This window comes from Apium graveolens, chromosome 10 (genome assembly GCF_009905375.1).
Source record: "Apium graveolens cultivar Ventura chromosome 10, ASM990537v1, whole genome shotgun sequence".
Classification (NCBI taxonomy): Eukaryota; Viridiplantae; Streptophyta; class Magnoliopsida; order Apiales; family Apiaceae; genus Apium; species Apium graveolens.
In genome coordinates this window covers 68,874,736-68,946,824 of record NC_133656.1, presented here as the reverse complement: position 1 = coordinate 68,946,824, position 72,089 = coordinate 68,874,736, and the positions used below count along the sequence as shown (strand labels likewise).

Here is a 72,089-nt window from a genome sequence, read left to right as displayed (position 1 = left end):
AAAAGATACCTATAAAAATGTATGGTTGAGAAGATACAATCGATGGTGACAAAATAAAGATGAGAAAGTGTGTTGAGAGAGACCGTAACAAAATAAACAGTGGAGAGGGATAGGGAAATAATGTATGAAAAAGTGTCCGGTTTAAGAGTGGAGACAAAGTATGAGATAGAGTAAGTATAGGAGAAAGTATAAAAATGCGTACAAAGATATTAGCTTACCTCTTCTTAATAATAATTAAAAAAAAATGTGTTTAGAATTAAAAGGCAATTCAATAAATGAAATAAATAAATGAGTGACTGCTACTAAATATTCTAATTGTAAGAAATGGGTCTCACTTGAATATTGACACACACTTATATATATATATATATGTTTGTACAATATAAATGGATTCCGAAAATTTCAGTTAAAAGGTAGACTCCATGAAAATTTACTCTATATATATATATATATATATTATAACGTAACAAAGTCCTTAAATTCATATATAGAAAAATCTATACTTTTTTCGATATCGGTCAGAAATGGTTTGTTTACCGACAATTATTAGACATTTCTGACCATTTTTATGGAAAAAATGTGCGCTTTTCTTGTATTGAATTATGCCTTAGTTTTTCTCAAAATGTGATATGAAACTATAAATAAGCTACACAAATAATTAATCAACCTTGTACAAGTTCAAAATGTTAATGTAGTAAATATATTATAAAATATTGACTTTTAGCAACTTAATGGACATTTAACTTCAACGACACTCTTTATATCCACTTTTTTAATAATATTTTAATATTAAAATATGTTTATTGATGAGAAGTATAATAAAAAGTGGAGAAAGAAAGTGGGTGGTTGTATTATTTCATAATAAAATATAACTTATGAGCAGGTGGTTGACTCTTAAAACACATGAGAAAGAAGAGACTGTTAAGGTTTTAAAAAAGTTTCTAGGAGTACCTTGGAGCTTCAATTTTGTTGATACTCTCTATTTTTTCACTTAAGAGTTTGTTTGAAAAGTTTGTTGGAGATGCTCTAAGGCCATAAAGAAATACTCTCTCTATTTTTTTTATTATATGACGTTTGACTTTCTGACACACATGTTTAAGAGGTTTGACCATATAGTTAAAAGAATTTTTTTTGAAAAATTATTTTTGTAAATAAAAGTTTTGATCTCATATTTTTATTCAAAAAAAGAATTTTTAAAAAATTATATTTCTAACTATGTGGTCAACATTCCTAAATATGTGTACCAAAAAGTCAAACGTCATATATTAAAAAAAAGAGGGAGTAACATGTAGATTCAAGAAATATTCTAATACGTTACATTGCAAATACCATATAGCTATTTTCTAAATCTCGTATTATTTAAAAATTATTTATTTATATTAAATTATAATAATCATATATTTCTAACATGTATTTTCATTTTAAAAGTATTTTTCTTTATAGAGGTTTTGTTGTCTGAATTAAATTTGGGGGCAACTTGGTTGATGATGAAATATTTTAAATCAAAGAAACAACTTATTAATGAAAAGGTATTCTCGTCAAAACAAAACTCTTAAAAAATACAGTAAGTTAATAATCATATAAAATCCATTTCTACGTGTGTGTTGCATGTTAGATATTTGTCAAACGGAAAACTAACATTTTATTTAACAGCAAAACAAAAATCTATTTTCCTTTCTTGGTTAAACTCTATCCGATTCCATTTATACGTGACGTTTGCTTTGAAGAACATCAGAAAACACCAACATATATCAATTTGTAATATCACCGGATTTTCCTGCGACTATATAAATTTGTACCACAACTTTTGCTTCTATTGTACCTAAAAATCAGCTACTACGTACTTTACGGGCGGGCCCCCTATATTTTATTAAATTTCTTCTAAAATCATGGAAACTCAACAACAACTGCCATCCCATAATCTTGAAACTCCGGCAGAACCTGCTCCGGCGCCGGCGAGCTATGAGGTTCCTCAGAAGACCGATGATTCCAACGTTGTCGCCGAAGGTAACTTCTATCTCTCTCTCTATATATATAAAAAATATGTTCATTTATATTTTTGCCACCTTTTAAATAACTAATAAGTATTTAAATGATTTTATTTGGAATTAAGGAGAATAAGGACAGCCCCATTAATTTTGATTATTGATTATGAATTAATATTAAGATGATAAACTTTGGTGCAAATAGTTAGAGTGGAATAATTAAATTGACTACATTTTCATTAGGTATACAGAGCTTGTTAATTTGTTTTTGCAAGGAAATCTTGGCAAGATAATATGCTGTGTGCTTTTAATTTTCAATTGGTACTTGTTCGTGCTTATTTCTTTAATGGATTCTGGACAGATGAGCTTGCATTTTCTACTGCTTTCTCATTTTTGTATGAAAGTGTTGTATGTTCTATCTGCATGAACTGTTTAAGTATGTGTAATGCAGTCGGTGTAAGAACCATAGTCATCTGTCACCTGTGTGTGTAAAAGCGGAACCCCTTGCGTTGTTGGCGAGAGTCCCAACTCCAAAGGTTCAACAATTTCCCAGGGGAGTTGTTTTTTGAAAACCAGTTGTAATTAAGCTCAAGCTGTAGGAGGCATTGGTCTACAATTTTCTTCTTTGAATATTCTTTCTAGTAAAAAAAGTGTGTGCATATTATGGAGTGCAGCTAAAAACAACAATGAAAACTTCTTAGTTGACTTGTTTTTTTTTACTGTTTACTCTTGTTCCTACTTGATTTCGGTTTCACTATTATAGTAACTTCATATGTTGATTACCATATTTCTAATTTAGTGGATTGTATGGTGAAGGGCTTTTGTCTGATATTAAATTTTGTTTCTGGAGAGATATAATAACACATATATGTCCTCTTAGAGAATATGTTACCTTTTTGACAAAAACCTGTAAATGTTCAGAATGCTGGAAGATGCTTTCTGTTTTGCATATCATACTAAGCTATAGCCACTTTAACTTGCTTTCAAGATGCCTTTCTCTTTATGACATATATATATCTTCTACATATATATTGAAGCTTGAATAGTAAAGCAAAAAAATAATTAACGCAGCTTTTCATTCATATTAAAGATTGCGTCGGTAGTACGAGACCCTTGTAAGAAAGTTTCCCCTGTCATTTGACACCAGTTCATAGTAGCATCTATAGCCAGAACTATAGGCATGAGTCACTTTGTCAAAGGTAATGCAAAAGCTTGTATAAAATGTGCAACTGTATATGTTTTCTAAATCGTTTTGGCAGCTGAGTATTTGAGTTACTTTGCACTATCTATTTCCTATTCACGGGTCGAGTAAGAATCTAAACTCTGAAACTACAGAAGTTTTGCCGTATAAATGGATGTATTTAATCATTTCTCGCTAGATTTTCCCTGCCGTGGGACTCATTTATTATTATTAGTAGCAGTACAATTCTTTTTTGTTTGGTAGTGCTCAGATTTTCTGCAACTCATATCTTGATGTCATGTTCCTCTAATTTTTCCAGAGAATTCAGATATTTACATAAAGAAAAGTTCCAAAGAGTATGATGAAAGAGGTAGGTGTTTTGAATGCTTTGAATGTAGATTGGCTTCTTTTTTATTCTAATCTACCAAATCCATGCTGTGAAATGATATGTATTAGAAAGAAAGATTATTTTCCCTCGTTTGTGGCAAGGATATATAAAAAATAAATTTAAAGATTTTTTTTTGTTGTGGACGGAATTTATCATAATCTTTACTTAACTCTCATATTTCTCTCTCAATTTCAAGATAATACAGTTCTCGCGGATAACAAGCCTCACAAGGGGTCTTATGACAGAGGTATGTGATGCAGATCAACTTCGCTTTCTCTTCTCTCTTTTTTTTCAACTTTTCTTAAACCCCGGGATTACTGTTATAAAATATAGTACAAATGAGATGTTAATATATATTCTGTAATATTTTGCTGAAATGTGCTTTGGAGTTGGTAATATGGCAGTTTAGTGCTGATTGACTTCGTTTTTAGCTTTAAAGAATCCAAGTACACTCCTATGCTACTTTTTTTATGAGAACAAACTCCTGTTATATTTAGGTGCCAATTATCTGTTATATTTAGGGTTTCTAGTAGTTTTGTTTGATCATAAAAATATAACAACATTATATTTGTTTTCAGATGTTGCTCTTTCAGAGTTGGATAAAGAAAAGACATTATCCTTTATAAATGCTTGGGAGCATAATCAGAAGGCAAAGGTTGAGAACAAGTAAGTCCCATACTCCTCCAACTTTTCTTTACATTCTTGTCATGAAACAATAGATGGGGCCACAGTTAATTATAATTCCGCCTAATGACACATTTACTCAGACCTAGCAATTTGATTTTCTTTTCTTCCTTATTTGAGCCGTGGATTTTCTCCTGGTTTTAAGTTTAAAGCTAGTACATAAATTTCTTTTGCAGATATAACTGATATCTTATTGCTGATATATTTTTTATACATCTAAACAAATGAACAGGAGCCAAAAGAAACTTGCTAACGTCAACTCATGGGAGAACAACCAAAAAGCTAAACTTGAAGCAAAACTGAAAAAAGTTGAGGTAATTATAACCCCTGGTTGATCCTTAGGACTTGGCTGTATACTGATTAACTGAATATCTGTTTTCAGATGTAAAAAATAATATTGGTTCATTTAGGTAAAGGTTTTTACTCTTACAACGGACATAGTGACTCCAAAGAAGAAATTTAGGCAAGCTGACAAGTGTAACAAATTAACGTTACATGCACACAAGATGATGAACATATACTTATTATGTACAAGTGAAATGGTTTCTATCAACAAAATTACTACCTCCATTTAGCTTTTCAATTGTTCAATCTGTTCATATGTTAATATGAAGGTTACTGTCCAATTCTACTAGAGACAGAGATGCGGATGCCTAGACTGAATGATATATCTTACGTAATTACTATTTTGTCGTAAATACGTTCATTGATAGCATTTTTGTAATTGCAGCAAGCACTGGAGAACAAGAAGGCGGAATATGCAGAGAAAATGAGGAATAAGGCAGCTTCAGTTCACAAGGAGGCAGAGGAAAAGAGAGCCATGATTGAAGCCAAGCGCGGTGAAGACATCCTAAAAACGGAAGAGATGGCTGCAAAACATCGTGCAACTGGTCATGTGCCAAAGAAGAGTTATGGGTGCTTTGGAAGTTATACTTGAGCCACTGCTTTATGTGTGTGCGTGTGTGGTGTGTGTGTGTGTGCCACATTTTCTTTTTTTTTTTGTTGTGTTATTCAATTTTTTATTAATTTTACATTTGGTTTGTAATATAGATGAACCACTATGAATAAAGTGTTGATTTTCTTTGCATGCATTACAGAATTTGCATTACTAACAGAAAACATTTTTTTTTAAATAAATGCATGCACAAAACTAAACTAACAGAAAGTATTTTAAATGTAGTAAGAATAATTATGTTTATTAGCTTGTACTCAATTTATAGTGTGTGCGGATAAGAAGCCTGTTTATCTATACCAGGCCTGATCTTTTGGGAACCAGACTCATACAAGTCTGTATTGTTGTTTTAACAAAGGGAGAAGCATATAAGGGAAATAGTAGAGTACACAAGCAATAATAAGCACCACAAAGCCAAGTTGAAAAGACAGCTTGTTGCGAGAGTGATGATGGATAGTTGATATCTGGGACAGGGCATCCTTGTCGACAAACCATGTCAAGTTTCCTTGAGGTGACACCATTTCAACAGGTAGAGGGATAAAGTTAGAAGCAGCTGGAGATGCCAATGCTACTTTCACTGCTTGGGCTACTTGTTTGCCTGTGACAACAAGTGCACATTCTGAAGATGAGTTTATCACCGGAAAGGTCATTGTAATTCTTGATGAGGGTGGTTTTGGTGAGTCTTTCACAAACGTCACCCATCGCTCCTCTTCATATCGTTGATAAAGCCAAGGGAAAAGAGAAGCTACATGTCCGTCTGGTCCCATCCCAAGTAATACCAGATCAAATTTTGGAAAACCACCACAACTCGACACGCCTATGGTTTTATTGTCAACCAGAAGTCTCAGACGGGCCTCGTATTCCTCAGCTGCTTCCTCTGGTGATAATTCGTCGTCGATGGCAAATATATTGCAATCGGGGATTGGTACCTCACAAAATTTAGAAAGAAAAAAAACTGTTTGAAATGGTTGTTATAACCTGTGATATTGGCAAATCGTATCAAGCATAATCTCGAGAAATAGATGATTCCATAGCAAACATTTAGACATGCATAACTCATGGGCAAGTGAACAAGAAGATATAAAAACACACCCTACAGATTAAAAAAAAAAGGGGGGGTTGTTATATTATACCTTGGAAAGGAAAGCATCATAAGCCAGTTTATAGTTGCTGTCAGGGTCCTCCAGAGAAACAACCCTTTCATCCACCCAAAAAACAAACCACTTGGACCAATCAATGCAGTCACTGTTTGGCTGCTCTACTAATTTCCTGAAATTTCATCCAATAACACTCCCTACTTTAACATTACAAGAATTGAACAAGGTGCTTGGAATGTAAAACTTATTTTTGATTACCTCAGTGTATGTATCAGAGTTCCTCCAGATAAAACAACAGTAAATGAATCTTTAGCCTTGATACATTTGGCTGACAGATAGGTAACATACTGTGCCAATTCCATAGATACTTGTTCTTCGGAATGATGCTTCTTTTGTATCACATTCTGACTTCTCATCTTAGCTGTTGAGTGCTTCACTTCTACAAAGTTGCCAGGTTTTTTAGAGAGACGCGTGGTCATGAAACTCCAGCAATCATGGATATATGTACACACACTATAACTGAATAGAATTTGGTTCCTGACAGAGTTCTACTTGCTAAAGTTGCACTTTTATGCTCAGTGAAGCAATGAATCAGCTTCATTCTAATCTGGATATACAAGCAAGGGACATTTACCAAGTCATGAGTGTCATGTTCAGACTTCCAAAGGAGACCAAGCTTTTACTGTAACAAATCACAGTAAAACAGAAATTAATATGAGACCACACAGTTTGAATTGTTGCCAAATGCTGGCAGATTTAACTGGAACACAAGTGCTTGGACTATATTAATTGGTCAAAATATTTTTTTATTATTTGCTTATAATGTAAAATTAATTTAATAATAGGACATCCACAAAATATACCACTAAGATGTGAAACTAGAGATGGTGTGGGACTGAAGGAACACTATTAAGCTGTTTTCACTTGGAGAGATTGAAATGAAATTATGAACAAAATTCAAGGAGAATGAAAGGATACAGAAGACATAGGGAACAAGTCTGAGGGAGTGCAAATATTTTATGATGGAATTTGTAGTGCAAGGGAGGGAAAAGGATAAGGAGCGTTCCCTCCCAGAGGTGTCTCCAGTTCTTGTTCAGATTGTTAAAGGAATGAAAGATTGAATAAGAACAATAAACATCCTCCCAGGAAAAGAGTACAAATATCATTTCATTCTCCCCAAATTTCATTCCATCCAAGTGAACGCAACCTCAATATACATCAAAAGCTCGGGAATTCAGGATTGCTAAACACAAATAATGTAGGTATATAAGCTCATGGAACGATAGGAATTGATACAGATTTGCATACAAGTGGTTTGCAGAAATAAATACAGCAACCTCGAGGCACCCATAGTTGGATTTCCGTGCAAACCCCCTACCTTGTATATAATTTAAATACGATAAGGAAATATACTATGAGAAGCGCAATCCACAGTGACCACCATTTGATCTATTTTCTATGAAGAGCCACACTGATGATGAAAACCTTACATTAGAACAAAATTCAAGAGCAACTGACATTACAAAAATCATCCAGTGCATTACATGATAATATGATAAGCTAATTTTGCCCAAGGGAAAACTCAACAGAAGGATGGTAACCTAAAGCTTAGAAGCTGCTTCTTTATCCAAGAACCATGCAAGCTCGCCTTCAGGGTAGACCAACTGAACAGGTAGCAAATCAGAATTTTGACCATCGCCAACAGCTACATGAACCGGGTGGGCTTTACTAGCCCCAGCAGCCACGATTGCTATGTGTGCGGAAGAATTAATTACTGGAAAAGTGAAAGTGATCCTTGCTGGAGGTGGTTTTGGTGAGTCCTCAATGGAAGCAACCCACTGTTTGTTCTCATGGACAAGTGGATGACCAGGAAATAAAGATGCCACATGTCCATCTGGACCCATGCCCATCAGTATTAGGTCAAATTTCGGAAACCCGCTCTCAGAAAGAGCAAGTGTTGTGTTCTGGACCAAATGTTTAAGACACGTCTCATAATCGTCAGCTGCACCCTTGGCTGAAAGGGCATCATTTATAGAATAGACATTACCAGGAAGAAGAGGAATCTGTAGCAGGAAAAGTGTTAACAGATTGCACATAAACTATGAAACAAATATCTGAAGAGGAGCATGAATTAACAGATTGGTCCTGCTTTGTAACTTTAGAGTTCAAAAATCCTAATAAATAAATGTCAAGATTACATATACAGCCTATTAAATTCCTCTCTTCGTTAATCTTTATCTTTTTATCTTTCCCATTTCTTCTATTATATTTGTTTTTCTCTGTATCCTTGGAAGCAGCATACTGAATTTGCAGGCTGTGCAACTGAAGATTTGAAGTCCTAACATATAGGTAACTAAGACCACTAAAATATTAAGAAAGAAATCTTTGAGGAGCACCAAGCCAAGGCCTACTTGTACAATTCTATCCTCCATTGGATTTTGCATCCTTGTTTGCCTAATTAATGGATAACACTTACAGTAACAATATTGCAAAGAGTATATATTTAAAAACATATTAAACAGTGACTTAAATCAACAGATGTATGTCAGTACTTTATTGTCACGACAAAAATAGAAAGCGTCGTTTAGAAAAACTGTACCTTGGATAAAAAGCCATCACAGGCTAGCAAATAATTGCTGTCAGGATGATCCTTGGGGACTACTCTCTCATCCACCCAGAACACATGCCATTTGTCCCAATCAACTGAACTCAAATGGGGTAGATCTACCAACTTTCTGATACACAACATTTTCCATATCAACATCAAAATCAATTAGCATTCATTTTGTTCTTGGAAAAATAAGTGAACAAAGAGCAAGATGACAAAAAAATAGAATATAAAACTGTTTTGCAGACCTGAGTGACTTTATCAAAGAACCTCCAGAAAGAGCAACAGTGAAAGCGCCTCTCTCTTTTGCATATTTATCTGATAAATCGGCAATGTATTTTGCCAGTGACACTGCAAGATCTTCTTCAGAATCAAACACTTTCATATCCCCTTTGCCTTTATTGGTCACTGCCTCAGCCATTGAAGCTTTTCTCTTTAGAGGAAGCCTCTCAGGATTCCGGTTTGTCAACGAAAATACACTTGTGGACCTAATTGCGGTAGCCGGATGCTTATGAACGAATGACTGAGATGTCAGTGGAGTAGACAACAACATAGATTGTACTAATGGTACTTGAGTGGGGAGTGTGCGTAAAGTAGTGAAGATAGCACTAGAAGAAAAGGCCATGTCTAGTATAGCACTCCTTAAGCAAAAATGACATTTATCAGATTCGCAACAAAAATGAGTCTTATCTCTTTGGATTAAAACATCGTACACTACACATATTACATGAGACTAAAGAAGCAATAAAAAGCTTCCATTCGTGAGACTCTGAATAAACTACGCCCATCCCAATTATGTCATCTGTAACAGTTCCTGAATTTGTCATTTTACTTGATGAGTTTAGATATATAAGCTTGTATACAAAGTAGAAAACACTAACAAAATACTTTTCACCAATACACTTCTCATTCACCTTATTAGTAGTAGGCCAGAGGTTCAAACCTCGTAAATAAGGGAATGTCCTTGGCTCACATGGTGGCTTTAAGTAAGACCTAAACTTTGATCTTCTTGCGGTGAAAGTTTCATTTGGTAAGTATGTTACAATTTTGCTTCACATAACTTCCATCCCCCTAAAATCTGGCAACGATTTGATCTTACAACCCAATAAATTTAATTAAACAAACAAATTATCGATATGAAACTTTGTATAACCTTAATTAATTAATGTATAAGATCAACATAGTGGCTTTCCCTAACATATTCCAGTTTCGGAAGAGCTCGTCATGTAAGCAATAGAGCTTGGTCTTGAACCCTCCTTTCCCCAATTTTCTCACAGTTTAATATTTAAACTGTAAAAGTATAAGATCCATTCCATGCTACAAACAAATTTGAAGTTCAAATATAAAGCATTATAATCCCGTCCATTGAATTATAAGAAAGCATAATATTAAAAATTCGGAGGACTTTGTCATCTAAAATACTCCGAGGTCCGTGGGAATGGGAACGAAAGGTATGAGAACAGGGGATTATTTCGCATCCCATGCTAATAATTCAATTCAGTTGCGCCAATAATTCAATTCAGTTGCGCTAATAATTCAATTCAGTTGCGCCAATAATTCAATTCAGTTGCGCCAATAATTCAATTCAGTTGCGCTAATAATTCAATTCAGTTGTGCTATGTGGATGCAACAAAGTAACACAATCATAATAATTTGTTCTGGCACAAGAGCTACAATTACAGACAGCATCAATCAGAGCAAAGTATAAGTATAATTTATGATTAAACACAGATAAAACGAGAAAAGAAAAAAAGGGATTAAAAGAGTTGTACCTCGATAAATACACAACCAAATGTATGTGTAAGAAATGTTAGGAGTTACTTGTAGTTCTGTCTGTGTGTGCTTATATGCGTCTGTTGTTTGTTCGTGTATGTATCTGTCGTTATTTTCGAGATGGAAAACGATATAAGTACAAAATGAGTTACTAAAACAGTAACAAATAACAAATGTCAGATGTTAGTTGACTAAATATAAACTATATAAACTAGCATGAAAACCTGTGCACGGGTCATGTTCTAGTATAAATTTTAAATTTTTGAGATTTTGTGGTGTGTGCGATATTCATTATTTGGGGATGAATATGTTATATTTTAGTTATATAATTACCTAGTCATAGATGAAAACTATCCATAATTGAAATATTTTTGTTTTGCGAAATGAGTAGTGTAGATACTTAATAGTTTACAAGATTGTGCACAATATTTATAAACCGACTTACTTGTGTTTTTGGTCCATGTTTGCAAAGAGTCAAATAGATAGTAAAACTGAGAACAAAAATTATTTTTATATACCCAATTCATAAAATGAGAGTTTTTTTTCAGCTTATATAGTTTCATCCATACATAACAGTTCTTGTGTGAAATATTTATTGGTACATGATGTGATTTTTGTTTGAAATTTATATTGGTATATGATGGTCTATCTGTCAAATTTCCTTCTCTATAATTGGGTTGATGTGTCCCTGGTGTTCTTTATCGATTCAACATATGTGGGAACGTTGTTTGCAATTCACTAAAGGTATGCGCTACTTTATACTCTAATCTAACTTGCTTGTTTTATTTTAAATCATAAAGTAATATAATATAATTTGAATAAATAAATACAAAAAAATACTGTGTTTAAATATTTTTGATAAGTTATAATAATTAAAATATCAAGTATTTCTATAATATGCGACACGCGCACACACGTATCACGTGTATGAGTGGAAATATAGGATTAGGTGGGCGCGTGATCTGATTTTCATATGTAGTAGTTTATTATTATTATTTAACACTACTTTGAAATATAGTCCATCTATATATTATATATAATTTATTCGTACTATAATGTGAAATAATATATTATAATCTGAATTAAGATATGTAAAACTAAAATTATGATAAAAAATTGTTAATAAATCATAACAATAATATCAAATATTATTTCATTCACGTGGCACACACACATACATACCATGTGTATGATTGAAAACACAAGTAACGTAATTTTTAGTGCAATTATTTATGTATAGTAAATTTTCATTATTATTTTATTTTTACACTAAATTAAATAATTTAGAATTGTATAAAGAGACCTTATATGATACATAATATATTACAATCTGAATCAATAAGTATACAAATTTGATCAATATTAAAATATGTTAATAGAAACACAATAATTAAACTATCAAAAATTTCTTCATTCATGCGATATGCACACTCTTATAATTTGTGATATAAAACACAAATGAGTGATTTTCAATTGGTAAGAAAATGTCTAAATTCGTGTATATACTCAATGTTGAAAACCCTAAATATTAATTATATTTTTAAAAGTAAGTACAATGATAAGTTTGTCATTACATTTTAATTCATGCGACACTCATACACACATATAATTTGCATGATTAAAAACACATGTGAGTGTTTGGTCTAGTTGTAGGAAATGTGCAATCTAGTGTATAGATTCAAGTTCGAATCCATTTAAATAATTTTTTTTAAAAAAATTGTAAGTCTAATGAAAATTTAGACATTTTAAACTGAATAAATTATCTTAATATTTATATGGAATACAATGTATCTTGAACAAATAGCCCATGTTGGGCTATAGCGGGTCATTATCTAATAATGTTTTAGAATACATAGCGTATAATTTAAAAAAAATTAGTTTGTGCCGATTTAGTTAGAAATAAAGTATATAGCCCCTAATAATTTAAAATAAAGTGCACGAAAAATATCAGTGGAAACAGCTTATTCTCAATCATTTTCTTCTAGCCCATTGACTAAATTCGAAAGTAAAAAAAATATATTTTAGCTTGATAAAGCTCTGACATTATTTGTGAAAAACGGTCAAATTTTGAGTATTTTTTAGAAATTAAGTGACATTCTGATGCTGAATTCAGAATAAGCTCAAATATATTAGTCCGAATAAAAATTTGAAATAGTTTTACCCGTAAGTACATATAATAGTACTCGGTTTATATTATTATTGTTGACTTTTATAATTTTACAGTCAATTTGATTAAATGACTAAAGTAGAAAATATAAAAATAAACAGATGATTAAAATTTGGAGAAAAATATCCCAAAATACGAACTTAAAAGAGTTATACGAGCACGTAGTGTATTTTTAATAGTCTAATTTTTTAATCAAATTCTGCCATCATAAAAACACCCATGCATTTAGGAGTATTAAGCCCTGAAAAAATTCATTAGTCAAAATATATATAATTCCAAATATTAACTTCTTCGAGACACACAGTCATATCTAATATGTGTATGATTAACAATATATATGGTTGCGTGACTTAGTGGTATTATGTTATGTAGAGTATTTTTAAGACCAGATTCGATTCCAACTAAAAGCATGGCAAATGTAAAAAAAGACAGATAATTAAAAATTATTCGTTAGTCACAGTAAATATAATACTAAATATTAACTTCTTCAAGACACACAAGCATATCTAATATCTATATGATTAACAACTGTTAGATATATTTGATAATGTCATGACTAATGTGATTTATGTTTAGTTTACAGATCTCACTTAAACAGGACAAATCAGTACTTAACTGAAATCAGCACTTATACTGAAGTCAGAACTTAAGTCATCAGTACTTAAGGTTCAGAAGATATTTATCAGAAGATAATATCAGGACTTAAAGAAAACGTTCAGATAAGGAAGGCAGCTGATTTACAGGAAGAGAAGATCGAGACAAACATAAGAAGAGATATGTATGAAGAAGAATTCTATGAAGAATAGAATACTTGGAAGAAAAGATATCTGATTGATATATTTTAGGAAGCAGAACTATATTCCATATCAATTAGTGATTATCTTGTAACTGTGTAGTATATAAACACAGACATAGGGTTTACACTATAAGTGTTATCACAATCGAGAAGATTATTCATTGTAACCCTAGCAGCTCTCGTGATATTTGCTCATCACTGAGAGAGAACAGTTCCATACCGTAAAAGAGTTTATTGTTTTGAATAAAGTTTGTTTTCTGTTACTTGAGTTATTAAAGTTCAATTTGATTGTGTTATACACTGTATTCACCCCCTCTACAGTGTGTGTGGCCTAACAAGTGGTATCAGAGCCTATCTGTTAACACACAAACAGTTTAAGATCCAAAAACAATCATGTCTGAAGTAGAAACTCCAACTAAGCCCACCAAAGCTGAAGAACCTCCAAAGACACAAATTCAAAGCCGATATGAGACTATTAGAGTTCCCATATTGAGACTATCGGAATATGTCATATGGAAGGTGAGGATGACCATGTTTCTGGAAGCTACAGATCCTGAATATCTTGATAGAATCAAGGAAGGGCCTCACAAACCAACCAAGCTCGCTGTTGCAGTTGCAGGTGAAGCAGCAAAGTCTGTGCCAAAGGAGAAGAGTGATTACACTGCTGAAGATATCGCATCAATTGCTAAGGATGCTAAGGTACGACACTTACTGCATAGTGCTATTGATAATGTAATGTCAAACAGGGTAATAAACTGCAAGACTGCAAAGGAGATATGGGATGCCTTGGAAACAAGATGTCAGGGAACGGATACGATTAAGAAGAACAGGAAGACAATACTCCCTCAAGAGTATGAACACTTTGACTCAAAGGCTAATGAGTCATTGACTGATTTATATGATAGATTTGTCAAACTCTTGAATGATTTGTCACTGGTTAATAAGGAGTATGATCTTGAAGATTCAAACCTTAAATTCCCGTTAGCTCTTCCTGAATGCTGGGATTTGAAGGCAACAACAATAAGAGACAACTATAATCTTGATGAAACAACTTTTGATAAAATTTATGGAATGCTCAAGACTCATGAACTTGAGATGGAACAAAGAAGCAAGAGGAAAGGAGGAAAGTCAAGGACAGTTGCTCTTAAGGCTGAAGAAGAATCCCCCAATGCAGCTACCTCAAGGAAAGACAAGGGTAAAGCTCTCTTCATAAAGTCTGATATTGAGTCATCAAGTTTTGAAAATGATGATGACTCAGAATCTGAAAGCTTGCCTGAGACGGATGCTGATGAAGAGATGATGAAGCTGTGTGCTCTTATGGTGAAAGGAATCACAAAGATTGCATACAGAAAGTTCAGGAAGGGAAAGAAGTTTTCCAGGAAAGGCGCAAGTTCTGATAAGAAGAATTTCAGAAAATCTGAGGGCAGAGGAGAAAAGTCTGACAGAGGAGATTATACAAATGTCAAATGCTACAAATGTGGTGAGAAATGCGACATATCTCCTGAATGCAAGAAAGTGAAGAGTGACAAAGGCAAGGCTCTTGTCACAAAGAAGAAAAGCTGGACAGACACCTCAGATTCTGAAAGTGAGGAGAATTATGCCTTGATGGCAAATGCTGATAAGGCAAGTGCTGAAAGCAGTTCTGAAGCTGCTGAATTAAAGGTACCTCAAACTACTTATGCCTTTCATACTGATGATATTAATGAGTTGAGAAGATATCTTAAAACCATGTTCATTAGTTATAGAGATCAAACTTTAACATGTGAAAGATTAACTTCTGAAAATCTTGCTTGTAAAAAGAGGAATGATTATTTAGAAAAAGAGTTAGTCATGTTCCATCGAACTCAGAAAGATAGAGATGATGCTTTCTATGTTAGGGATGAAGTACTTAAAATGAATGAATCTCTAAAAGCTGAGTTAGAAAAGGAAAGAGAGATTATCAGGACTTGGACTAACTCTAGCAGAACAACTCAGAATTTGTTAAGTAGTGAAAACTGGAAAGAGGGCTTAGGTTATGGAGAGGATAAGAATGATAAAGAAACTGTAGATATTAAGCCTATAGTTGTTAATCAAAAATCTAAATTAAAGCCTGTTAAGTTTGTAGCTGTAAAGTCTGATAATGAGAAATCAGAAGTTAAAAAGGAATTAACTTCTGACAAACTAAAACAGGCAAAGACAACTGAAGTAAACGTAGGCTTAATGACTAAGAAGCAGCTTAAGCATAAGCTGAAAGACGTTAAGAATGCAAACAAGGTAAAGTCACCTAGGAAAAATAGGAATGAAAAGGAAGGTGTGAATAAAAGTAATAATTATAAGCCTATTCCTGATGCTCCTAGGAAAATGTGTCATAACTGTGGAAGTTCTAACCATCTGGCTTCTTTTTGCAGGAAGAATAAGAACATAAACTCCTTACCTTCAAAGTCAGGAGTTAAGAGTCAGTCTGTTAGATATAAGCCACAAAATCCTTTTTTTCATTGTGGTAGTTTTTGGCATTCCATTTATACTTGTAAGGAATATCATAGTTTGTACTATGATTACTATCAAATAAAACCTTCTTTAAAGAAAGTTACCATTGTTCCTTCTAGTGTAAGTTCTGATTCAAAGTCTGATAGTGTAAATTCTGATAAGAAAAATGTTAACATAAACTCTGATGCTAAATCCGCTGCAAATGTTAACAGACTTAATAAGGCCAAATGATCCAAGCATGTCTGGGTCCTTAAAACTAATCATTAGTGGTCTTTGTGATTGTAGGGCAACAGGAAAAACATCCTAGTTCTGGACAGTGGATGTTCAGGACATATGACTGGAAATAAAGCCCTGCTATCAGACTTTGTGGAGAAGGCTGGCCCAAGTGTTTCTTATGGAGATGGCAACATTAGAAAAATATTGGGATATGGAAATATCAATCTTGGGAATGTCATCATTAAAGAAGTAGCTCTGGTCTCAGGACTTAAACACAATCTGCTGAGTGTTAGTCAAATCTGTGACAGAGGTTATCATGCGGATTTCTTTGAAGAACACTGTGAAGTTGTAAGTAAATTTATAGGCAAAGTTATTCTGAAATGATATAGGCGTGGTAACATTTATGAAGCCAAGCTTTCAACAAGTACTGATGGTTCTGCAATCTGTCTGATGAGTAGAGCATCAATTGAAGAAAGCTGGAATTGGCACAAGAAACTCTCTCATTTAAATTTCAACAATATAAATGAGTTGGTCAAGAAAGATCTTGTGAGAGGACTGCCAAAGTCAGTATATACTCCTGATGGCCTTTGTGATTCTTGTCAGAAGGCCAAACAAAGGAAATCTTCATTCAAGAGCAAGACTGAATCATCAATTCTTGAGCCTTATCACCTACTACATGTTGATCTATTTGGTCCAGTAAATGTCATGTCTATTGCAAAGAAGAAATATGCTATGGTCATAGTGGATGAGTTCACCAGATACACATGGGTGTATTTCTTGCACACAAAAAGTGAAACTGCATCTCTCATGATTGATCATGTCAAGAAACTGGATAAATTGGTCAAAGACTCAGTGAAGATAATAAGAAGTGATAATGGTACTGAGTTCAAGAATTTGATAATGGAAGAGTTCTGCAAAAACCATGGAATCAAGCAGGAATTTTCTGCCCCTGGAACTCCACAGCAAAATGGAGTTGTTGAAAGAAAGAATAGAACTCTCATTGAAGCTGCACGAACAATGCTTGATGCAGCAAAGCTTCCAACCTATTTCTGGACTGAAGCTGTGCAGACTGCTTGTTTTACTCAGAATGCAACACTCATTAACAAGCAAGGAAAGACACCATATGAGATGGTGAAAAAAAAGAAGCCAAATCTGAAGTATTTTCATGTATTTGGATGCAAGTGTTTTGTTCTTAAGACTCATCCTGAACAGCTATCCAAATTTGATCTAAAAGCTGATGAAGGAATCTTTGTTGGATATCCACTCTCCATAAAAGCCTTCAGAGTCTATAACTTGAGAACAAGAGTGGTCATGGAATCTATCAATGTCTCTTTTGATGATAAGAAGATTACTGGACTTGATGATTTCAATGATCATGATCAGCTGAGACTTGAATATGAAGACTTAAATTCTGATACTGAAAATCCTGACAGTCTAAATCCTGATACTGCAAACTCTGATGGATTAAACTCTGATGTTATTGAAACTGTGGTGACTATGCCAAAGGAAGATGCACCAATGCAGGGGGAGCATACTCAAGATATAACCACATCTCAAGAAGCATCAGAACATGCATCTGGCTCTTCAATTCCTGATTCGTCAAGTTCTGATAAGCCAAGTACTGATAGTTCTGAAAATCTAAATTCTGAAGGATCCAACTCAGAGAGCATAGTTTCAGGGGGAGCATCATAAAATGTTGATGAAGATAGCATGGATCAAGGGGGAGCATCCAGTTCTAGAGAAAACCTTCCATCTGCAAGGAAGTGGACTAAATCACATACACCTGACTTAATTATTGGAAATCCTGATGCAGGTGTTAGAACTAGAACATCTACTTCAAATGAATGTCTTTACAATTCTTTTATTTCTCAGACTGAACCAAAGAAAGTGGAAGAAGCTCTTCAAGATGCTGATTGTGTGTAATCAATGCAGGAATAGTTAAATGAATTTGAAAGAAACAAAGTCTGGACCCTAGTGCCAAGACCAAAGAACGGATCTGTTGTTGGTACAAAGTGGGTATTCAGAAACAAAACTGATAGTGATGGCATAATTACAAGGAATAAGGCAAGGCTGGTTGCAAAAGGATATTCTCAATAGGAGGGAATTGATTATGATGAAACATTTGCACCAGTTGCTAGATTGGAAGCCATAAGGATATTTTTGGCTTATGCTGCTCACAAAAAGTTTACTGTCTTTCAAATGGATGTGAAAAGTGCTTTTCTCAATGGAGAATTAGAGAAAGAAGTATATGTTGAACAACCTCCAGGCTTTGTAGATTCCAAATATCCAGATTATGTCTACATGATTGATAAAGCACTTTATGGACTTAAGCAAGCTCCAAGAGCATGGTATGAGACTTTAGCTCAGTTTCTTCTGGAAAGTGGATTTAACAGAGGAACTATAGACAAAACACTGTTCTACCTCAACCATGGAAAGGACTTACTACTGGTTCAGATATATGTTGATGATATCATCATTGGTTCTACAAATGACAGACTTTGCAAGAAGTTTGCCAAACTGATGCAGTCAAGGTATCAAATGAGTATGATGGGGGAACTTAGCTATTTTCTGGGCCTTCAAGTCAAGCAGAATGAAGAAGGCACTTTTATTTATCAAACCAAGTACACCAGAAATTTGCTGAAGAAATTTGGGATGCAAGATTGTTCAAGTGCATCCACTCACATTGCCACTGCAACAAAACTGGATAAGGATACTGGTAAATCAGTAGATATTACTGATTACAGAGGTATGATTGGCTCTCTACTCTATCTAACTGCTAGTAGACCTGATATCATGTATGCTACCTGTCTTTGTGCAAGATTTCAAGCAGATCCAAGAGAACCTCACTTAACAGCTGTGAAAAGAATTTTCAAGTATCTTAAGGGAACAGCTGATCTAGGATTGTGGTATCCCAGAGAATCAGATTTTAAACTAATAGGTTACTCAGATGCAGATTTTACAGGTTGCAAAATTGACAGGAAAAGCACAAGTGGAAGCTGCCAATTTCTTGGAGACAGATTGGTTTCTTGGTTTAGCAAGAAACAAAAGTCAATTTCCACATCAACTGCAGAAGTAGAGTACATTGTTGCAGGAAGCTGTTGTGCACAGATTCTTTGGATGAAGAATCAGTTACTGGATTATGGGTTAACATATTTTAAAATCCCTATTTACTGTGATAATCAAAGTGCTATTGCTATGACAGGTAATCCAGTTCAACACTCAATGACAAAGCACATCAGCATTAGGTACCACTTCATAACGGAACATGTGGATGAAGGTACAGTGGAATTGCACTTTGTTCCAACAGATCAACAACTAGCAGATATCTTCACAAAACCACTGTGTGAAGCTACTTTTACAAGATTGGTAAATGAACTTGGAATGGTTTCAGGTTCTTTCTCTAAATCTGCTTAGTTTTTGTTCTGATACATCAGACTTTATGTTCAGTATTTACAGAAATTACTTTCCTTGTGTATTCTGTGCTTACCTGAAAATTGCTTAAGTACTGATTGTTGTCTGATGTGAATTTCTAAACTCTGATAATGACATGTCTGTTTATATAACTATTCAATCCTATGAGGATACCTGTGCTAGATGCTAACCTTGTAGTCTTCAATACACTTGAGATCCCATGTTAGAAGTAATTATTTATGTGGAAATTTATTGACACAAGCAAATTCTGATATTGAGCTTAGTTGAGTTTACTTAGCCTATCTTATTACTAAGTCAAAACCTATAATAATATTTCTCATCTTTTAAGTTCTGATAAATCTGTTGAATGTACTAAGTGCTGATAAATCTCACTTATCAAAAGAAAAAGGAAAAGAAACAAGAAATAAAAATCAGGTACTCCTTTGAGATCTAGAGTAAAAATGTGAAAGGGACGACCCAAGTGCATTGCTGGTATTAAGTAATATGCATCAGAAAAGAAAAATATTTTCTTGGTGACTTTTCACACTCTATGATTACTGGAGAAATACTCTGATAAAAGTATAAATTCTGATAAGCAGTCGTGACTCACTTACACTGAGAAGCCACTATAAAATGGAATTTCAAAAGATGCACAAAACTAGCACAAAACAGTTGAGGTGGACTCAAGCGTGAACTCATTCAATAGTAGGCTTCAAAATAATGACAGATTTTCAGTAAAGTTTTAGTTATGCCTTATTTCTAAGATGTACTGAAGTGAATCAGACTTTACTCTTTGTCTGATATTTAGCTTAATGCACACACTAACACTCCATATGAATGATGAAAATTACTGTGGTGTTCTATATTATTTTAGATGAACAGTTTATGTGTCAGATTGCATAAATTCTGAGGACAAGTTCTGTTGAACGTTCTGATGATTAAGTTCCGAAGAATCGATATCAGAATTTGTGTGAAGAATTACAAAAAATAGGCATTCATTTTTTGGCTTAAGAAATCATGTATAGATGACTGTTAAGTTCTGATATAAGTCTAAGTTCTGATATTAAATTCTGATCCTTTACTTGACTTATTTGTGGATAAAATCTAAAAACAGTCTCATTTTAAATCAGAATACGTTTGGGTAGAATATTAACAGTCAATCTAATTAGGGTTAGTAAAACACGTACATGCACAATAATTTTTACTTGTTTCTTGTGCGCATTAAACCCCGTCTTACATTTCCAATGACTGCTTTTCATCTTCCCGGTCTAGGAAGACGGGGTAGAATTATTTCTACCTGTCCGCATTAAATTATCCATTCGTCTCCTACCATTCTATTGCCTATATAAACAAACACCTCCTTCCAGCTAAACATTATTCCCTTCCTCAAACACTTACTCTCTTTTCCCTCATATACACAACATCATGGTTAACTACAATATGTTTTTAAACTATGAGACCTTCAACATGGAGTTAAGCCGTGAGGGATGGCAGAAGAAATGGCACGTGACTGTCATTCCTGATGAGATTTGGGACTCGGTTCCCCAGGAGGTTCTCACACATCTCCTATTCTTTTACATGGACTACCATCGCCATCTGGAGCGATTGGAGGAGGAAAGGCTGGAAGCTCTCCGCCAGCAAGAGCGAATCATCAGACTCGCTATTCTTTTTGTAGAGAGTAGGAAGAAGAAATAACTTATTTTCTTCTTCCTGTTTTTCTTCATCGTCATCCTTGCCCTGCTTCTTGAGCTAGGACTAAGGTTGTTGATGTTAGGATTAGAAGCTTAGGACAGTCTTGTAATTTTCTGATGTAATTCCAATTTCATGAATGTATTCTCTTAATATATTAATGAAATTTCTTATTTTTGCAAGATTCTGTCTCTGAGATGTTTGCACATTTAAATGCACTGTTAAATCCTGTTATATCCATGTTCAGATGTTCATTTTAATCATTGATTTAAATTAAGTTCTGACTTTAAAATATCAGTACTTGTTTCCTTGATTTATTTTGGTCATTCTCACACTTGAAATTTATTTTCAGAATATTGGTTTTGCAGTGAAAATAATTGAATAAGTGGGAACAGTTTAAATTTTGAATTAAAACTGACTTGCCTCAATTAATGGGATTACTGGGTAAGTGGAACGGTTTCTTTTCCTTGAAAACCTGCATGTGATAAGTCATGATTACTGTTTTTCCGTGCCCATTAACTATTCATTATTGCTGCATGTCTGACAGGTGTCCAACAGTTATATTTTTTTACCAAGTATAAGTAAGAGAGAGAGAAGATTATACAATCTTTTATTTACTTTTAGACTTTCTCTCTCTTTCTTTGCTTTTACTCTCTCTCATCTCCTGACGTTGGTTTTTCATACAGACATTTTATCAAACACCTAACAGGCAATCTTAATTTTTGATTTTTCTCATGGTACCTAAGGATTTGATCATTGATGGAGCTAAGTTCGTCCCAAATAACAATGCTGCAATTCTCGATCATGCTGAAGCTCCGTCTGAGTTGTATTTTGTGCAAGATCTTCTTGCACACAGTGAAATTGGGTATGCATTGACCCAGCCTTCAGTCTTTTCAAGCCAACAAGTTCTGACGTTTTGGCGGACTGGGCATTTTGATAATGGTGGTACAACTGGTACTCCCAGTATTATTTTTGAAGTGGATGATTCTGAACATGTGGTAACGCCTGGTACAATTCGCAAGGCCTTACATTTACCAGAAGGCTGTACTTTTTCAATACCAGAGGAATCAGCTCTACAAGAGTTAATGGACAGTTTGGGGTATGAAAAGAGTTTGACTAAGCTTGGACAGTTGAAACGGGCACATATCATAAAGGAATGGAGCTTCTTCTTCGACTGCATCACTAAAGCCTTCGGGAATAAGTGTTCAAACTTTGATGCCATTCCAATAATGAGTCAGCACATCGGGTATGCTATTATTAACCAAACTCATTTTGATTTTGCAAGTGTTGTGATAGGTTTCATAGGGGATAGGATGACAGAAGATAGAAATGTAGTTTACTTTGCTAGATTCTGTCAGCTTATATATAACTTTTGCTGTACTGATTCCCCTCAACTAGCCCGTTCTTTATATCCACCCTTTAAAATTGCAAAACGAGCCTTTAATGACTTGGTAAATGCTGACCTTAAGAAAAAGGTGGTTAGATCTTTACAGATTCCTCAGTCTATAAAATAGATCTTGGTAAATGCTGATCCTGAAACCTATAGATCTGTTTATCCTAATGTACAACCCACCACCACATCCCAAACACCACAGCAACCATCAGAACATACCACTCATACATTTATACCTCAACCCTCCCTCAGAACATATCTCAAATCATATCTCTCAACTTCACAGCCAGCTCAACCTTCATCCTCAGCACCTACTGTGCAGCCTTCATCTTCCAAGCCCAAGAGAACAAAGACTGTTTCTCAAACACCACAGAAGAGAAGGAGGATTGTTCTGAGAGATGAGTCTGATAGTGAGGAATAGGTTTCTTCATCAGAACCTGTTGTTAAAGAAGCTGAGAAAGTTCCTTCTCAGAAGGATTCTGGAATTGGGGATCTAAGCTTCTCAAAAGGCTTCGAAGAATGACTTCTGCTGAACCTCCCAAGGAATCCCCACCTTCAAAGAGATACAAGAAACAGAGAGCTAAAAGGCCAGTTTCAGATGATGAGGAAGCAGCAGCTAAGGAAGGAGTTCAGGATTCTCTGATCTCACAAGAACCAGAATTTGCTGAAGCTACTGCTTCTCCTTTGACTCCAACTCAGGAAGCTACTACAGACAAGGCAAACACACCATCTGTATCTCATGTGAATGAAAATGTATCTCCTATAGACCCAGGCACAAGTGATGAAATTGATATTCAAAACCTGGTTGTGCCTGAGGTTCTCTGCTTAGAAGCTCTAACAATAATTAATCCATCTACAACACCTGTAACTGATGCTACTCAAACTCCAGAATTGTCTACTACACCTTCTCTGCATCTAGATGTTGATGATCAGACTATAGGTGAGCATCAGGATATGGCTGTTGATCAGAACTTGGACACAGATCAGCACTTAGATGATGATGCTGAAGCCTCGATTTCTTCTCATACTGTTATTTTATCAGAAGATGCTAATTCTGTAAGTTCTGATGCTGCAAATGCTGATGATACTGGTGATGCTGCTCCAAATGCAGATGATGATGAAGCAGGTCCTTCAGGACATGCACCTCCACAAACTATTTCTAAATCTGAACTAGTCAAAAAGTTTGTACGAGGAGAAGCTCCAGTACCTTGGAGTGAAACTCCTCGAGGACAGGAGTGGACTAAGGAATGAAACTCAGTTACCTTTATTCCATCTAAAAAGTTTCTTGCTGAGCACTTGGAAAAAGCTGATGAAATGTTAATTAATGATAATTTCAAGACACAGCTTCGAGTCACTGCATTGAGTACTAGACATCTGCAAGGTCTCCATTCAACAACTCATGCAGAGTTACGTCAAGTTAAGGAAGAATTGCTCAAGCAAGATATGACTAGAACACTTGATAAGAAAAAATTCTTCAAACCTACGTTTGACAGAGTTGCTTATATTGAGAAGACCCAAGAGAAGCAACAGTCTCAGATTGATGATATTTTGAAAAATCAAGCTTCTCATCAATCTCAACTCGATGAAATCCAAGCCTCAGTGGAATTGCTTGTCTCTCTTATGTTACCTGCTGATGCCAAAAAGGGGGAGAAAGTAATTAAGTCCAAATGCAAAACTGATAAGACACTGAAGGGGAAGGATGATGAAAAAGATGACCAGGGAAACTCTGGAATGGGTGGAGGTCATGGTCAAGGTAGAAATTCCTCATCAAGAAAACCTGAAATCACAAGTCATAGGACAAATTCTGATGCTGGAAAAAGAATTACTTCTGCTACTGGTAAAAGGATAAGTTCTGATGAACTTTTGAATATTGATGAAGAAATGTCAAGACAGTTATTTCTTAAGGAAAATCCAGGAATGGACTTGGAGAGTCTGATGGAAGAAGAAGCTAGACTTAAATCAGAAAAAGTCAAATCTAAATCTGAAGCTTCTGGTAGAAAGAAACTTCTAAAACTCAAAGGCATTGTGATAAGAGAAAGGACAAATCCTGTAGCAACCAAAGCTAAATCACAACTGCAGATCGATCCAAGGTCCAAGGGCAAAGAGAAAGTTGGTGAACCTATCAAGGTTTATGTGCCTCCTGTGAATGAAGAAATTACTGATGAAGATGCTGATCTTGCTCTGTGTATCACCCCCAAATCCGGGGTCGGGGATCCGGGTTGTCACGAGTTCCATTTCCCTTAATAACACCCAATCTTAATAAACAATCTACTACTCTGTACTGTGACCCCACAATAAACACACACACCACAAGTTATAGTCTCAGAGATGAATATCCAAAAATAACACGAGTCATTTTATTCCAAAATTATATGCCATTACACCTTAAAAGGGTTTCTGAATAAATTTACAATTCTTTGCCATTATTATAATTGATAAAGATACATAAGTCTGGTACATCAATAGTTGAAAACCTAGCCTATTGGTAGCTCCTACCTCAGCTACGGCGGCATCAACGCTTCCAGAAAACTGCGGAACGTTTTCTAACTGCTTGCGAATTGGAAGCTTGGTCTTATTCATCTTGTCTATCTGATGTTGTGTGATGAAAGAAGAAAGCAAGGGTGAGCAACAAGCCCACCAAAATAATATGTATATTGATTAACAATATATGAGCATTCTCATAGTACTCATGAAAGTCTTGGTCAAAAGAAATGAACCAAGCTGATATCTTAACGTGACCAAGTCGCAAAATATTCAGTATATATATACATATATATATACTTTTCACAATCTTTGAAATCCTCTGACATGTATAATGTACACAGAGTTCCAGTTTATAACTGTATAAAAATATCGTTGCAAGGTGATCTCATATATCTAACCTTGTCTCAACGTTTTTCTGAAAATCTTTGACATGCACAAGATAATCATTAACTAGATATAAGTTGAAAAGATGAAGTTACAAGATACTCCAATATACTTATATATTTTCCAAATACTACTTGAACTACCACCGTTCAATGTATAAATAGTTCATCCCATAGATTAAGCTACCAGACAAAACTTGTATATTAAATCAATCTTTAAAATATCATCAAAATAAAATGAAGTTACGAAATACTTCATTTGATGCAAACATCATTTTGAAAACTCGACCCTGCCAACACTCAACAATCGCCCAACCGTAGCCTTTCTATCGAAGTGCTCTGGGTAGTGTTGCAGAAATATCCAATTGGATGATGAACTCATTACGGGAGTTTGCCGCGCCAGGAAGACCACTTACGATGATCAATCGTAGTAGTACAACCCCACCATTTTCTACATGTAGAGGAGAACCTGTCGGATTTACTTGTCAACCGAACACTGGACTCCTAAGGAATGGACCGTCTTAGCGGAACTTCCGGGCCATTTGGGCCAATATAATAAGGCTGGGACGGCGCTACTCGACCACTTACGCCACTCCTAGTTCAGATGAAATCCATGACTCTGAAACGTAAAGTTCGTCCCCCTTTCCCCAAGTAGAAACTTGTTGATACGGCTCCACCAAGAAGTCGTATCTAGTTGGAAAGGAAAACTCACCGATATTTCCCAGGCGATGCCTGTTAATGGATTAACTTGTTCCAAGAATTTTACTTCCCGAGTGTTGGGTAAGTAATCAAAAACTCTTTTATCAAAATAGCAACCTTGTTACGAATATGAAACACACCACAGAGCCGGATCCCTCAGGTTTTGAGCGATTATTTAAATCCCCTTCGAAAGGAGGATCTTAAATATAAAAATGAGTTTTGGGATCCGCCCTAACCCTTTAAAATCATTTTGAAGACTCGAAAACATTTTTAAGAATGTTTGGAGTGATGCTTATTTAATAAAATAAATCAGTCCCAATATATTAGAAAATATCTGAATATTATTATTTAAATAATATTCCCATAAAGAATAATCTTTATAAAAATAATTGAAGTAGAAGTTGTAAAACTTATACTTGAAATGAATATTAAATAACCAAAGATATACTTATACGAAAGTAATATCTTTATTTGAATAATCAAAAGTAAGTTTGATTATCGACATATTATTCTTTAATAAAATAAAGAATATTATTTAGTAAATAATCGGAGTCATAAGTTCTCGAATGAATATTCAAAATAATATTCATTAATAAAATAAACGGAGTCATAAGTCCTCGAATGAATATTCAAAATAATATTCATTTAATAAATTAAGCGGAGTCATAAGTCCTCGAATGAATATTTAAAATAATATTCATTTAATAGATTAAGCGGAGTCATAAGTCCTCGAATGAATATTCAAAATAATATTCATTTAATAAAATAAAGTTATCGAATAAACCTTATTCGATTAATAGTCTTGAAAACTATTCATATATATATAAATATATATATTATACTCGGAAACATCGACTCCCGGTTTTAGAAAAATGTTCACCTTTGGGTCCCCTATATTAAGGGTATACGCAAATACCACTTATCTCTAGCATAGGTATTATCAACTGAATCAACAGATATATATATCAAGATTAAGAAACAGGCATGCATATATACCATATCACATGCTACAATATATCGCAAGAATTTGCTAATTAACCATCATGCATCTATCACAAGATAATGCATATACAAATGTATACATCACAACAACAATATAACGGGTAGAAAACTTGCCTGAGCGACTGGGGGTGGTAAAAGTCCTGGGATGAGTCTGGTAACCTATAAACCACATATAAGTTGGAAATTAAACCAAAGTCGCTTAAGAATCTATACTTTAACCAATTAGACTCTAACGCTCGCTTTGCGCTTAATGATTCTCTTAAGTCACTCGAGTACCCTCGGCTCCACCATTTTTAATAAATTAACCATTAAGAGTTTTAAGGCGATTCTTTCTCGAGTACCTTACCAACTGCCTAATCCACTTTACATAAATATTTCATACCCCAATTAGTCATTTAAGGTCCTTAACCAAGGTTTCAAAGTAAGGCGAGGGGTAATGGTTCGGTCGCGAAACGCCGTTACTTAAAACGGTCATTTCTCCTAAACCGTACATCGGATTCAAACGTACCACATATCAAAACGAAGCTCGTAACATGAACTATCTAATCATGGCAATGGTCAAAACCTAACAGTGAGTTCTCGGGTCCTGATGTTAAGAGCAAAAACAGTCTAAAGTAAATCGGACATTACGACGGCTATGTTTACGCGATTTCCCAAATTTTTACCATTCCAAATCATATCAATCCAACTATCAATCAACAACAACTCAAGATACACATCAATGCTACTGATTTCAGTCATAATAAGCGCAAGGATCTCAATCCAATCATATATTATAACACCTCCAAATTCAACTAAACTACTTAACAATTAAGCTCGAATCATGCTAATCATTCAAATTACTACTCATCCATCCAAACCATCTCCAAACTTCAACATTCAAACTTATTACTAAAGGGTGTGAAGATTTATACCTTTCTTGGAGGGTGGAAAGTTACTAGGGAGCCTCAAAGAACCTTGATCTATCCTTATATAACCTTGATCTTGCAAATGAAATCAAGAAACACAAAGTTAAAATTTGAAAACACTATTCACCCTAATCTTTGGTGAATTAATTAGCTATGAATCCATTTGAATAAAGAGCTTAAAATCATACCCAAGCTAAGTTATGAAATGTAGAATCCATAAAAACAAACCATGGAATTTATGCTTGAGTGGAGCTTGGACTATGGATTTTTCTTCCTTGCTTTTTCCTTGAAAGCCGAGAGTAAAGATAAAAATGGGGAGAAAAATGCTTCTTGCTTGGTTGCCTAGGTATTTGTGTGGTGAATTACTTGGTTGCTTCTCTTTTATTTTAATTAACCATATTTAGAATTTACCATGGTTAAAAACACTTGGCTAATATTCCACCAATTCAAAATATCTACTAGGTCATGCTTAGGTCATCTTGATTATGCCATCAACACTTGTTTTCTTCTTATTGGTATGATGACATCATCACCCACTAACCTCTTTGATTAACCCCTAATTACTTGGCTAATGACCGCTGATCTGTTATACGGTTCTCTTAACTTTCGTTCTCGTTTATCGTTTGAGGGATCATACCCGGGATCTTATTACTTGGGTTCCCTTAACCTTTCTCAATACATTATATTCATTTTATGATCCTCTCTTATAATCCTTGAATTTAAATCCTTTTAATCATGTTACCTTATACTCAATTCTTTCGGTATCTGGTGGATTTTCGGGAAAAATCAAAGTGTTCGGATTTGGATTCTGACGATCTTTACATACACTTATTTACTTTATGGAATACTAATACGATCTTAGAATTTCCATAACAGTACTCCTATATAGTGTGGTCTGATAATTTTCCTTAATCAGCATCATCAGCAAATGTTACTATTCATCCGTGTTTCAAAAATTCCAAAAATTGGGTGTTAGGGCGAAAACACGCGCTAATATTCACGTAAGTATACGCGTTCGCAAGTAATATAGAATATTTTCTAGTTCGTTCCCTCAGAGACTCAGACTAAATTATTGTCTAATTAAACTCACTCACCAATGTATGATTACTTCTCAATGTTAAGATAATAACACTTAAAATTGTTGATTAAATATTAACTATAATTAACTACTTAATTAACCACTTAACTAACACTTCAATTTATCAATAATAAAACACTCATGAGATCACAACTTCATTATTACTTCCTTCTATAGCCATTGTTATTACCTTTAGCATGTGACAGTGATGATATTAATCGAATAACACGAAACTGATAAAAGCCAACTTTCATTGTACTAATACCATTCCACCAAGCATCCACAATTAAGATAGAAGTTGAATAGTCATCAATTATGTTGAGTTCCTATATGTCTACAGAAATTGACAACACAACGATTTAAGCACAAGTTATTCCTTTTTGATTACATAGGGCAAATAAAACTGTTAGAGTTACCCACTAATCATGCACAACGTACATGAACCTATGCTAGCATGGCAAGTTCTAAATCTCAAGATCCACCGTCGCTTCACAAGAGATTAACACCCTATCTTATATGTTCGCGACGTACATAAGACGAATACGCACAACCAATACTAGATATCAAGCAATCATCACACACTAAAGTATTAAACAATTAACTAAAGAATTCCATAATAAATCCGTTGCAACCCCATGATCACGATTAGCCCATAATAGAACTTATCGCCATCATGGGTTCATATGAAATCATGATAAACAAACACAAGAAAATAATAACTAAACTAATTATATTAAAACAGAGTACGTCACAAGAGTAAATAAGTCAAAGCAAGAAAACTAGCATCCAACGTTACAACGAAACAAGAATCACAAGAAAATATGCTTCCTCTTCGTTGCGGTGTGCTAAATCGGTCTTCTTCCTTATCTCCTTCGCTTCTTGCGTAAAACACAATCTTCTTCTTCTTAATCCCCCCTGTGAAAACGTCTCAAATCTACTTATATAATAGTCCCATAAAACTCAGATTACATAGAAGTTGGAAGCCAAACAGAAGTAGAAGTCTAAAATAATTCAGCAAAATTCCCGACCCTGCGCGGCCGCTCAGCATAGCTGCGCGGGCGCGCAGGCCTCTACTGGAAAAAATCCAAGTTTGCTCCGTTTCTTCGCCGTAATCTGCCCGTTCCTTTCCTCTCGCAATGGTGAACACATGCCAAGGCTTATTCTTGATGATTCCTCCCCCGAAATGCAACTAATACCCTGAAATGCATAAACACTAGAAAAACGCATCAAATACACAAAATACTTGATTTTAAGACACCAATTTAAGCCATTTTAAGACGTTCTAAGTGGTATAAAATGCCACTTATCACACCCCCAAACTTAAATCGATGCTTGCCCTCAAGCGTCACAGACTCAAAAACAAATAAAAATATGCATGAATGCAATCTATATGAAAATGCAGCGATCCCCCTTACTACAATTAATCAACCAAATTGCCACATCTCAACGAATGCAGTTAGACAACTAAAGATCAATAAACTCATGCAAACGGACATACAGCCAGAAACGTGGTGTGTGTAAATGCTTAACAGATATGCTTCGGAACTAGACCAATTACTATGACTAGACTATCCTCAAGGCAATCCTATGATTATACAAAGAATAAAAATTCCAGGCACAAAGTGATATACAACACTACAAGAACTCTGGAGCTTACTACGGAATCGTGCTTTTTATTTATAACTCAAATGCTTATTTGACCGTGCAATGAGTGAGGTCCACAAAAGACTTATACAATGATATCCATGTAACGAGCGTTAGGTTAGCGGATCCCAGACTCTAAAAGCCTTAGGTCGCTAGGCACAAAGTCCCCTAAGAACTTAATAACTCGAATACCAAAGAGCCCACTCTTGATCAATTATGCCAAAAAAATTTTATTTATTTATTTTTTTTTATTTTTTTTTTTAATTTCTGAGCAAATGCGTTTCGCTCCATCTTGCTCAACCCTAGACTACTCGCAACATACGCGAGCCGGCTACTAGCCATTTGACGCCTAGCCACAACTAGCAACAACTTCCATATTTTTTTCTCCAAAATTTTTCTTTTTCATGTCTTTATCACTAAGAACCTATAATCGAATTCTAAGCATAATAAGTAGATTGACCTTGAAAACAACCAAATCATAACACAATCTAGCCCTTTCGCATTCTCTAAGACTTAGTGGACTTACAATTATTTCTAGCATGCATATCAACCTACACAACTTAATATCACTTTAATGCTATCACTACACTCACATCAATATCACAATTCAGTCGATAAATCATTGCAAAAGAGATCATGGTAAATGCATGAGCTACATGACATTCATAAAAAAAAACTATATGGCATAAAATATGCAACTATATGAACTAAACTATCATGAATATGCAACTAAATGACACACACATAATATTCCTTAACTACCACCCCAAACTAAAAATCTTCACTGTCCTCAGTGAAAGTAGTAGAAAGGAACACAGGGTATACCTACTCGGAGTCATCATCATCATCACCCTCAGTGGGTGGAGTATCAGGCGGCGGGTATGCAGAGTCCTCACCAAAAACTGGCCACTGGATATCAGCTCCAAGGCCTCTAAAAGCAGTCCCTAACGCAAGGGTGAGTTCCTGAGCAAACCTGCTCTGTGTCTCATACATGGCATCCATCCGCCGTGAAAGCCTCCTATACTGGGCATCAACCATCCCAGCACCCTCCTGAGCTCTCGAAGAACCAGCCTCATCACGCCCTAGCCTAGCCATAGTAGCACCTCGTGCTGGACGCCCTCCTAGAAGACGATAACCCAACCCATGCTCCTCAGGCTCACCACCGGTCCACTCCTGCATCCCATTCAGAGTGCCAGAATCAATCGGAGCGGCTGGCAACTGCAACTGCTCATGAGCCGGCCAGTTCACTCCCACTGCTCAGCATAGCTTCGTAACCGTAGATGCATAAGGGATGTTCATATGCTTTGCTCCCCTCAAAAACTTCAGAATTCCTTGGTAGATAAACTCACCAAGGTCCACATAGTACTCCTCATTCAGAATTCCCCATAACAGCTGTGCTCTCTCAACTGTGACCTCGTGTGCATGCGAAGAAGGCAAAATATTAGCACAAATAAATGCATTCCATGCACGGGCATACCTGTTCATGGCGATCGCCGGAAAGTGACGATACTCATTATTGCCTGTACTGCGGGTCCAAACTGTGCCCGGTCGACAGAGAGTCGCACAAATCAAATCCAAGTCAAAATCCTCGGCAGTCTTTTCATTCCAGTTCTCCTCCTCGGGCTTCCTCTCTCGCTGTCCAATCACACGGCGAATCGCCGCAGGATGATAATCAACCGTCAGCCCATGGACCACAGAAAACCCATTCTTTTCAGCCTTCGTGTTCGCGTAGAACTCGCGAACAACGCTCATCGGTACTGCTTCGGGTGACTCACAAAAAGCTATCCACCCCTTCTCTGCAATCATGGGCAACAACTCACCATCCCTCCCCGATGGTAAAAACCCCCTCTCCTTCAGAATAGGCTTACCCAACAGCCTAGTGTACTCCTCCTCCACGGCTCTGTCAGTTAACCGAGGCCTTACAGCAGTACCCCTCGATGAATCAGCAGTAGGAACTGTGCTGCTGCTGTCAATAGTGCGTGCTCTCTTGGGTGCCATTGATTCGTGAATAAAAGCGTGTAAGAACTGATATTTGATGTTTGTGAGAGGGTTTAAGTGTAGGAAGTTTTGTGGGAGATATGTAGGATAGGTGTATGTATATATAGGGTGTGGATTAGATTAGGGTTTGGGAATTAAGGGATAAAATGATGGGGTAGTGGGAACAAATCATGGGTTTATGGGCTAAAACTGTTTTTGTGTTTGTTTTTGTTTGGTTTTTTTTTTTTTCTGAACTGTAAAAAAAATTTCTGGTCCTCGACCCCTGCGCGACCGCTCAGCATAGCTGCACGGGCGCCCAGCTTGCTGCACGGCCGCTCAGCTTAGCTGCGCGGGCGCGCAGGGGGTCACTGGAATTTTTTTTTTCAGCCCCTATTTTCTGATTTTTTTTGTGTTTTTGGATAGGTTATTAACTTCTAAGGGTTCCTGTAACAATAATCCATGGGTTGCCTCCCACGCAGCGCTTCTTTTTCGTCATTAGCTTGACATTTCGTACCCTGCTCAAGTAGTCAACAAAATGGCACTAACCACTTCTCGGTTTGCCATGTCCCCATAGTAGTGCTTCAACCGCTGACCGTTAACCTTGAATGCTTGGTCCGGATCATTCTCAAAAATTTCCACCGCTCCATGTGGAAACATAGTTTTGACAATAAAAGGTCCAGACCACCTTGATTTCAACTTCCCAGGAAAAAGTCGGAGCCGAGAGTTGAATAAGAGAACTTGTTGCCCTGGTACAAATAACTTTGGATGTAGCTTCCTATCGTGCCACCTCTTGACCTTTTCCTTATACATTTTGTTATCTTCGTACACTTGAAGTCGAAATTCATCCAGTTCATTAAGCTGAAGCATTCTTTTCTTACCAGCTGCATCTAAATCCAGGTTCAACTTCTTCAATGCCCGGTAGGCCTTATGCTCAAGCTCCGCAGGTAGATGACATCCCTTACCGTACACCAACTGGAACGGTGACATCCCAAGTGGAGTTTTGTATGCTGTTCTGTAAGCCCAAACAGCTTCATCGAGCTTTAAAGACCAATCCTTCCTTGACGGACAAACAACCTTCTCTAGAATGCGCTTTATCTCTCTGTTAGACACTTCCGCTTGACCATTTGTTTGCGGATGATAGGCAGTAGCTACTCGATGATTCACATTATAATGCTGCATCATAGAAGTGAACTTACGGTTGCAAAAATGCGATCCTTCATCACTTATGATTACCCGAGGTGTTCCAAACCTTGTGAAAATTTGCTTATGAAGAAAATTTAGTACTGCCTTTGCATCATTTGTCGGTAAAGCTTTAACTTCGACCCATTTTGAGACATAATCGACTGCCAGCAAGATGTACTGATTATTGCAAGATGAGATAAAAGGCCCAATGAAATCGATTCCCCATACATCAAAGACCTCGACTTCAAGCATCACATTTAATGGCATTTCATCCTTCCTTGACAAATTTCCCACTCTTTGGCAACGATCACACCTTAAAACAAACTGATAAGCATCCTTGAACAAAGTAGGCCAGAAAAAACCTGCTTGCAGAATACGAGCTGCCGTCTTCTCACCTCCATAGTGTCCCCCATAAACCATGGAATGGCAGTCTCGTAATATCCCCTCCATCTCACAGAACGGGATACATCTCCTGATGATCTGGTCAGCTCCCTGTCTAAACAAATATGGTTCATCCCACATATACCACTTCACCTCATGCAGAAACTTCTTCTTTTGAGCGGATGTCAAATTAGGAGGCATTATATTGCTGACGAGATAGTTTACAATATCTGCAAACCATGGTTCTTCCTCCTGAATTGCAAACAACTGCTCATCCGGAAAAGATTCATTGATTAACGTCCTATCTTGTGAAGTAGAATCGGGATTCTCCAACCTAGAGAGATGGTCAGCTACTTGATTCTCAGTACCTTTTCTATCTTTGATCTCTAACTCAAATTCCTGAAGTAAAAGCACCCAACGAATGAGTCTCGGCTTCGAATCCTTCTTAGAAACCAGATAGCGAATAGCTGCATGATCAGTGAATACTGTTACTTTCGTACCAAGCAGATAAGATCGAAATTTCTCAAAGCCAAAGACTATAGCCAAAAGCTCCTTCTCAGTAGTGGTGTAGTTCAATTGGGCACCATTTAAAGTCTTACTCGCATAGTAGACCACATGGAAGAGATTTTTCTTGCGCTGTCCCAGAACTGCACCTACCGCATAATCACTCGCATCACACATCATCTCAAATGGTTCTGTCCAATCTGGTGCTGTAATGACTGGTGCCGTGATCAAACTCTCCTTGAGAGTCTCGAATGCTGCCAAACATTCATCATCAAATTTGAAAGGCACATCTTTCTCAAGCAAATTGCACAACGGCTTAGATATCTTTGAAAAGTCCTTGATGAATCGCCGATAAAAACCCGCATGACCAAGAAAACTACGGATTCCTTTCACAGAATTAGGTGGGGGAAGATTTTCAATGACTCCCACCTTGGCCTTGTCCACCTCCAGACCCTTGCTAGAGACCTTATGCCCAAGGATAATGCCTTCACGCACCATAAAATGACATTTCTCCCAATTAAGCACCAAATTAGTTTCCACGCATCTTTTGAGTACGGCGCGCAGATTATTCAAACATTCATCATATGAGTGTCCAAAGACGGAGAAGTCATCCATGAACACTTCGACGTTATTTCCAATCATGTCAGAGAATATAGCCATCATACATCTCTGAAAGGTGGCCGGTGCGCCATATAACCCAAACGAAACTCTGTGAAAAGCAAATGTGCCAAATGGACAAGTGAAGGTAGTCTTTTTCTGATCCTCTGGTGCAATACAAATCTGATTATACCCGGAATAACCATCCAGAAGACAAAAATACTCATGACCCGCCAATCTGTCAAGCATCTGATCAATAAATGGATGGGGGAAGTGATCCTTCCTTGTGGCTTTGTTCAATTTTTTATAATCCATGCATACTCTCCATCCTGTAACTGTTCGAGTAGGTATGAGCTCATTCTTTTCATTTGCGACCACAGTGATACCTCCCTTCTTAGGTACACATTGTACGGGGCTCACCCACGAGCTGTCAGAAATAGGATAAATGATGCCTGCATCTAGCCATTTCAGAATTTCTTTCTTCACCACCTCCTTCATGATGGGATTCAGTCTTCGCTGCTTTCCACAGTTGGCTTACTACCTTCCTCTAGCAGAATTTTATGCATACAATATGAAGGACTTATCCCCTTGATGTCTGCTATGGTCCATCCAATAGCCGATTTGAATTCTCTCAAAATCCTTAAGAGCTTGTCTTCCTCACTACCTGAAAGGTCAGATGAAATAATAACAGGTAACGTAGATGAATCACCTAAAAAAGCATACCTCAAGTGTTCAGGTAATGGCTTGAGCTCCAAGGTAGGTGCTTCCTCTATTGATGGTTTGAGCTTCCCTTCAGCGTTCTTGAGGTCAGAAGTACCAAGATATTCAAATGGTATGTCCAGCTTTCGCTTCCAGGGAGAAGCGTTCAGATATTGTAATTGCTCGTTGCTATCTTCATCATCGCTGTCAAAATCCCCCACTAAGGCCTTTTCCAATGCATCAGATATTAGCATGTGATCGAGTTCCGAAGTAACCGCAGAATCAATCACATCCACTTTTAAGCACTCCTCATCTTCTGTAGGGAATTTCATTGCCTTGAATACGTTGAAGGTCACATCCTGATCTTGGACCTGCATAGTAAGTTCCCCTTTTTGCACATCTATCAAGGTACGGCCAGTAGCCAAGAAAGGCCTCCCCAAGATTATGGGAATCTTCTTATCTTCCTCAAAATCCAGAATAACAAAATCTGCTGGAAAGAAGAGCTTATCCACTTTGACGAGCACATCCTCAACTATGCCCCTTGGGTAAGTAATGGAACGGTCAGCCAATTGTAGTGACATGTACGTGGGTTTTGGATCAGGCAGATCCAGTTTTTTAAAGATCGACAACGGCATCAGATTAATGCTTGCTCCCAAATCACAAAGGCACTTGTCAAACGTCAGATTGCCAATTGTGCAAGGAATGGTGAAGCTCCCTGGATCTTTCAGTTTTGGTGGTAACTTTTGTTGCAGAACAGCGCTGCATTCTTCCGTGAGAGCAACGGTTTCAAGGTCATCCAGTTTCACCTTCCTTGAAAGAATAGTCTTCATAAACTTCGCATAACTAGGCATTTGTTCCAGAGCCTCAGCGAAAGGTATATTGATGTGAAGTTTCTTGAACACCTCCAGAAACTTCCCGAACTGTCTATCCAGCTTTTGTTGCTGCAATCTCTTAGGAAAAGGTGGTGGAGGATAGAGCTGTTTCTCCCCTGTATTAGCCTCAGGCAGAGTGTGTTCAACAGTAGTCTTCCTTGGTTCCGCCGCTTTCTCCTTTTACTTAGATTCTTTACCTCTAATTTCAGCTTCTACTTCTTTTGCCTTTTCAGCATCAGCTACTTTTCCAGACCTTAAGGTAATAGCCTTGACTTGCTCTTTAGCTTCCTTCCTACCTGGTACTTCCGTGTCACTGGGAAGAGTGCCAGGTTGACGATTGAGCACTGCATTGGCTAATTGACCAATTTGATTTTCCAAGGTCTTGATAGAAACCGCCTGACTCTTGCACAACAGCTTAAGTTCCTCAAAATCAGCACTAGTAGGTGCAGCTGCACTTCCCTGTTGAGGATATGATTGCCTTGTAGCATACTGCTGTGGTTGCTGGAATCCAGGTGGGTTAAACTGTTTACTCACTCCTTGCTGATATGGTGGCTGAATAGCATTCTGATTATTCCCCCAGCTGAAATTTGGATGATTTCTGTTGTTAGGATGATAGGTCGCTGGCACAGGCTGCTGTTGTTGCTGATAATTATTCACATACTGAACAGATTCGTTTACAAGAGAACACTGATCCGTAGCATGAGAACCTGCACAAAGCTCACAAACCATAGCTATTTGATTAACTCCATACGTAGCCAAAGAATCAACCTTCATTGATAGCGCTTGGAGCTGGGCTGCAATAGCGGTGGCTGCATCAACTTCCAGAATACCTGCTACATTGCCTGACATCATCCTCTAAATTGGGTTTTGATGCTCATTTGCAGCCATCGTCTCGATAAGATTATACGCCTCAGTATAGCTTTTAGCCCATAAGGCGCCTCCAGCTGCTGCATCGAGCATGGGCCGAGATTGGGCCCCCAAACCATTATAGAAACCAGTGATCACCATCCAATCCGGCATTCCATGATGTGGACATTTTCTCAACATTTCCTTGTAGCGTTCCCAAGCCTCGCACATAGATTCTGTAGGTTGTTGCGCAAACTGAGTAAGAGCACTCCTCATAGCAGCAGTCTTTGCCATCGGATAAAACTTCACCAGAAACTTTTGCGCAAGATCTTGCCACGTAGTGATGGACCCAGCTGGTTCAGAATGTAACCAGTCTTTAGCCTTGTCCCTTAGTGAGAATGGGAAAAGCCTCAACTTGATAGCCTCATCAGTCACGCCATTATACTTAAAAGTGCTGCAGATCTCGACAAAATTCCTTATGTGCATGTTGGGGTCTTCAGTTGCCGCTCCTCCAAAAGAAACAGAATTATGCACCATCTGAATAGTGCCCGGCTTGATTTCAAAGGTGTTATCTTGAATAGCCGGATGAAGGATGCTTGACTGAATGTCATCAATTTTAGGCCGAGAAAAATCCATAAGAGCTGGATCAGCTTGAACAATACGATCTCCCATGTTTACTGGTTCTTTCTGCTCAGTTCCTGAATCCGAATCCTCAAAATCTAACTTCTCCGGAATATCAAGAACTTCGTCTGTCTCCTCAGCTGTATCTAAAGTCCTCTTGCGAGCACTAGAACGAGTTTGCATAAACGCTTGCTAAAGTACCTGAAACACAACCAGAAAAAATAAGTAACTACTACGTCCTAATCACTGAGTCCTAATGACCAATGATGGTAAGTACATAAACTAAATAAATACGCCGAGTCCCCGGCAGCGGCGCCAAAAACTTGTTAGGGCGAAAACACGCGCTAATATTCACGCAAGTATACGCGTTCACAAGTAATATAGAATATTTTCTAGTTCGTTCCCTCAGAGACTCAGACTAAATTATTGTCTAATTAAACTCACTCACCAATGTATGATTACTTCTCAATGTTAAGATAATAACACTTAAAATTGTTGATTAAATATTAACTATAATTAACTACTTAATTAACCACTTAACTAACACTTCAATTTATCAATAATAAAACACTCATGAGATCACAACTTCATTATTACTTCCTTCTATAGCCATTGTTATTACCTTTAGCATGTGACAGTGATGATATTAATCGAATAACACGAAACTGATAAAAGCCAACTTTCATTGTACTAATACCATTCCACCAAACATCCACAATTAAGATAGAAGTTGAATAGTCATCAATTATGTTGAGTTCCTATATGTCTACAGAAATTGACAACACAACGATTTAAGCACAAGTTATTCCTTTTTGATTACATAGGGCAAATAAAACTGTTAGAGTTACCCACTAATCATGCACAACGTACATGAACCTATGCTAGCATGGCAAGTTCTAAATCTCAAGATCCACCGTCGCTTCACAAGAGATTAACACCCTATCTTATATGTTCGCGACGCACATAAGACGAATACGCACAACCAATACTAGATATCAAGCAATCATCACACACTAAAGTATTAAACAATTAACTAAAGAATTCCATAATAAATCCGTTGCAACCCCATGATCACGATTAGCCCATAATAGAACTTATCGCCATCATGGGTTCATATGAAATCATGATAAACAAACACAAGAAAATAATAACTAGACTAATTATATTAAACAGAGTACGTCACAAGAGTAAATAAGTCAAAGCAAGAAAACTAGCATCCAACGTTACAACGAAACAAGAATCACAAGAAAATATGCTTCCTCTTCGTTGCGGTGTGCTAAATCGGTCTTCTTCCTTATCTCCTTCGCTTCTTGCGTAAAACACAATCTTCTTCTTCTTAATCCCCCCTGTGAAAACGTCTCAAATCTACTTATATAATAGTCCCATAAAACTCAGATTACATAGAAGTTGGAAGCCAAACAAAAGTAGAAGTCTACAATAATTCAGCAAAATTCCCGACCCTGCGCGGCCGCTCAGCATAGCTGCGCGGGCGCGCAGGTTACTGCGCGGCCGCTCAGCATAGCTGCGCGGGCGCGCAGGCCTCTACTGGAAAAAATCCAAGTTTGCTCTGTTTCTTCGCCGTAATCTGCCCGTTCCTTTCCTCTCGCAATGGTGAACACATGCCAAGGCTTATTCTTGATGATTCCTTCCCCGAAATGCAACTAATACCCTGAAATGCATAAACACTAGAAAAACGCATCAAATACACAAAATACTTGATTTCAAGACACCAATTTAAGCCATTTTAAGACGTTCTAAGTGGTATAAAATGCCACTTATCATTGGGGTTATTACACTCTGACTTCAAGAAAAGTTTCTAAGACAACCTCTGAAATGGCTCAAGTTGTTCAGAGTCAAGAGATAGTTAGTTCTGATATATCAAAGAAGCAAGTAACCTCTGACATAGCTCAAGTTAACTTGATATCAGAACATAAATAAAAGGAAACCTCTGACATTGCTCATGTTAAACCTTCGAAGATACTCCTACCAGGATTCACCAAAGCCAAACAAACTCAACCTTTGAAGACTGCTGCAAGTGGTTTTGAAGCAAGAATGGTTACTGGAAAGGAAGCAAGAGATAAAACTGGATTGGGAAGTGCTGATGAAAGAAGAATATAGAACACAACCAATGATCCAACTTCCTTAAGTGAACCAGGTATTGGAGCAACTCCTGAGAGATTGAATCAACTAGAATCTGTACAAATGGTTTACCATATCTACTTGAAAGAACACATCTTGTTGTACTTCATGACAGATGGTAGGGTTTATCATATAAGGGAAAATGCCATTCCACTGAAGTATTTTGAAGAACTGGAACATGTATTATTCTTACTTCAAGTGAATGACAAAATAACAGAAAGTTGTTAGTCCCTTAACAATATAGCAAGAATTACAGAAGGGGGGTTGAATGGAATTTTTGAACCTTTTTCTTGAAATAAAAATGTTCAACTCGATTATGGATATATTTGTTTTGATTAGCACAATGCGGAATGTAAACTTGAATGAATCAAAACATAAGTAATTAAAAACAAGAGTCTTTAAAAACTTTCTGGTGGATTTAAACAATTCCACCAGAGATATATTTAATATATCGAGCGGACTCTGTGTGCAGAAATGCTCACAGCTGCTTACACAAATAGAACTGCTAAGAACACAGGAAATGCTAAAGATAGTGCTTACAAAGATTTCTCTGTTGTTGTTTCTTAGCAATCTCAGTTATTTTTCTATTTGCTACTCTCTTGGTTTATATATTACCAAGATTACAAAGTCAAAAGAACTGAACAAATATAAAATCTAACAGTCTTGATCTTTTCTGCTTTTCGTCCTCTATTACCCAGTTAATGGGCTTCCACAGTGTACTTGTATCCAACTCAACGGCTGTGTGTCAGCTTTCACTGTTCAACTGATGTTTGAATCTTGATATGATCATCTGTCGACTTTCAGATCATCCGTCGATGACTTAATTGATCATCCGTCGACTGCTATGTTAAACATCCGTTGATAGTCATTTGATCATCCGTCGAGGCTTTGTTAAGCATCCGTTGGTAGCTATTTTGGTCATCCGTTGAAGCTTTGTTAATCATCCGTTGGTAGCTATTTTGGCACTTGACTTCATTTCACTTATACAGAATTACAAGACATTGCTTATGCACAGTTAATCAACCTATTCTGCATATCTAGTTAAAGTCAACATGACTTATATGCTACTCCAGATTCTATACAAAGGTGCATACAACACTGTGCTACAAACTTATTATTACATAAGCTACTCACTCGATGGATAATAAGTTAATCATCCATCGGGACTATAATGAGTTATCCGTCGGGACTATAATTCTTATCCGTCGAGTGCTACATTATTTCACTAAGTAAAATCTACTTAGATGTTTTGTTTAGGTAATCATCAAGTACACAACATATTCACAACAATCTCCCCCAATTTATGTCTACTGGAATTGTAGCCATAAATTAAGAGATACTTGATGATAACAAAACATCCTAAACATATATTTTTAAAGATAAGTAGATAAAACTGAAAGTGCTTCAATTTAAACAAAAATGTACAAGGTTTGGCTCACAGTTAGTTCAAGATGCTCCTCTAGTCTGAGCAGATTTTTCTAGATTCTTGAAGGTCTGGATCTTCTTCCAAGCTTTCTGTTGTTTTCTTCAATTTGATTCTGGAGCTTTCTGTGGAATTCTAATTCATCAGATTCTGAGAGATCTAACATTTCTTGCATTTCCAAGAGAGTCTCATTGCTAGAGATACTCAATTGGTCTTCTAATCTGAAGAATCTTCTCACACCCTTATCATCCATGAATTCCATCAGCCAGTAGGGCCTTAGATGCACTCTTCTCCCTGTGTATGGGATGATAAGAGTTTTGGGTAGTGCATCTTTGGCTCTGACACTCCTTAGCTCTTCAATCTTCTTCAATACTAATCTTCTTGCAGTTACATTGAACCCAAAGTTTTTCTTAAAGGATGAATAGACTTTGATCAACACAGCTTGGCTTTCTTGAAGTATCCTGTGAAGAGGCCACTGAATCTCCCTTCCCCCTTTGTACTTGAACACCAACCTTTCAGGTAGGTTTCTGTATGCATCAATTGCCCTTACCTCATCCAGCTCCTCCAGATAAAGGTTTAGATCTGAGAATTCTTTGATGTCACACAAGTACAAGTAGTCTCCCCTGTTGACCTTGGGTTGAGCTTTGACTACTGACTTGGATTTGAGAGGTGACAGCTTCACTTTCTTGACTGCCCTTGATTTTGTCCTTCTTGGCTTAGTAAGAATTGGCAAGTTGAAGTCAGGAATTGGTAATTTATCCCACTCTATTGGCTCATCCTTTGGCACAATAGGCTCTCCATGTATGTTCCTGTAGGGGTCCACCACCCTTATGTCTTCAAACACCACAGAGGGCTTTGATGCTTGAGTTTCAGCTTGAGTGGATTTCTTTGGAAATTGATCTTCCAATTCCTTGTCAACAACATCCAACTTTCTTTTTGTTCTTTTATCCAGTTCTTTCTTTCTTGGGGATTTCTTCTGTTCTTCAATCTTCTTCTCTGATTCAGTAGCTTGAGATGGTTGAGAGGGAATTTGTTGAGAAGAATTCACAGCCTGTAGCTTGGCCAAGATAGCAAACTGTTCTTTCTTTTGTTTAGACTTCTTTGCATCTAGAGCAGCTTGCCTCTTTTCCTGCTTCAATCTGGCTTTTTCTTCTTCCTTTGCATGAGCAAATTGTGGATGTCCAGCTACCACACAAATTTCCTTCCCATTTCTGAATATCTTTGTAATTCTCTTTCTTGAGGCTGAATCAGCTGGATCTTTGTAGAGGAGAATAGATCTTGACAGAAGCTTCTTTTCATCAGGCTTGGGTGTCTCATACACAGAATCCATAGGGTTCTTCAAAGATAACTTTGGATAATTTGCCCTTGGTTTAAGAATTATCTCAGCCTTTGTAGTCTTGATGCAGGAAGATTATCCTTTCTCCAGATAGTTCATGCTCATCTCATTCACATTGATTGGCTTGACATGAGAGTGATGGATGGCTGACTGATCTGGTTCCTTGACTAATTGAAACTTTTTCTGTATTTCCTCATCAATCTTTTTCCAGTTGATCAGAGTCAACTCTCCTTTATCAACATCTTTCAAATTTGTTGCTGCTGCATTTATAAGATCTATACCATCTGCAACTGGTGGCTTGGAGATAGTAATTAAAGGTACAATTACTTTGCTGATTTGAACTAGAAGTTTCTCCCCCTCAGTTGGACCTTTCTCCCCCTCACTTGATTCTCTCTCCCCCTTTTTGTTATCATCAAGTGGAGGAGTTAGGCCTTGTGCTTTAGCCAGTTGCATAAGAAGATTTGTCTGAGTCTGTTGATTTTGAAGAAGTAGAGCCACTGAATTCTCAATAACCTGAACTCTGTTCTCCAGCTTGGCTATCTTCTTGTCAGAATCTGATTCTCTTCTTAATCTTAGTAATAGATCATGCATGGTACCATATGGCATTATTGAATCCAGCTTCTCAGAGTTATATGTCTTTAAGTCAGCTATATCCTTTTTCAATTCATCCACACTGAGATTCTGTCTTGAGTGTTGGATCTTCATTAAATGTAAAGAGTCTAGGTGAGCTTGAAGAACAGCCTTGGTACCAGCATCTGAAGCTTCCTGAAGGGCCTGCTGAATAACTATTACTTGTTTTACCAAAGAGACCTCAAATTGCCCTGGTGAAAATTTCTTTGCCCATGCCCATTTAGGTAAACTGAAAGCAGAACTTGGGCCTTCAGCTCCCCCTAAGTTCATGCTTCCATCCAAAGAACCAGAGTCATCATCATCAGAATTTACTCCAAATTCTTCAGATGGCTCTCCAGCTTGAGAAGGCATTCTGTTCACAGCAGCTTTATCTCTTTGAAGAGATTCTGTGGTGTGCACTAAATTCAAAGTCTGCTCTGCCTCCACATTGCCCTGAGCAGCCAACAGTTGATAGGCTGAAACAGGGTGAGTAAAAGTGTCAGCATCCAAGGAAATGTTATCAATTACAGCTTTGTAATCTTGCTAAAATTGTCTTTCCTTTTCAGCATCATCCACAATCATTGATTCACTAGCAATGGCTGGTTCCATCCTTATTTCTCCAGTACCTGCCTTTCTCTCATATTCTCTCTTTTGTTGTATCAGGGTCTCACCCTGGCTCCCCACCCTCACACCCTCACCTTCACCTACTAAGGTGGGACTCCTCTCACTCACTTTTGCCAATCCTGAATGAATGGATTGCTGAGATTCACTCTTTTCCTCTCCTTTTGCCTGGAAGCAACCCAGCCTCTCACTCAATGCACTCTCCTCTCTCAGTCCTAAGAGTGATTGTATTACCACCAAATCTTCTGCACTTGAAATTATTGAAGTTTGAAGTTGTGCAGAGACACTCGACAGATAAGTGATATCCGTCGAGTGAGTGGTAAAGCTATCCGACGGATAACTGCTGTTAAGCTTATCCGTCGGGATACAATCACTACTCGACGGATGAGCAATATCCATCGAGAGAGTAGAAATGAATGAGGTGGGAAGAGAAACTATTGTTGACTCTGTGTTGATTGAAGTTATTTGAGGCACAAATGTCACAATAGAATCAGAAAGAATTGGCAAGTGAGCCAACAAATCATCTAAAAGATGATGCTCACTTGCACTAGATTTTGGCTTCCCCAACAGAGTTAAAGAAGGGGAATCAGGAATTGAAGTGTTTATCATGTCCACTTCCAGTGAGTTAGTTGGTGAGTATTGTGTTTCTGTGGCTTCTATTATGAGAGATTTTGGCTGTGACTCCACATTTATTGGAGCCACATCAATCTGAATTTGAGAAGGTGCAGGGACTGTGTCTTTAGCACCAGTTTGCACTAAGTGTGTGCCCTGTGCATCCCCAGTTGTTTTGTATTTCTTCTTTCTAGTGTAAGTTTGGTGTGAGCTTGTGTCCCTAACCCTCTTGACCTGTGCTCTTGGATGAGAGCTTTGTTCAATAGCCACATCCTTTTGGGAGGATGCATCTAGAATTGAGCTTTTGTCCTTTTTAAGCACTACAGTTTGTTGGGAAACTGCAGTGTGGCTAGGCTGGGATTCACTCAACTCTCCAACCTTATTCTTGGGGTTTCTTTGATGTTCACCCCTTCCCTCACCTATCTTACCCTCCTTCACACTCCCCTCTTTGGTTTTGGTAGATTTTTGAACTGGTACCTTTTGAGAGATACCATAGGGGGTTTTCTTTGATTTGGATTTAGAAATTGCAGTTGTTTTGGCAGCTTTGGTAGGCAACTGTTTGGTCATTGTCACAGTTGCCATAGCTATGCCTGAAGTCAAAGAAATAGAAGAGATTGGAATAGTTGAGGGTCTGGATGAACTTACCTCACTTACCTGAGGTGTCAGCATTACAGGAAAATAGAACATTGTCACATCCTTGTGATGGTTGGCTCTGTTCAAGTCTGCAATGATTCTTCTCTCTTGAACCCAACAAGCTAATTTGTTGTTTGGGTTCTCAAGTTCAATCTCTTGACAAAGATGGTTAGCCAAAAGCATAAAAAGTCTAGCATAGTAAATATTCTTTCCTCTTTTGGCTAAGTCGCCTAGTTTAAAACCTAACTCATACACAACAAGGTCACTGAAATTGTAATATTTGTCTGTAACTAGCATGTATAGCATGTTAAGCATGGAAATGTTCACAGAATCAAAATTACTGATTTTTCCAGAAAAGACTTTAGTTACTACATCACACAAGTAACTTCATTCCTTTCTAAGACCTAGTCTTTTAATTTCACTTAGTTTTGCAGTAGGAAGTGCATAATGAATGGAATTGAGCATATTGACAATATCAGTGTCAGTGTGTGGTGCAGTTACATTATCATCAGGAATTTTGAAACATGCTTTTATGACATCACTATTGATACAGAAATCATTACCTTTGATGGTTTTGTCAGTAGAGTTATAGATTGATGTTGTCCACATCTCCTCAACAACTTCACAATAAATTGTGGGTGATTCCAGCATGGCAAAACTTAACTTGCTGTTGTTCACGAAGTCCATCATCTTATGATAGTCTTCAAATTGCTGAATCCCCTTATTGACCAAGGCAGTGAAGTTGTTCTTCTCATAGAAGAACCCAGTCTGTGACATAATCTTAACTACGGGTGCCATTGTTAGAGAAGAAAAGCTTGAAGAGAAAGAGGATTTTTGCTTGAGAGAGAATGAAGTAACATAGTTGAATTTGAGAATGATAAAAGAAAATGATTAGAATGGAATAAGCTTTTATACTTTACTCAAAATCAACTGATAAAAATAATAAAGAGAAGTAAATTACCCAATAGAAATTGTCTAAAATAGCCGTTTTAAAATAAACTGTAAAAATTCCACCCATTATCCGTCGTGTAATGCTTACAAACTGTAAGTATACTCGATGGATAATGTTCAGGGAATTAACGGTTAAGATTTAGACACTTCGACGGATAAGGATAAGTCGATATCCGTCGAGCTTTAAAATACTCCAGAAAAGTAATTGATTTTTATTTACAATTTGTATATCGACGGATGACTCAACTCGATGGATAATGGTCATCCGTCGAGATGCAAATTTTGACTTAGCCAAAATTTTCATCCAAGACTAAAAATCAGTTAAATTTCTGGCTACTTTTCAACTTGCAAAATAATTCAGATAAATTCAAGAGTAATTAAGCATACCTAACTCACTTACCAACCTAGAAAAGGTGGATTCATCCAGTGGCTTGGTAAAAATATCTGCAAGTTGCTTCTCACTTGGAACAAAATGTAACTCTACAGTACCATTCATTACATGTTCCCTTATGAAATGGTACTTGATGTCTATATGCTTTGTCCTTGAATGTTGCACTGGATTTTCAGTGATGGCAATTGCACTTGTGTTGTCACAGAAAATAGGAATCCTTTCAACTTGCAAGCCATAGTCTAGCAATTGATTTTTCATCCATAAAATTTGTGCACAGCAACTGCCAACAGCAATATATTCAGCTTCAGCTGTAGAAGTAGAAACTGAATTTTGCTTTTTACTGAACCAGGACACAAGCTTGTCTCCTAAAAATTGACAGGTTCCTGTTGTGCTTTTTCTATCAATTCTGCAACCTGCATAATCTGCATCTGAATAACCAGTTAGATCAAAGCCAGAATCTCTAGGATACCAAATGCCAAGGTTTGGTGTTCCTTTGAGATATCTGAAGATTCTCTTAATTGCTATCAAATGAGACTCTCTAGGATCAGCCTGAAATCTAGCACACAAACATGTAGCAAACATTATATCTGGCCTACTAGCTGTTAAGTACAGAAGTGAGCCAACCATGCCTCTATAACTTGAAATATCCACAGACTTTTTAGTAGTGTTTAGTTCAAGCTTAGTTGCAGTGGCCATGGGAGTTTTTGCAGATGTGCAATCCATTAGATCAAACTTCTTTAAAAGATCAAAAATATATTTAGTTTGACTAATGAATATTCCATCACTAACTTGCTTAACTTGTAAACCAAGAAAGTAAGTTAGTTCTCCCATCATACTCATTTCATACTTGCTTTGCATCAGTTTGGCAAACTTTTTACAAAGTTTCTCATCTGTAGAGCCAAAAATAATATCATCTACATAAATTTGAACAAGTATGCTAGAGCCATTCACATTTCTGAAAAATAAAGTTTTATCTACAGTACCTCTTGTGAAGTGATTTTCCAAAAGGAACTTTGATAAAGTGTCATACCAGGCTCTAGGTGCTTGCTTCAGTCCATAAAGTGCTTTCAATAGATAATAGACATACTCTGGGAAATTTGGATCTTCAAAGCCAGGAGGTTGACTTACATACACTTCTTCCTCCAAATCTCCATTCAGAAAGGCACTTTTGACATCCATTTGATAGACCTTGAAATTGGCATGGGCTGCATAGGCTAAGAAGATTCTGATGGCTTCAAGTCTTGCAACAGGAGAAAATGTTTCATCAAAATCTATTCCTTCTTGCTGACAATAGCCTTTAGCAACCAATCTTGCTTTGTTCCTTACTACTATGCCATTTTCATCCATCTTGTTTCTGAATACCCATTTGGTGTCTATTGGATTCTTTCCTGTAGGCTTGGGTACCAGCTTCCATACTTTATTCCTTTCAAATTAGTTTAGCTCCTCCTGCATAGCTAAAATCCAATCAGGATCTAACAAGGCTTCTTCTACCTTCTTTGGTTCTTCCTTAGACAAGAAGCTGCTGTATAGACATTCTTCTTGAGTTGCTCTCCTGGTTTGAACTCTAGAAGAAACATCACCAATAATCAGTTCAAAGGGGTGATCTTTTGTCCATTTTCTTGGTTGAGGTAGATTAGCCCTAGATGAAGAGACCTCAATGTTGTCTTGATGTGTGATTGATTTTTGATTGCTAGAAACTCCCCCTGAGTTTGTGGATCTTTGATTTGAGATTGGGGTGCTTTCTATGAGTGATCTGCCTTGACTTCCTGCTCCTTTTGATAACCCGACGGATGGTGAATTTTGAGTACCGACGGATGAGGCAGGTTGTCTTCCGACGGATGAAGCGTTATGTAACTCGACGGATGTTGAGTTTTATGCTTCATTTGTAGTAGATTTGTCTGCATTATCCTTAGACACTGTTTCTTGATCACTCTCATCATCACTTTCATCACTGACCATCTCAATATTGTCGAATTTGAGGCTCTCATGGTAATCTCCATCTTTTAGTCCTTCAATCTTTTTATCATCAAACACAACATGTATAGATTCAACAACAATGTTGGTTCTTAGATTGTAGACTCTATATGCTTTACCAACAGCATATCCAACAAAAATTCCTTCATCTGCTTTAGCATCAAACTTCCCATTTTGATCAGTTTGATTTCTCAGAATATAGCATTTACAGCCAAAGACATGAAGAAAGTTCAGAGTTGGCTTCTTGTTCTTGAACAATTGATAAGGTGTCATGCATCTTGCTTGATTAATCAGAGAGATGTTCTGAGTGTAGCATGCAGTGTTTACAGCTTCAGCCCAGAAGTATGTTGGTAGTTTTGATTCTTCAAGCATTGTCCTTGCACCTTCAATAAGAGATCTATTCTTTCTTTCCACTACTCCATTCTGTTGTGGAGTCCTTGCTGTTGAAAACTCATGCAAGATTCCATTTTCCTCACAAAATGCTCTCATGACATAGTTCTTGAACTCAGTTCCATTATCACTCCTGATTCTTCTAACTTTAAAATCAGGATGATTGTTAACTTGCCTTATGTGATTGATGATGATTTCACTAGCCTCATCTTTGGACTTTAGGAAATAGGTCCAAGAGAACTTTGAGAAATCATCTACAATTACTAGGCAAAATCTTTTCTTTGAGATTGACAATATATTGACTGGTCCAAACAAATCCATGTGAAGCAGTTGTAGAGGCTCTTCAATTGCTGAATCAAGTTTCTTCCTGAATGATGCTTTAATATGCTTCCCTTTTTGGCAGGCATCACACAGTCCATCCTTTGTAAACTCCACCATAGGAATGCCTCTAACTAGCTCTTTCTTTACCAGCTCATTCATGGTCTTGAAGTTCAAATGAGATAGTTTCTTGTGCCATAGCCAACTTTCATCTTGACTTGCTTTACTGAGAAGACAAGTTACAGATTCTGCTTTAGTTGAGTTGAAGTCAGCTAGATACACATTTCCTCTTCTCACACCAGTGAGAACCACTTTGTTGTTTTGATTATTAATCACAACACAGGTTTCTTTGTTGAAGGTTACTGAGTTGCCTTTATCATAAAGCTGGCTGATACTCAACAGATTGTGTTTGAGACCATCCACTAAGGCAACCTCTTCAATGATGACATTGTCCTTTGAAATCAAGCCATATCCCACAGTATAACCTTTGTTGTCATCTCCAAAAGTGATACTTGGGCCAGCTCTCTCTTCAAACTCTGTGAGCAGGGTAGAATCACCAGTCATGTGTCTTGAACAACCACTATCCAAGTACCAAAGATTCCTTCTGTTTCCCTGCACACATCAAAACCAAATCAAGTTGATTTTGGTACCCAAGTTTCCTTGGGTCCTGCCTTGTTAGCTTTCTTCTTCTGTTTCTTAGGTCTTAACTCATTTGACTTAGGAATTTCAGATTCTTCCTTAGTCATTTGGGTTGGGCCTTTGAAACCACTAGATGCAACAGAATTATCATGCATGTTATGGCTAACAGGAAATGGCATGTTTGGTGCAAACATGTTATTCCAGTAAGGCATGCTAAATGGCATTTGAGGCATATTGTATGCAGCATAATATGGATTAGGTGCAAATGGCATATTAGAAAACTGTGCATTCATGTTCTGTGTAGGCATAGCATTAACAGGCATGGGAGGCATGGCATTCATGTTAGAGAATTGAGGCTGAACAGACATGGGAGTAGGCATGGCAGATTTGCAATTAACAGACAAATGATTTACACTACCACATTTGACACAGATTTTTCTAGGAGCATATTTGTCAGGTGTGTAGTTATTATGTTTGTTAATCCCTACTTTACCATTCCTATTGTTTTTCCTTTTAGTCTCTGTTTTTACCTCTATCTTCTCAAGTCTTTCACTTAACTGTTTGACAGTCATGTGACCAACATTAGCCTTCTTCCCTTTCTTGGCTTGACTTGACTCTCCTGAAACAAAGTTCTTGGAAACAGACCCATACTTTTCATTTAGCTTGGTTAATTTGGCTTTGCTAATGGGTTTGCTCACAGCCGACGGATGAGGATTTTTATCATTCGACGGATAACACTTTTTGTTATTCGACGGATAGTTCTCATCATCCGTCGAGTCTACATCTGTCAGCAATCCATCTACCAAAATAGGTTCTAGTTTCTCCTTATTCTTTTTCCAGGCTTCATCACAAAAAGATTCAATTCCTTGAACCTTGCTGATTTGAGCATGAACATCTCTGGATGTTTTCCATGCTTTAATCACCTCCTGTTCACGATCGAGCTGCTTCTTTAAAATTTCTTCCTTTTTCAAGGACTCAGTTAATTCCTCCTTGGCAATTCTACACTCAATTTTTAGTTTCTCAAACTCAACAAACTGAGACTCAAGCACATTATTCCTCTCACTCAAGTGATTACCTGATTTCTTGAGGAACTTGTCTCTGTTTCATCAGACTTGGCCATGAGGGCTAGATTGACATAGCTGACATCCTCATCTTCATCCAAACCATCAGCTGCCCAGTCATTCTCTTGTGTAATAAAAGCCCTTTCCTTCTGTTTGAGTAGATCAAAGTATTTTTGCTTATAATCCACAGACTCAAATCTTTTCTTACTGGAATCTGACTTTCTACACTCATTTGCAAAATGCCCTGCCAAGCCACATTTGAAACACTTGAATTTTGATTTATCCACCATGTTTCTATTTGGCTTGGCAGCTCCAAAGTTCTTCTTGAACTTGAGCTTGGCAAATCTTCTTGAAAGGAATGCTAGGTACTCATCAATGTCCTCCATGTCATCTTGACTCAATGAATCTTCACTTTCTGCAGCTAGCCCTTAACCCTTGCTTTCACAGGCCTTTGAAGTTGATTCCACAGCTTCCATCTTCACTTCCTTCTCCTTTTCCAGTTCAGCCACTAGTGCAATGGATCCTCCTTTCTTCTTTCCTCTCTCCATTCTTTCATCCTGCTCTATCTCAAGCTCATAGGTCTTCAGAATACCATACAGTCTCTCCAAAGTAAACTCCTTATAATCTTGTGAGTTTCTCAATGAGACTGTCATTGGTTTCCATTCCTTTGGAAGAGATCTGAGAAATTTCAGATTGGAGTCTTTAGTCTGATAGACTCTTCCATGCAATTTAAGAGCATTTAGTAGCTTCTGGAATCTACTAAAAATGTCAGTGAGTGACTCACTTTCTTCATTGTGAAAATGCTCATATTGCTGAATCAGGAGCTGCATTTTATTTTCTCTTACTTGCTCAGTACCATCACAGATTATCTGTATTGTGTCCCAAACTTCCTTGGCAGTCTTGCAGTTGATGATGTTATCAAACATGTCTGCATCAACACCATTGAACAGAATGTTCATGACCTTTTTATCTTTCCTGACTTGTTCAATATCAGGATCAGACCATTCATGCCTTGGCTTTGGAACAGATGGTTCATTTCCTGTTGCAGCTCTCATTGGAACATGAGGGCCTCTTTCTATGCAGTCCACATAGGCCTCATCTTGAGAAAGCATATGAAGATGCATCTTTACCTTCCAATGATGGTAATTATCTTTATCAAGAAAAGGAATCTTGACTCCAACATCTTTCTTGTTCATCTTGCTGAATTGTTTTGATCTTTAAACTCTTTGTAGATTAAGAGCTTACTCTGATACTAATTGCTAGTCTCTTAACAATATAGCAAGAATTATAGAAGGGGGGTTGAATGGAATTCTTAAACCTTTTTCTTGAAATAAAAATGTTCAACTCGATTATGGATATATTTGTTTTGATTAGCACAATGCAGAATGTAAACTTGAATGAATCAAAACATAAGTAATTAAAAACAAGAGTCTTTAAAAACTTTCTGGTGGATTTAAATAATTCCACCAGAGATATATTTAATATATCGAGAGGACTCTGTGTGCAGAAATGCTCACAGCTGCTTACACAAATAGAACTGCTAAGAACACAGGAAATGCTAAAGATAGTGCTTACAAAGATTTCTCTGTTGTTGTTTCTTAGCTATCTCAGTTATTTTTCTATTTGCTACTCTCTTGGTTTATATATTATCAAGATTACCAAGTCAAAAGAACTGAACAAATATAAAATCTAACAGTCTTGATCTTTTCTGCTTTTCGTCCTCTATTACCCAGTTAATGGGCTTCCACAGTGTACTTGTATCCAACTCAACGGCTGTGTGTCAGCTTTCACTGTTCAACTGATGTTTGAATCTTGATATGATCATCTGTCGACTTTCAGATCATCCGTCGATGACTTAATTGATCATCCGTCGACTGCTATGTTAAACATCCGTTGATAGTCATTTGATCATCCATCGAGACTTTGTTAAGCATCCGTTGGTAGCTATTTTGGTCATCCGTCGAAGCTTTGTTAATCATCCGTTGGTAGCTATTTTGGCACTTGACTTCATTTCACTTATACAGAATTACAAGACATTGCTTATGCACAGTTAATCAACCTATTCTGCATATCTAGTTAAAGTCAACATGACTTATATGCTACTCCAGATTCTATACAAAGGTGCATACAACACTGTGCTACAAACTTATTATTACATAAGCTACTCACTCGATGGATAATAAGTTAATCATCCGTCGGGAATATAATGAGTTATCCGTCGGGACTATAATGAGTTATCCGTCGGGACTATAATTCTTAACCGTCGAGTGCTACATTATTTCACTAAGTAAAATCTACTTAGATGTTTTGTTTAGGTAATCATCAAGTACACAACATATTCACAACAAAAGTGCTGCAAACTATTTGAAGAATCAGATTCAGAGACAGAAAAAGCTTTATTATGTTAAGTCTGATAGCACATATCTTCCAAAGTACAGAGATCACAAGGGTGATATTGTTGAGATGAATCCCAACTCTGCTAAGATTATAACTACATTTCTGGGTTACAGGGCTGTGGAATTCAATCTTGAGTCTGACAAGGCATATTTGATCAGACTGGATCAGGACATAAAGAAAGATAAAATTAATGATCTCAGGGCTGCAATCTTTCAAACTGGTGAAGATCTTGCAGAACTTAAAGATGATAAAAGGAGGATGATTGATGAACTCAGATATGCTGAGAGATATTTGTTGAAGAACTATCTCAGAACAACTCCTGACATCAGAGAGATCAGAAGATGAAGCCAAGTCAAGATCTACAACTGCTCAAATTCTGATATGAATACAGACTGAAGTTGTTATCAGAAGTTAAAAGATTGGTAAAGTTTTAAGGACTGTAAGTTGTAGTTATCTAGTTAAATTCCCATGCATTTGTACTTAATGTTTTTGACATCATCAAATATCTGTTAAACTTGTATATTATGCTAATTTACAAGTTGGGGGAGATTGTTAGATATATTTGATAATGTCATGACTAATGTGATTTATGTTTAGTTTACAGATCTCACTTAAACAGGACAAATCAGTACTTAACTGAAATTAACACTTATACTGAAGTCAGAACTTAAGTCATCAGTACTTAAGGTTTAGAAGATATTTATCAGAAGATAATATCTGGACTTAAAGGAAACGTTCAGATAAGGAAGGCATCTGATTTACAGGAAGAGAAGATCGAGACAAACATAAGAAGAGATATGCATGAAGAAGGAATTCTATGAAGAATAGAATACTTGGAAGAAAAGATATCTGATTGATATATTTTAGGAAGCAGAATTATATTCCATATCAATTAGCGATTATCTTGTAACTGTGTAGTATATAAACACAGACATAGGATTTACACTATAACTGTTATCACAATCGAGAAGATTATTCATTGTAACCCTAGCAGCTCTCGTGATATTTGTTCATCACTGAGAGAGAACAGTTCCATACTGTAACCGAGTTTATTATTTTGAATAAAGTTTATTTTCTGTTACTTGAGTTATTAAAGTTCGATTTGATTGTACTATACACTGTATCCACCCCCTCTACAGTGTGTGTGAACTAACAACAACTCATATGATTTAGTACCTTAGTGGTATGTTGTTGTATAGAGTATTTGCAAGACCAGAGTTCGATTCTTATCAAAAGCATTTTTTTATAAATGGTAACTATAAGGGAAATTTAGACTTTTCAAGTTAAATAAAATGACTCACCATTTAAATTGAATAAAATATATCACCAATGCTGTTGGGCTAAGGATAGCAAATGTAAAAAAAGATAGATAATTAAAAATTATTCATTAATCACATTAGATATAATACTAAATATTAATTTTTTCAAGACACACAAGCATATCTAATATGTATATGATTGACAACTCATATGATTTAGTACCTTAGTGGTATGCTCTTGTATAAAGTATTTGCAAGACCAGGGTTCGACCAATGCCTATGTTGGGCTAAGCATAGCAAATGTAAAAAAAAATACATAATTAAAAATTATTCATTAATCACATTAGATATAATACTAAATATTAATTTCTTCAAGACACAAGCATAACTAAAATGTATATAATTGACAACTCATATGATTCAGTACCTCAGTGGTATGATCTTATATCGATATTTGCAAGACCAGGATTCGATTCCCACCAAAAGCATTTTTTGGCAATGTCCCCCATGCAGTTACATTAATAGGACCAACCCAGACTGTCCTGTTTTTTAAGAATTTCTCTAAATATAATATTTTTTTAAAAAAAATTATATTTATCAAAATGCAATTATAAAACCAGATATTAGTAAAATGTCTGGTGTACATTATTCTGACCATAGTAAATATTAATTCTTGAAAAAAATATCTCTGTTTAGATATTTTTTCAAGACAATTGAAACTCAGTTTTCCTTAAGAAAAAGTTACATATAAGGTTATGAAAAATGACCGCTTGTTTTATCATAATACACCAATTAATATTGAAAAAAAATAATAAATATAATCATTTTTTTAAAAAAACAACCAAAATAATCATTTTAAAAAATGATCAATTTTAACCGATTAAAAACTAAAATATCAGTAGGCTATAAGATACTTTATTGGTGATAATTGAGTATTTCATATATGGGATATGTGAATAACACTCCAATAACAACTGAATATCTCATCAGCTGAAATTTACCAACCTTTTAAAAATAATCATTTTATTAATTTTATAAAATTAGGCTAAACTTGTCCTTTCACCTCTTGTGCATGTACTGTCAGAGTCATGACAGTTATTTTCCTTGAATTCTTGCTTATTTCCAACTTTGATAACATAAAAAACCTGTAGTTCATAGGGTGTAAAACACCTGTTGCTTGATAATGTATTTCAGATTTCTACCGATGCTTGCTGCTTATTTTCTAACTTGATTATATGATTTGTTTTACAAACCAAGCCATGATGGAAATCTCACTTTGTACAGCACGGAGAGCTATTTTATGAAATTTTCTAGGTACTACTTTTTCCAGGTGATTTACGAACCTGTTCTCGTACAAAAAATACCATAGATTCGTGAAAAATACCATAATTAAAAAAATGATCAAATATATTACTCTAGCAAACTTGCTAATTGCTCATATATATCAACCACCAACACCAATAGTATCATGCTAAAGATATCACCAACCTTATATGTCCCTTCAGCCGAAGTAGAGCCAACAGACTCATTTCTTTATTCTAAATTACAGAAGTCACGACAAATTGTCAGAAATTGTCACATCTGACGATTTTTGCATATGTATTAGTGCAAAGTTTATAAAGTCCTAAAATATAACAAGTCAACAAAAGAGGAGAGGGGATGTCATCCAAACGAACTTTTAAAATAGGGGTGGAAAGGACGACCTTCGTAAATAGATACTACTTGTTAAACTAACATGAATGATTCACAAAGTTGCAAACTACCAACTAGAAGTCTAGAACATCATTTAAATGCATTATTAACACATTCCACCATAATCCATACCATGCTGGGCAAAGCAAACTCAATTATCTCGGCCATCATCTTCCACTATTTCATTGCTTTCCCCGAATCAGACCAAAATAAAGATATACAATGTCCTGACCAAAGATGCAACCCAAGCAAAAGTAGGATTAGGGAATAGTGATGTGTAAGCAAACCTTACTCCCAGAAGAACTGTTTCCTTAAAGATTTCTGACTTCTGAACTTGGAAATTTCTTGGAGAATGTTTAGCTCATAAAAACTTTCAGATGTTTTAAAAAGAATCGTGCTCTCTACCTCACCTTGGCTTCTCATTAAACCTTATAGTAAATTCCACAAAACTCCATTCATCCCCCTTGTCCCTATTCCAATATACTGCATCTGCATCTTCACAGTTCCAATTTCATTACATCCACAAAAGCCGACACCTTTTCCCAATCCCTAGTTTTAATGGTTGATAGCCTAGAATTCTAGTACGACGATACTCATTTAACTCAGGCCCTTGAATTCAGTATTAAAGAGGAATTTCAAACCTTGTGTAACGTGTTGGTAAGATCTATTTTACTCATCAACGTGCTTACGAACCTGCAACGACGCACAAGAACACTGAAAGCCAACTTGGGTTTTTTCAGGTGTATCCCAAATTTTCTTAAAAAACTCATTTCAAATACCTTGAACTTGGACTGGCTTATAAAACATAGCACATATTTTTCAAACCCAAAACAACATAACAAGCCGAACACATATCTGTCAAACTGAAGAGAATAAATTTAATATAAATTAAAACAAATTTACTTGTGAACGAGCTCAAGACTGTCCAGAGAAAAATAATCTGGCCAAACTGTATTCAAGCTTCAACATGCAGCACCAGACATGCGATTGTAAAATCATTTCTTCCACTCAAGTTTGTAATTCTGATCCTAGCCATGCAAAACTAAGCTCGTATAATGACGAGATCAAAATTGTCATCTTTCATTTTTCCCCCAATTCAAGAATGTCCGGAGGTCCTCGAAGCGACAAACATTTTATTCAGTAGCCAGGTATACATCTGCAATTCTGCTATGAAAAGACTAACATACTGATTCCTAGAAATTCTCCCACCTTCCTACAAATCATTTACTCCTAACAGACGCACTAGCATTAATTACTAGGCAAACAAAGGAAGAAATGTGATAATAACACAATCCTAAATTGTGAGGGAATATGCAATCAAGAGAAAAGGAACTAAAAGATCAAACCATGACAAGCATGGTCATAATTCAAATCTACTTCGAGCTTTGTGACAAAATAAGAAGTCTAGCTCACAACCAAAACAAGAAAGGAGTTTCATACATTTGCTGAACTGTGCCATCATACACCAATATCGCCAGTATTAAAAACGATGCAAATTATCCACCACAAATCACTGGCAATAAATGGCCTGATCTATCTGTGGGGGAATTTGCTTTATCTCAGTCCCAAGTTCTTGTTCGATCCTATATCTGTAAAAAACAAGAGCAATTTAAAAAATGCAAAGACCTCAGATGTATGTTCAATACTTTGTTTCTAAAATATTAAAACATAAAGTCGTAAACATACAAATTAAACCGGTCTTCATAAGTGATCAGATTCACTGCCAACCCAAGGTGTCCAAATCTCCCAGATCGACCAACCTGAACAGAATATGCTAAAAAATTACATAAAAGATAAACATCCAGCGACATCAAGAGTGTTGTTAAACATACCCTGTGGAGATAAGTTTCGGCGCTTTTCGGGAAATCAAAATTGATAACAACATTGACAGCTTGAATATCTATCCCTCTTGTAAATAGATCTGAAAATCCATTCCATATAAGCATAAAACAAAGAAATTGGCTCAAGTATAAACTAGTAGGACCAAAGGAAACTTAGCAAAACCGAAAGACAAATCCATATAGCAACAAGATCTTAAAATATTTAATTGTTTACGGAGCAATAAACAATGCATCATATATGCAGTTTAATACTCCCTCCATCCCTCCCAATTGTTATTGTTTCTAAAAGAGTGTTCGGCACGCATTTTAAGATGAATATAAAGTATAGTTCTATAACTTTTTTAAAAAATTTCTTTTTCTGAATAAAAGTATAAACATTCTATTTTTATTCAGAAAAAGAAAATTTTTCAAAAAAGTTTTAGAACTATACTTTATATTCATCTTAAAATGCGTGCCAGACACTCTCTCAGAAACGATAACAATTGGCCGGGACTGAGGGAGTAGTATTTTTCAAACATCTATGCATGACTTCCAACTATATGTATTAAAGTCTGATCGGGTATAGACCACAAATATTCAGTCATCTGATGTTATATGTTTTTTAGTCAATAAGCTATGTGTCGTCAATTCATATTTTTGCGTGGCAAAAATAAAAACTTGCAGCCTTAGTACTCAGACCGTTCATTTAGCCCCGAGTACCAGTGTTGGCACTTGAACACGGGCATGAACACTTGGACACTTATTTCAGGCCAAAAAACAGATCTTCATTCTTCTAGTTCACTCGAATTAGGTTGGGGAAAACTTGTTAGTTCTAACTATTACATCAAAACAATGAACTGAATAATTTTGGGTTTCGAATTTAATCTCGCCGGGAGTATATTATGAGTTCATCAAGTTCAATAGATAGGCATTATTGAAAGATGGAAGATCGCTTGATGATGTAATGCAGGCGAGTTGCATTACAGAACTGTATAGCAAGTACAAGTACAAGAACATTGAAGAATTTTGATAATTATAGAAAGTCCCATAAATGAGTTGAGCGTTGGCTGGTCAGACAGTTTTTAGTGTTCCTGCTCGAGCTCTTAAGCTCATTAATAAACAAGCCAAGCTCGAGCTGTCCACCGGTTAAGTTCAAACCAAGTTGAGCTCTTGTCAGACATTTTCAGTTTTACAAATAAATATTTTTCCATTCAGGATGATGTATAAATATTAATACATATTTTTGGGATATTTTATAATATCATATATTGTAATTATGAATACAGATATATAATTCCACAGAGCTAAACAAGCTCTAGTCAAACAAGTTTAAAACTTGCCTTGAGCTCAAGTTTTAATGGAGAGCCCATTTATATGAGACAAGACCGAGCTTGTTCTCGGACAGTTTGGTTCCTTTACAGCCTTCTCTACAGCTATACTCTTGACTTCTTGTATACACCTTGGAATATAAATATATTCTAAATAGTTTTTGGACAAACAATTGTGCTACAGGATATTTAGAAGGTATGGTCCGTTTATGAGAAGAAGACAAATTCATGAGCTGAGGAGAAAATTAGCCGGCATTGAGAAATGAGACAACATAATAAAGACACCATTAAAAATGGGGCTGGAGTTAGGAAGATGAGAACACAATAATGTTAGAAGTCATTAAAACTAGAAACAAATGAATGTTTACCATTTTCTTCGTTTTTAAAATTCCCTTTATGATGAAAATGTCAATCTATGCATAATCCAGTCACTAATAAATCATTAAACCACTCAAAAAAGGTTTATATTATCCCAAAGTCCCAAACGTTATTATATTAAATTGGATGGTGTATACAAACACAAAAGTAGAAAGGCACAAGCACAACACATGATTAATATGTTAAAACAACAATAAAGTATCTGATATGTTGATTAAAAGAAAACAAGGTAACTAACAATAGAAGAAAAGAAATAATTAGGTTGAGTATGTTAGATAAAAGCTAGCCCATGTACACATGTACAGTGGTAAAACAAAAAAAAATACATCCATTAATGCAAAAGACTGAAGTAGAGAGAAAAGAGAAAATAACAATAGGTTGTTGAGGATTTAATCAAGGGATATAAATATATCAATATTGCATGCACAACTAGGAAAATTTATAAGTACTAGTATACTTAATAGACTAGCAAAATGCAGATAGATTAAACAATACCGGTGCAAACAAGATTTCTACATGCGCCATTACGAAAATCATGGAAAACTCTATTTCGATGGTCTTGAAGCATCTTTGCATGAATATAGAAGCAAGAGTAACCAAGCTCTGTAATTTTCCTGGCCAGAAGCTCCACACGGTTCACAGAGTTGCAGAAAATGATGGACTGATTGATTTGTAGCTGAAAGAGATATAAAAACATAACTTGCATAAAGCATAAAAACATAACTTGCATAAAGCATCGTGAATCGACCTAGACAATGACAGTACATAACTCAGGTTAAGATCAAACCTTTGAAAAGAGAGTGTTAAGGCAGTGCACTTTCTGCCTTTCTTCAACAAAGGCATAAAATTGGGTTATCCCCTTCAGAGTAAGCTCGTCCATAAGGTTGATAACATAGGGCTTCTGTAAATATCTGTCCTTGAAATCCTTGACTGTCACCGGAAATGTGGCTGAGAACATCAGAATTTGACGATTTGTAGGCAAAAAGCTAATGAGATGTTCTATGGAAGGTTGGAACTCTGGGGACAAGAGCTTATCCGCCTGACAGATCATTGAATTAAAACATAAGATAACTTGATAATATTAACATCAAGTATAATAACAATGGCACAAATTGGATACCTAACTACCAATTATTATTTAAAAAAGATATCTAGTCACGCAAAAGATTTATTTAGAATAATAATCTTCACCCCTGAACCTTAAGAATCAAAGCCGATGACACATACAACGAATTGAATGATACCTCATCCATAACAAGCATTGCACAATTCTGCAAATTGCATATGCCCTTTTTCGCAAGATCTAGAATTCTTCCAGGAGTGCCGACTAGTAGATGAACTGGCTGATATAATCGCATTATATCATCCTTCAAGCTGGTTCCACCAGTCGTAACCATGACTTCAATTTTCAAGTTCTTTCCAAGCTCCTTGCAAACTTGTGATGTCTGAAGAGCCAACTCTCGTGTAGGAACAAGTATAACAACTGCAGCAAAGACAGCATAGGTGAACATGCAAAAGTAATTCCAACGAGTTAGCACATATTTAATGTAGACATTGTTAAGTTAAATTACTTAAAATCAAACATGGCCTGTACCTAGATTGTTAGAACTTGAGCATATGTATCTGAGTTGGATATTAATATAAATTAATGTAGATGAGGCTAGTGTCTTTATTTGCAAATCACAATACAATCAGAAAGTCTTATTATAACATTATAGTTGATCCCATGCCCTGACAAATAAGCAAGCCACGGACGTCGGACAACATGCCATTTTATGTCCAACACTTAAGTGAACAATATAATATATATACTGACTCTGGTAACGGAAATTACAGAACATTGATCACCTAAAGAACCACCCATGTGGTTAATGCTATATGAATTATAAGAAGAAACGTACTCAGTTCAAAGAAAAAAATTTACTGTCAAATAAACCTTTAAAAAGTCCATATTGCACTCAGTACCAAAACTAAACAAGCTAGTTGAAAAGGAGGTGACTCTCAGGAGACCAAGAGATAAAAGCAACAAAGAGATGGAAACATTGAGATAAGGAGAGAAAAAGACAGCTTGCTTGACTAACTTGTGTACCACGGCCTGATACATTTTACCCCAAATATGACCTCTCAAAAGAACAATAATCTGGTGAGACCTCTCTGGTGACTAAATAAGATTAGGCTGTCTTAATTAAAGACAGAGAAACAACATGTTTCATCTGTTCATCTTCAAGTTGATTGCTTATCTTGACATTATAGGTAATGACCCATATATGTGTATATTTATTATTACTTGACACAAACTAAATCTATAATTTATAAGATGAGATGAGTAGAGGGGTACTCGTTACTCTTTCAAACCCTATCAACTTCGTTGTAATCATCAAAGCATTTACTTATTAAGTCAAGAATGAACTGGACAAGTCATACAACTTTGCTATTCCAAAATTCCCTTTGGCCTAGATGATTAAACGGGGCATGACTCTAGTCTACTGCCCATGACTTAGCAAGCATGAGACTCACAACAAGAATTGATCATAAAATCAAAACACAGTCAATTAATCCTCAATAACAAGAACCTATACATCTCTAAATCATCCATGATGTGTCCTCCAACCAAGATGAATTATCAATCGCATGAAAAGCAATTTGTATGTATATTTATAATTTTTAACAGCGCAGGAAATTTTAGATTCAAGCCGTCCTCAATTGTCCAAACATGTTCCATTAAATATATGCTTATAATGGTTTGCAGAGCAGTAACAATTTTCGAGATTCATAAAGATAGATCTTGAACAATAAAAAATTATGACATCTATGACGACACGCTCGGAAGTCAAAACCTTTGTTGTAAAAGCAAGATTTAGAAATTTGTACAACAGAAGAGTCAAGATGAAACCTCATTTCTATCAATAGGTACCTTGAATCACGTTGTTGTCTTGGTCAATTCTTTCCAATGCAGGAATGCAAAAGGCAGCTGTTTTTCCAGTACCATTTTTAGCTCTTGCAAGAATATCGCTACCAGTCAAAGCAATGGGAATACTTTCCTCCTGAATCGGAGATGGCCTTTCAAACCCTTTCTCATAAATTCCCATAAGGAGCTCACGTTTCAAAAAGTAGTCTTCGAATTCATTTCCCTTAGTAGCCGTCACATCCTAAAAAAAAATTATTCACAGCCGTAAATAAATCATGATGTTCCATAACACATAATACACAAAGAACCAAAATTGTACAGCAATAAACTAGAAAACACCATCTTCACAATATTCCATTTTAAGCACTTACCTAATTTGTTTAATTAAGCAATAACTACAAGTCTTTTGTATACTTGACCAACTAATTGTTTTTTAAGCTTAATACCATTCAGTGAAATAAGTACTTTATTAGCAGCATTATCTTGATTTAATTATCAAAATTATTATATTATAGTATTGAACTCAAATAAATAATACTCATTGTACACAATTGAAAAAATGCAGCAGATAAAGCATATTCATGTAGATACTTCTTAGCTATGACCTGGATCACTTGACGGAAAAAGTTTAGAAGTTAAAACAAAGCAGGATCTTGTTGACTTATTCCTTCTAGGATTGTATGCATAACAAATCATACACGTTCTTATCAAGTGATTATTTTATATGTGCAATATTATTTATCTTATAAGTATGAGTGATGGTGTGATGAGGAAGTTGAAAAGAAGGGGGAGAAAGATGATATGAAAATAAAAGAGACGGTCAAACGTCAAAGGAATAGGAGACAACATCCAGGAATTTAGTACTGATACCGATTTGCACTTCATCAATGCCCAAGTCTAATACCGATTTGCACTTCATCAATGCCCAAGTCTAATACCGATTTGCACTTCATCAATGCACAAGTCTAATCTCATATCGGCATATGATGTGAACAATACCCAGCAATTTATTATTATTACAATCTTTTGGCAAACAATATGCTGCATGCATTTTGCATCTCTTCTTTTTTTTTTCTCACACTTTTTGAAGAACTACAGAAAAAGCTGTATAAAATAGTGAGTTTTGCTTCTTCGTCCTTCTCATTCTTTCCTAAAAACTAGTGAATTACTAATGAAAAGGTTGGGGATCAGTTAGGATAATTCTAGCTGGAATATGGACATGCATACACCATACACAATATTTACCAAAACATACTATCGTGCATACCAATAAAAAAGAACAAGATATAACAACTTTTAGAGAAAGATAACTCTGTCAGGGGTCTAGACTACTTATGATTATCAATATAAACAATGAAAGAACAGAAAATCTTAACTCATAAAGAAATATCTCTTTCTGATTGAGTAGGATATGTCCCTTGCTTCTTAAAGAAATATTTATTAGAAAAAGAAATTTATTTATTCTTGGCTGTAGGCTCAAGGACTTGACAATAAAATGAAAAATACTAAAAAAAAGATAAAAGATAAGAAATGTATAACATCAATTTAAGGATAAAGACACAGATTGACACAGAGAGGAGGCAAACAAAAAAAATGACGGGGACATTTATACTTGATCTTCAGTCTGTACAGTTTTATTTTGACAATTGATAGGTGTCCAAAAATTTTAGAAGACGTGTCCAGGTTCTAAATCCTTAAACCAAAAGAGAGCAACATAATATATCAATGATAATCGTTTAGTTATATCTTCGCTATATCTCAAGCAACACAGCTGTTTTTGTATCAGAATAAAGTAGAAGCTAAAGAAAAATGAAGAATATACCTTTCAGGAACAACTATGCAATTTCTGATTATCTTAGGGACCATTAACCGATAGAGCTACAATCATCTCAAACATAAATATTCACACAGAATAGAGCACAAAAGAGGGGAAATACAAAGAGTCGCACTCTATTATAGTCAATTTCTGGACTTTCCACATACATGATCCATTTCAATAAAATCAGAAAATGCTTAATACTGACCGATCAACTACTTCGAAATACATGTACTTTAGCATAGAAAGTAGTACCTTATTTATAGACATTATTACTTTTATTTTGTTTAATCAATTATATAACAAAATGTATTGATAGAGAGGATAAGTTTACAATAAGGCATAAATGATTAAAAAAATCACAAAAGATAAGATATTTAAACACAAAAACAACATAATTGACATATTCCAAATTGCCAGTCATCTTACCTCTGTTCTGTACCGAGTATCCTGTGGTGGAAGCTTCAATTGTGCCTTCCAATCGTGTGAGCTACAATATAACAACCAAACTCAATCACAAAAGTATAAAACAACAAGCTCAGACTAATTAGGACAAATATACCATTAACTGTTTTCAGTTTATTTTCTGAACACTTAGTGTTTGATGCCAAAATTTTATAAACTTCTATACCTGAATCTACCTAAAGAATAGCATTGAAAATAATCACACACAGATACCACAACTATGAACACACCAATTGTTGTTTCTTCCCTTTTAAATTGAGATCTGATTTCTGAGACAAGTGTCAACCGCAAACACTATAAAACTGAAAAAGTAAAAAACTGCGGTAATAAACTCTCTAACTAAATTTTTATAGTAAAAGTGTAGTCAATTTAAATAATAAGCTAAAATTTCTTTTAATAAATTGGTGACATTCAAATTCATCATTATAGAACCGCAGACAGAAGTCAAAGAGATAGTTAATGTAAGTACACATTATATCCAAAACTTATTTCCATAAACCAATCATGCTATGTCTAACAATATAATGCTATGATATATATTATAGAGAAGAAGCCAAACATTTCATATACAAAATCTCATTAAATCACACACACGAAATGCAATCTAAAGAGTGCATACAATCAACAGCTAATTAAACCGTAACAATGCTTGGAAAAATTGTCAATTCTAGCATACACTGCGACCCAAGCGTGTTACAATGATTTTAATTATGTACTGATTAAGAATAGCATCGACAAAAGCAGTAATACCGCACAACAACATTGTAATTCTGTAATCTAGTTTCTTCCAATTTAAATCCACAAAACGCCACAGCAATATTCATATACCAAAAGTTAAACATAAAATAAAGAAAACCTAGCAATATGTACATATAGAAACACACAAAACGCAACCGAAACAACATCAATAATTAACAACTTACCTAAACTGTACAAGATCCGCGTAAAGATATTTAATGCTCATATACATGTCTATAGAAATATATTACAACAAATTCAAACACGTGATCTATTCCTGCAAAATGCTGCAGCAATATTTATATACCAAAACTCAAACATATATATACCAAAACTCAAACATATATAATTACAAGACACACAACCACGAGAAGCCCTAATATCAACACAAGAAGCACAACAGAGAGAGAGAGACCTAAATGCTGCAGTTATAATTAACGTCAACAATTCAATCAAAACATAGAAAAAATTAACAATAACAATTAACAATTAACAATTAACAATTAACAATTAACAATTAACAATTAACAATTAACAATTAACAATTAACAATTAACAATTAACAATTAACAATTAACAATTAACAATTAACAATTAACAATTAACAATTAACAATTAACAATTAACAATTAACAATTAACAATTAACAATTAACAATTAACAATTAACAATTAACAATTAACAATTAACAATTAACAATTAACAATTAACAATTAACAATTAACAATTAACAATTAACAATTAACAATTAACAATTAACAATTAACAATTACAATTAACAATTAACAATTAACAATTAACAATTAACAATTAACAATTAACAATTAACAATTAACAATTAACAATTAACAATTAACAATTAACAATTAACAATTAACAATTAACAATTAACAATTAACAATTAACAATTAACAATTAACAATTAACAATTAACAATTAACAATTAACAATTAACAATTAACAATTAACAATTACAATTAACAATTAACAATTAACAATTAACAATTAACAATTAACAATTAACAATTAACAATTAACAATTAACAATTAACAATTAACAATTAACAATTAACAATTAACAATTAACAATTAACAATTAACAATTAACAATTAACAATTAACAATTAACAATTAACAATTAACAATTAACAATTAACAATTAACAATTAACAATTAACAATTAACAATTAACAATTAACAATTAACAATTAACAATTAACAAATAACAATAACAATTACAATAACAATAACAATAACAATAATAATAAACGTGACACTATCAAAACAACGTCTAGAACCAACAGCTTCACTCAAAAAATTGTTAAAGTTACTTCACATTAGGACCAAAACCATAAACTGTAAATTCGAAAATTTCAAAAACTCAACACATTGCCAAGAAATGCCACAGTAACATTCAAAAACCGAAAGTCAAACATTTCAAATACAAAACATTAACAAACTAAAACAATTATAATAACCACATAACGAAACCGAAAACAATACCTAGAATCAACAGCAGCTTCAGACTGGACAGTTTTCTCAACTTCTTCGACACTCGAATCGACTCCTCCTCCTTCGGTTTGATTCCTCCTAAGCCACTGCTGCTGCTGTTGAAACTGCTGATTACTCTGCACAAAGTTTCTCTGACCGTACTGTTGTTGTTGCTGAGGGTTCCGTTGCTGATAATTAGGGCTCGGCGCGACATTTCCACCGCGATTTCCGCCGATTCCCGGCGGATATCTCCCTCGCGAGTTCATTACAGAGAGATCGGAACAAAATTGAACGATTAAGTGTGTATAAATCGATTAATTATATCGAAAAGAGTGTGTGAAATTGAGGAGAATTGTTGAATTGAGTTTGAAACCCTAGTTTTTTGAAGCAGAAGATTGTGTGTATTGTATATATTGATGACCGGAAGAAGGGGCAGTGTTTCAAAGTACACACTTCTAAGTGAAGTTTGGCGATATAGTCATTTTTTTTATTTTATTGTTTTGGTTGAAGATTTTGGTCAGGTCCTATTTTGGTCTAAAATTCTAAAAATATCTATTTACGTATTTTAGAATTTTGTTTTAGATATGGTTTGAATGAGAACAACGAAAATCGAAAATTTTGATGTTGCATAAATATAGTGATAATATTCATGCAAGTGAAAAAAATTGTGAATTTATTTATGGGGATGCGAATGCGTTCAAAAAAATAAGATTTTGGAGGAAAAATTTATAAAAAGTTTTAAAAGAAAATGTGGTATGTGAAGTTTGGATGAGCTTTTTTTGTATGTAAGTGCGACGTGAATGATAGAAAAATAAGTAAATTATATTTGTAAAGCATTGTTTTTTAGAAAAATAATTATTTTGAAGATTAAGAAATAAATTGTCATTAATTCAACCCATTTAATTAAACTTCTCTTCCTGTTATTTTTCATAACACTCATTATTTTCTATATAATTCAACCTATATCTTTAAGGTTAATCTTATTTTTCATTTAATTCCACAAATTGATTAATGTAACACTTTAAAAAAGTCTCAAATGACTTGTATACATCAATGATAAAAATAAAGTATCAGATTAACAGTTAATTGTATTATAAAACTAAATTTTAGTCGAAGAATTATGAAGTTGTCTATGATTAACATACTCTCAAGATTATATCTATTAACTCTTGAAATTAATACTTAAATACATTAAGATTGTCTTGGAGTACAAGTTATATTAATTTATAATAATAATCATTGTATTTTTTTATATTACATCAATTATAATATGTTACATATATCCCCCAACACTCACGATACTCAAAACAATAAATATTGAAAGTTTGCATATAATAAAAAAAACAAAAAAAACTCGAAAGTCATCGTCATAGTTTCAGTTGAGAAACATTCTTATTTGTCATCGTTATCGTTTTTAATCGAGAAACGATCATCAGATAGTCATTGTTTCCAATCGAGAAATATGTTTTTAATCAACATTGTCGTTAGTGTTTACAATCGATGAACGATAATCATGTCATCATTGTCGTTTCAAATAGGAAACAATCACTATCTGTTGTTGTTGTTGTTTTTAATCGAGAAACAATCATTGGATAGTCGTCGTCGGTTTGGTCATCGTCGGATCAGTCGTCTTCAATTTCGACGTTGTTTAATTTGGCTTTAGGTCTCTAATGTTGTGAAATTCTGATGTAGTGATAATTATACTCTCAAGGTTATTTCTATTAATTCATCAAATTAATACTTAAAGGCATCAAGATTGTCTTGTAGTACAAGACATATTAAATAACTTCAAACACTCATGAATAAGTTCTCTATTAATAATTATCATTACAGTACCTATTTTCCTGCATCACTGTTTAATTATGCATTATTATTGGTTACCCTGTGATTCTGATTAATTAATTCAAATCTTTCATGTCAAACGAAGTCACTTCATTTTATTTATAAAATTTCATTACACATGAGTTACAATAATTAACAACCTTCAAAAGTCAGATAAAATTACAAGATTCGCTATTAGGAATTGGAAGACTAATACTTTCAGGAGCGCTTGATTCGTATCGGGGAAATGGAATGCAGAAAGGGAAAGGGGAGAAAAAAAGTAATAATCCTAAATTGTTTTACTTGTTTGGGTCAGATCCAGAATTGAAATAAAAACTTACATGATTATATTAATATTTGATTTTTCTAATATCATGATATGTAAAAGGAGTCAAATGTATTTATATTTATAATAATATAATTTATTTATAATAAAATAAATTAATACACTTAATTTGTAACATTTTAAAAAAATTAAACAGATTAACATATAAATTGTATATCAAAATTATATTAAATTTTAAAAATTAAATAATAAATTATTTTTTATTTATAAAAAATAATTTACATATTAATCTATTTTTGAGATATAAGATTTAAATTATAATTAAAATAAAAAAAATGGAAAGGGAAAGCAAATACCGAGAGAGGGTAGGGAATGGGCATTGAGTGATTTGGGGTAAACCTAAAGATAAAAAACGGTAAAGGGAATGATAATTTTTACTAAACAAATATCAACAAATGTAATGAGTCTAATTGCTTTTTTTCCCTTTATTAATTACCCATAACCAAACGCGTCTTACATAAGAAACCCAACAAAGGAACCCAATATAATGTCAGTCATTACATATTGCATACGAAATAAAATAAAACCAATCGTTACCATAAACATTCTTATAGAACTTCACCATAATAAAAATTTGCAAAGAATACTAGTTAAGCAGAAAACTTTCATAAACTTCTCTAATTAATTGTTTCGATACTTTTTATTTTTCTTGTTAGTTTTGACATATTTTTTCTGGTAAAACAATGTTCACTTCTAAATACAAATGTCTATTAAAAAAATTTGAACTTAAAACAAAAGAATGTGAACTTACTTAATTTTTATTTATGCTCTCCCTCCATCCATTTGATTTGTTATCAAATTATTTCCACACGGAGACCAAGACAATGAATACACAATGTAAATTAATACACAAGTTGCTAAAAGAACCCAAAGGACGCTGATTATGAAATGGGTGGGAAATTGACAAAACACCCGCTTAGATTGAATGTTTGATTACAGAATTTACGTCCATTTTTATCTAATTTTAAGTACAAAAAGTACACCATCATTTAAATTATTTTTACATAAAAATGTTGATATTTATTTAAGTTTAAAAAAAGTTTCAATTACAAATTCTCCACTACAGCCTATACATAAATAAGCCCAGCATAAAATAAACGATGATTGCATATTATCCACTTCCAGATTTCAATAATCCCCCAACCACTCATGTTTGCAATATAAGTCAAAAGAGATCGAAAAATTCAGAAAAGAAATAGATTATCCATGTGTTATCATTGAATTACAATAATAAAAAATTCAAATGTAGAACGATCAAGAAACTTGGTTTTGATTGTAGGTCAGTAGAATAATAATATGTAAAATATGGAAAGTTATCATTAAATCAATCAAATAAAGTGTACTTCTTAATGTGGACAAAAAATATAAGGGTGGAAAGATAAGTGGTGCTCTGGACTTGGAAAAGGTAAGACTAATTTTTCTTCAACTCAAAACTAATATTAGGACATTAGTGCATCACTTAAATGAAAGCAAATCTACAGAACATAAACTTGTTCAAAAAGGAAAAATTAGATCTCATTCCAAAGCATTCAAACTATTTTTTCTAAATATTTATAATAAAGAAGCAAGAGTAAGTATGTATTAAATAATATTTAATAATATTGAGCTTTTGACCCTCCACACGAATCCCACGTATGTAGGCATATTTCGTGTAATTCACATTGATAATAAATGGTTCCTTATGACAATCCAAAATAAAAAATATAGCTCATACCAAATGAACTTGAACCACATCGAACGTGTAAGTCAAAGTGGTCCATTAAAAAAGTAATTTTATGAGCGTAATAGACAGGCCTTGATGCAATAAAGATGCCATATGTGCACTCGACGGAAAAATAAGAATATTTTTCT

At 35.4% G+C, this 72,089-nt stretch overlaps 4 protein-coding genes and 1 non-coding gene across 8 annotated transcripts; 2 read left to right on the top strand and 3 right to left on the bottom strand.

Annotated features, from left to right (window-relative positions):
* Nucleotides 1-1,739: 1,739 nt before the first annotated feature.
* LOC141693283 (uncharacterized protein At3g61260-like) lies at nucleotides 1,740-5,328 on the top strand. Of its 3 annotated transcripts, none has more exons than XM_074498323.1 (6): nucleotides 1,740-2,007; nucleotides 3,485-3,535; nucleotides 3,750-3,800; nucleotides 4,132-4,219; nucleotides 4,470-4,551; nucleotides 4,968-5,328. In XM_074498323.1, the coding sequence occupies exons 1-6, from the start codon at nucleotides 1,890-1,892 to the stop codon at nucleotides 5,172-5,174; spliced, it is 597 nt and encodes a 198-aa protein (XP_074354424.1). In that variant the 5' UTR covers nucleotides 1,740-1,889; the 3' UTR covers nucleotides 5,175-5,328. The 3 variants fall into 3 exon arrangements, with proteins under 3 accessions (XP_074354424.1, XP_074354425.1, XP_074354426.1); XM_074498325.1 differs by lacking the exon at nucleotides 1,740-2,007 and adding an exon at nucleotides 3,010-3,184; XM_074498324.1 differs by lacking the exon at nucleotides 3,485-3,535.
* A 77-nt stretch (nucleotides 5,329-5,405) lies between these two features.
* On the bottom strand, nucleotides 5,406-6,802 carry LOC141693282 (putative 6-phosphogluconolactonase 5). The gene is made up of 3 exons (XM_074498322.1): nucleotides 6,545-6,802; nucleotides 6,323-6,458; nucleotides 5,406-6,118 (listed from the first exon to the last, which is right to left on the bottom strand). The coding sequence occupies exons 1-3, from the start codon at nucleotides 6,763-6,765 to the stop codon at nucleotides 5,516-5,518; spliced, it is 960 nt and encodes a 319-aa protein (XP_074354423.1). The 5' UTR covers nucleotides 6,766-6,802; the 3' UTR covers nucleotides 5,406-5,515.
* An 894-nt stretch (nucleotides 6,803-7,696) lies between these two features.
* Nucleotides 7,697-10,818, bottom strand: LOC141692369 (putative 6-phosphogluconolactonase 4, chloroplastic). 2 transcript variants are annotated; one of them, XM_074497177.1, is made up of 4 exons: nucleotides 10,667-10,818; nucleotides 9,143-9,535; nucleotides 8,886-9,021; nucleotides 7,697-8,349 (listed from the first exon to the last, which is right to left on the bottom strand). In XM_074497177.1, the coding sequence occupies exons 2-4, from the start codon at nucleotides 9,517-9,519 to the stop codon at nucleotides 7,888-7,890; spliced, it is 975 nt and encodes a 324-aa protein (XP_074353278.1). In that variant the 5' UTR covers nucleotides 9,520-9,535; nucleotides 10,667-10,818; the 3' UTR covers nucleotides 7,697-7,887. The 2 variants fall into 2 exon arrangements, with proteins under 2 accessions (XP_074353278.1, XP_074353280.1); XM_074497179.1 differs by having other exon boundaries at nucleotides 9,143-9,402; nucleotides 10,667-10,816.
* A 27,415-nt stretch (nucleotides 10,819-38,233) lies between these two features.
* Nucleotides 38,234-38,340, top strand: LOC141694268 (small nucleolar RNA R71). The gene has a single exon (XR_012563588.1). It is a non-coding gene; the product is annotated as a small nucleolar RNA R71 (small nucleolar RNA).
* A 20,120-nt stretch (nucleotides 38,341-58,460) lies between these two features.
* Nucleotides 58,461-68,551, bottom strand: LOC141689963 (DEAD-box ATP-dependent RNA helicase 8-like). Its single transcript, XM_074494514.1, has 9 exons — nucleotides 68,084-68,551; nucleotides 65,807-65,867; nucleotides 63,568-63,802; nucleotides 61,898-62,136; nucleotides 61,441-61,692; nucleotides 61,149-61,329; nucleotides 58,960-59,048; nucleotides 58,814-58,887; nucleotides 58,461-58,716 (listed from the first exon to the last, which is right to left on the bottom strand). Exons 1-9 carry the CDS (start codon nucleotides 68,335-68,337, stop codon nucleotides 58,638-58,640), a joined length of 1,464 nt encoding a protein of 487 aa, XP_074350615.1. The 5' UTR covers nucleotides 68,338-68,551; the 3' UTR covers nucleotides 58,461-58,637.
* Between the last annotated feature and the right edge of the window lie 3,538 nt (nucleotides 68,552-72,089).

Bases quoted from the DNA above. Each gene is read 5' to 3' on its own strand.
- LOC141693283 (XM_074498323.1), top strand. From the start codon at position 1,890: ATGGAAACTCAACAACAACTGCCATCCCATAATCTTGAAACTCCGGCA. The intron at 2,008-3,484 runs GTAACTTCTATC...TAATTTTTCCAG, and splicing joins TTCCAACGTTGTCGCCGAAG to AGAATTCAGATATTTACATA. The intron at 3,801-4,131 runs GTATGTGATGCA...ATTTGTTTTCAG, and splicing joins CAAGGGGTCTTATGACAGAG to ATGTTGCTCTTTCAGAGTTG.
- LOC141693282 (XM_074498322.1), bottom strand. From the start codon at position 6,765: ATGACCACGCGTCTCTCTAAAAAACCTGGCAACTTTGTAGAAGTGAAG. The intron at 6,459-6,544 runs GTAATCAAAAAT...ATGAAATTTCAG, and splicing joins ACTCTGATACATACACTGAG to GAAATTAGTAGAGCAGCCAA. The intron at 6,119-6,322 runs GTATAATATAAC...AAATTTTGTGAG, and splicing joins ATGATGCTTTCCTTTCCAAG to GTACCAATCCCCGATTGCAA.
- LOC141692369 (XM_074497177.1), bottom strand. From the start codon at position 9,519: ATGGCCTTTTCTTCTAGTGCTATCTTCACTACTTTACGCACACTCCCC. The intron at 9,022-9,142 runs GTCTGCAAAACA...GTTGTGTATCAG, and splicing joins TCTTTGATAAAGTCACTCAG to AAAGTTGGTAGATCTACCCC. The intron at 8,350-8,885 runs GTACAGTTTTTC...TTCCTGCTACAG, and splicing joins GTGATGGCTTTTTATCCAAG to ATTCCTCTTCTTCCTGGTAA.
- LOC141689963 (XM_074494514.1), bottom strand. From the start codon at position 68,337: ATGAACTCGCGAGGGAGATATCCGCCGGGAATCGGCGGAAATCGCGGT. The intron at 65,868-68,083 runs GTATTGTTTTCG...GTTATATTGTAG, and splicing joins GAAGCTGCTGTTGATTCTAG to CTCACACGATTGGAAGGCAC. The intron at 58,888-58,959 runs GTATGTTTAACA...TATTCTGTTCAG, and splicing joins CCGAAACTTATCTCCACAGG to GTTGGTCGATCTGGGAGATT.